The sequence below is a fragment of the Lactuca virosa genome, chromosome 4 (assembly GCF_052849685.1).
Source record: "Lactuca virosa cultivar CGN04683 chromosome 4, Lactuca_virosa_CGN04683_v6, whole genome shotgun sequence".
NCBI classification, from domain to species: Eukaryota; Viridiplantae; Streptophyta; class Magnoliopsida; order Asterales; family Asteraceae; genus Lactuca; species Lactuca virosa.
The window spans coordinates 465,934,858-466,006,946 of NC_136429.1; the positions used below are offsets into that span (position 1 = coordinate 465,934,858).

Consider the following 72,089-nt stretch of genomic DNA (forward strand, 5'->3'; position numbering starts at 1 on the left):
ATAAAAATGGGCTGATGGACTCCATAGAGTGGAGTGGACGAAATCTATGGGGAAGCCCAATAAGATTTCGTCCAAATAGCTCTAAGGAAGGAGTCAATGGGTTGCTTCAGGCTTAAGCAGTCATATTAGGGTTTCCACCTAAAACCCTTGCAGCCACAAGTATAAATAGACCCCATGACTAAGGGATTTTCGGCCAATGCTTCTAAGAGACCCTAAGGGCCGAAAATCTTCCCTCTCCTTAAGTCATCTTGTTGCGTGAGTGTTTGTGACTCCATTAGAGGTGCAACACTTGAGGCACTAAGCTTCCAGAAGTCAAGATCTAGAAGGATTGTGATTGTTATTACTACATAACAATCAAGTTAAACTTCCTAACCCTAATCATATATGTTTTTCCAGATTTGTATGCTAGTCAATTAGGGTTTATTGCTTTGGTATTCAATGTTGTATGCTTACTTAGAAAACCTAGATCAAAGCAATTAGGGTTGCATGAACAGCATATGAATGATGTTATGCTCATAACCCAACAAATACAACTTAAGAGAGGATGCCATAAGACTACAGAACTGAGTACCACGAAGATATCTAAAAATACGAGGAACAACTCCTAATAAACAATCGAAGGAGCAGTAACAAACTAGCAATCTATAACGCATTCTCGTTGTCACAATACAAAGTCGACCTGATATTATGTTTGTTGTATATAATTGTGTCAGGTGCCAATCGAACCCAAGAGAACCCCATCTCAATGCAGTTAAGAATATCTTTTGATACCTCAAAGGAATAGTTTCATTGGGATTATGGTATCCTTCGAAGAAAGGATCCTTATTCAAGCATTCTATGATGCGGACATGGGTGGATATCAACTGGATCGAAAAAGCACAACTGGAGGATGTCAATTATTGGATGGGAAGCTTGTGAGCTGGCAATCGAAAAAGCAAACTTGTGTTTCAATTTCGATTGCTGAAGTAGAGGATGTGGATGTTGTTGTGTGCAGATCACAAGTGATTTGGATTCAAAGCCAATTTTGAGACTATGCTATAAATATGAAGAAAATACCTTTGTATTGTGATTCACAAAGTGTCATTCGCATCTGTCACAATCCGGTCCAACACTCGAAAACCGAACATATTGCTCTTCAATGTCATTTCATAAAATACCACATTGAAGATGGAAACATTGAAGTCCACTTTGTCAAAACAACGGATCAACTTGCAAATATTTTCACAAAACCTTTAGATGAAAAAATATTCTTAAGGATTTTGAGTGGACTGGGAATAATGGAAGCAAGCTCTGTTCCATGTTCTTCGTGAATTTGACATAAATTCTTGTTTTTACCTTACTTTCAATTGTTTTTATTGCTTTCGATTTGTAGGTATTTTCTTTGTGCGTTTTAACTCAATTTCGACTGTTGGTGTTCTATTCATAGGTTACTATTCACGTTCAGCGTTCGACTGTGTTCGCATTCGATTTCTCTTTGAACCATTTTGAACACAATTTTCTTTTGATGGAAGTCGTTCGATGTGCAACCCATGATTGATGATTGCTAGACTATGGGTCGAACGTATCTCAATAGCATTTTATAGTTCATTTATTTTTGTTTGTTATTTTTCAAAAATCAAAAATACAAAAAGATTTTTTTGTACTTGATTTCTAAAAACAAAAATACAAAAAGATTTTCTTAACCTTGTTTTTGTTTTTCTTTGATATTATTGGGTAACGTGTCAAGTCTCATTGTAACAACATGATGTTTTGTTGCATGCCAAATGAACATATTCATCAAGGGAGCAGGTATTCATTTGAACTTATGTACTAGTTAAGTATCCCTAGAAGCATGCTATTGCATCTTGTTCTCAAGCCTCACATACTCTATGTGTTCGAAGCCTTAATGAAACATTCACTACAAAAGTTTCTTCCCAATCAGGATGTATTCACATTGCTCGAAGAGCTACCTTTCTCTTCTCAATATTGAGTAAAGAGATTTCTACATGGTCCATATTTTTCGCAGAGGTACAATGAGTTCTTATAACTAATCTTTTTCACCAAAAAATTTCTTTCATGATCACACACTACACTGCATATCCTCGACATCTCTGGTCGAAACCAACCAGAATGTAGATATGACAAAACTATATGTTTATGATCCTGAATCATTCTTCCATGATGAAGGTGAAACCCAACGAACTTAACCATAAATGAATTGACGGTGAACACTTTTGTTCAAGATTTTAACGAAACACTTGTTTCTGTACCTTTTCGATTTTTAAAATTTCATTCCTTTCGCCTTGCGTGATCTTGATAAAATGTTCTAACGCCGAAACCTTTTTGCCCAAATAGATCCAGTACTTTATTTTTTTTATTTTTTTTGGAATGAGATTTCTGTCTGAATATCTTTTTGAACTTTTGTCACTTAAAATCATATCCAACCATACTTGCTCTTAACTACACTGGTCATCCAAGTAATTTTGCTCAATTGGATCACACTTATGTTAAGTTGTGATGTTGTGCAAAATTACAGCCGCCTTCGAAACCAATGAAAAAAAAGCCCTTCGATGCTCATCATCGAGTATTAGATTGTCATTCACAAGAAACCACACAAGCAATTCTTCATCTCTCTTGATGTCGAATGAAGAGATCTTTACATGTGATCAATCTGCGTTTGTATCAAATACAAATTTGATATCACAATATCCATATATTGTTTTACTTGCTTCTATCTCATTCTTTGGCACACAAATGCACTGAAATCCTTGAGGTTTTGGGTCTTACCAACTCGAAACTTAGATTTCGCAAAGACTAGCATATGATTTCGCTTCCAAATCCCAAAAGCGAATGAGGCTAGCTTCCATGTCGAAGGAATGATCGTATCTTATTGTCGAAATTACATGGTGTACTTGGTTGCGGTTTGAAAATTGTGACTGTTCTTATCCTTTTGGGAACAGCGAAAGATCCGGTGGACATGATGGTTCAGGATTTTCACGGGAATCAAGGAAAACGTGATGATCATTTGTATGACGTGGAGCTTTTTACAGTGTCGGTTAAGTAACCAACACAATACGTGGCAATGTATTGTTAGATACCGGTTCAAATTCAAAAATACCTTCTACTATAAAAGGAGTTGATGATTCTATTCTCAAACTTTATGCCCTCAGATCAAAATTCCAAAAACCATAATTGTTCATCGTTTGCAAATTCTTCTGCATTCTCTGCAATGGTTGCTCCTCATCCCACTGCTGATCCAACAATAACAAATGAAGAGGAAGTTTCGCAATCGATGATGAAGATCCAAACTACTAATCTGTGTCTGGTTCCATCGATTGATCAATATCCGGAGACAATACATATGCTTGTTCAAACCCTACACAATTTTGTGTTATCAACTGCACTTTCATCTTCGTTTGCAGTTCCAATGGAATGGATTTCTCTTGCTGGTTCAACTGCAATCTTCAACAAAACTACTAAGGTGGTCACATTTCAGTTGTTGAATTCAAAGACTAAGAAGTTTGCTCGGAAGCAATTTGCACAAATTCTGAAGTTGCTAGTGTTAGGTACATTCTATGAAGTTTCGACTGATCAGGTGCTTCATATGTTTAATGAAATGGGGCATCATCCAACTCTTACTGGAATAAGTCACTTTAAGAAGTTTGGTCTTCCGTGTATGTGGAGTTTTCTATATGGGATCTGTTACGTTGTTTGGAAGGATGAAACTTTGGGCTCGACAAAGCCAAGCTTGAGGTATATTCAATCATAGCAAGACTGTATTACGGTTTGAATGTGGATTATGCTACTCATCTTTGGGAGGAATTCGGCACTTCTTCTCACACACAAATCTTGCTAATGGTGTTTCCAGTGCTCGATTTTAGAGCTTGATTTTACAGGATGTTTGTCGTCAAGAGGATATTTTGGTTCCCTCTGATGTTGAAACTACTGAATTTTCGGTTATGGATGCACCAAGGATTTTGGTTGATGATCCAGCTATTTTCCTACTGTCGCTTGTATTCCAGATCTGAGGCTCAAGCTTGCGGATCCCAAAAATCAGCTTCTTGTGCAATACTTGGCTTCGATTGACTCTTCTACTCCAACTGGGGTTCTTCCACAAAAGGGGCAGAAGGACCTTTTAAAGCTTCCAAAGCTCTAGAGAATAAGAAGCAGGTCGAAAAACCAACTGTGGAGGAGGAAGTTACGAAAGAAAATATCCCATCAAAATCAGGAGTTCTCAAGAGAACGAAGAAACCAAACAAGAAGCCTACTGATTCACCAATCCAACAACATATTCAAGATCTTGTATTCGAAAGTTATGAGCCACAAAATGTCGATTCTTCAAATCCTATTTCCTCTCAGAAGGGTATAAATAAGATTCGAAAGCCCCAATTTCATAGGAAGGGTGTTTTGTTTCGTGAACTATATGTTCCTGTTTCACCTGCTTCAAAGAAGCATCAAGCTCTTGATATGGCTCAGAAGTTACAAAAGAAGAAACGAAAGAATCCACTTTCACTTGACAATATGACGGTCGAAACTGCTCACGATAGTGATAGTGAAAGGTACGATATTCGCGTAGAATATTCTGTTATTGGTTTACCTCGAAGGGATTCTCCTCTCAAGTCGAATTTCGAGGCGATAGGAAATTCTGATGTCAATGTAAATGTTTCTAATACGGATACAAACATCAATTCAAGTGATCATCAACCAACATCCATCCCTAAGAAGACCATGGCCATACCATCTGGGGTTTTGCATACCGAGTCCAATATGGAGGAGGTTCGAACTCCATATATCCCTGCGAACTTATTTGATAAGGACACACATGTCAACATGGATGAAGGGTAAGGTTGTTAACTTTTTTTGATGCCAACCATTTTGACTTAATGATAGTAAGTTAAAGTAGTTACATTGATATTTGCTCCAATTTTCTCCCCTTTTACATTTTTGGCCCAAAGGTTTAGGAGTGTTTGGCAAAAAAAAACTTATTGCTTATTAGTTTATTGGCTTATAAGTTAATAAGTTAGAGGAAGTTAACTTATGAAAAAACGATTTATTAGCGCTTTATCACTACTAATAAACTGGGTTTATCGAAATATTTTTTTAGCTATAGCGGTGTGACTGTTAATAAGCTAATAACCTGTTTTGTCAAAAACCCACTTAATATTTTATAACTTTTACCAATTTTTATATATTTTTTCTAATTTGGCCCAAAATATATTTTATTGAGCTAAGTTTTACGGTTAGTTATTTTTAAAAAAAATGGTTTTACTAGTTATTTTATAGACAAAACTGTAAAAAATGTCCCTATGGTGTGTTGAAAATTGTCACTTTGGTCCAAAAAAGTTTGGACTAGCACCACCGGTCCAATATTTTGGTTTTGTTGCGAATTTAGTCCAATTTATTTTGATTATTTTTAAAGACAAAATTGTAAGAATGGTCCCTATGCTTTGTTAAAACTGGCATGTTTAAACCTTTTTGTATCAAAGTGGTAATTTTCAATATACCACATGAACATTTTTACAGGTTTGTCTATTTTATATCTAATTTACAACTTTTTTTTGAGTCATTTTTACAAAATTAGTTTTTACAGATTTTTTTAACATCTACATTGTTTTTTGATATGCTATCTCTTTTACATATTAATTTATATGCATGTGATGCTATAATACACAAACACCTTAAATGAACATTAAACAAATTATTATAGGTAACAAGAAAAAAAAAAGTATGATGTTATAGTAAACACATTAACAAAAGTATGTTGCCATAATCGTTTCCAAGGTGCATTCTCTAGTTATATACTATTAATAACCAATTGTCTTAATATTTGGATGATATAGAATTTGATCCATCTAAGGTCTTTTCATTGTACTGATTATCCCATTATCGGGGAGCCTATATGTACAAAACAAAAATCCAAACAATCCCATACGCTAAAATGACGATTATACCCTCAAGGAAATTGGTCATATACAAAGTGCACCCATGTCATGAGAAGCTCCATCAGAACCATGTGAAACTGATCTACCTTTCTTCCCCTGCTTCTTATCTTTTCTCTCAATTGTATTGTTTCTGAATCATGATATACATCAAAAACTTAATTCATTAAGTGAACAAAATTCCCATTTTAACCTTCTGAATAAACAAAATTATCAAAATACGTACACTGCAACAGTAGACAATTTTCTTGCAGCCATTGTACCACAACAAGACTTGTATTTCTTTTTTGATCCACAAGGGCACGCCTTGTTTCTAGGTATTTTCTGCAGTGAATTAATAAATAGAGTAAATTACATTTTTGGTCCCTATGTATAGCTCATTCTTTGCAATTATGGTCCTTGTTGGAGGTTCTTATAACATTTTTGTTCCCTATTCCAAGTTAAATGACTTTTTGGTCACTGAGTATATCGGATTTTTGCAAATTTGGTCCTAAAAGTATAGTATTTTACTTGGAACAGGGACCAAAAAAGTTACAAAAGACAGAAATAAGTACCAAAACTGCAAGAGAAAACTTTTTGGAAGCAAAAGTGAAAAAAAAAAAAAAAAAAAAAAAAAAAACCTTTTCATCATGCAAGGAGTTGGTCTTATTGTTTTCACTTTCTAAATTGCTCCAAGTCTCTTTCTCCTTCATATTTTTGTCTTCAATCTTTTCAAGGTGGTTGCTACTAGAACATTCTAGAAAAAAAAAAAAAAAAAAAAAAGTTAGTGTAAGATATATAAATAATACAATAAACAATTTAACAAAATGGTTTCTCTGACAAATGTACTAACCAGTCATTACCATGAGAAGTGTCCATTGAAAAGTCAACTCTATCATTTTCAACCATGTTTTCTTCAGTCTCTTCATCTGCTATCATAATCTCTATTGCAGCATCCACATCTCCATTTACTTGTAGCAATACCTAAATGATAGAATTAAATAATAATTTTCCAAAGTAAAACTGTAGCCTAAATTACAAATTTTCAAAATTTGTGCTTTACTCAAAATCACATGTTTGCTCCAATTTTCAAAATTTACCCCATGTTCTCCTTAAGTTTGCATTTTATGGGGGGTTTAGTCAATGAGCTAACTCAAAATCACAAGTTTGCTTCACTTTAAGACTTCCATTTCAATAAATCACAAGTTTGCTTCACTTTAAGACTTCCATTTCAATAAATCACAAGTTTGCTTCACTTTAAGACTTCCATTTCAATGTTGGAGGGACTAAATCCGTAATGAAATTCAAAAATTGGGCTAAACTTGCAATTTTGAGTAAAGAACAAGGACTAAATTTGTAGTTTACTCAAAAACATCTTAAGATAAAATTATTTACTATATCTAATTACAAACTAGACATGAATAGATACTTTCAAGCTTCATACTTTGGCCACAATAAGTTTTGTATTTCATATTGTGGCCACAACACTTTTCTATATTGGCAGGTTTGGTCCTTAGACTTTTTGGGTTTCAGACTTTGGCCACAAGACTTCCGTATATTGGCAAGTTTGGTCCCTACATTTTCGTATATTGGCAGGTTTGATCCCTAGACTTTTTGGGTTTCAGACTTTGGCCACAAGACTTCTGTATATTGGCAAGTTTGGTCCCTACATTTTTGTATATTGGCAGGTTTGATCCCTAGACTTTTTGGGTTTCAGACTTTGGCCACAAGACTTTTGTATATTGGCAGGTTTGGTCCCTAGACTTTTGTTTTTATGCAAGTTTGGTCCTCCACAAAGCAGGGGTTAGTATCACCCTAGTTAGAACTAATTTATAATTTATACCTGTTGAATTTTGTCCTCATTATCACATCCACTTCCAACTTTGACAGTTTTAATGGACTCAGCCTGGATGATAGTTTTAGGAGCAGCATTGGGTTGATGGGAGTGAGACTTCACTGAAAGATCAGCATCGGCCTTTTAAAATAAGTAAAAGTTATTACTTTTTTATATAAAAATCAATATAATTGTAAATAGTTATTATGAAAACAACAACAACAAAAAAAAAAAAAAAAAAAAAAAAAAAAAAAAAACCTTAATTATGATTGGCCTTGTTGGCCCATTGCATGTGTCTTCTTTTAATCTCACACTATTGTAATGCTCCAAATCATGATAAGACCTGAAAAATGAAAAATCAATGTAAAACATCTTAAGATAATGCTTCAAGAAAATTAGATACACTAAATTATCTAGAAATACTAAATTGGAACTTACAAATGGATCATTTGGGCATTATGGTCATCAAAATTCTTTATATACCAACGAGGTGAAGATATCTGTTAAATAAGATCATGAGAGGTAAATATCTATAAAACATTATTAATTTTGAGAATATGTAGGTTGCTATAAAAGGACATACTCTGTGTATGCATATATTACTGTGAGTAACAAGAGAAGCAGCTTGTAACTCCATATTTCCAGCCCATGTGCCATCTTTTTCCATGGATTGACAGTATTCATCAAATGGCACTTCATCTTCAATAAAAGGCTCAAAGTTTTCACGGTTTTTCTGTAAAAAAATTGCTCAATAGTTGGTTTTCTTGAATATTTAATGTATTTATCAAGAACATTTAGAAAATGGACATATCAAAATGATAAATTTTAGGGCACATTATGTATTTTTGCCTAAATTTGTCAGACTTGGGTGGCTTTCATTGATGAAACTGACATATACTGGTTAAAACCACAAATATGGCTAAAATAGTGGCTTTTATGTATTTTTGCCTAAAGTTGAAGACATAGAAATAATATTTTAATGATACCATGATATAGTGAACAACCATTTTCCGATAGTTCTCATGCTTGCCTTCATCTCCCTCCAACTGATCTGCCAAAGCTCTGTGATAAGAACTTAATGAGAATTATGATGTTTCAATTGATAGAAGTTGAATATATATGTTTCTAATCAGCAAATCATCTGTATTGATTGAATGAGTTTTTTGTACTTGAGCACAAACCTGAAGAAGCAATTCCCATCTGCAGTTACTTCTATAGTTTTTAAACCTAATGCATCAAGCTGAGCTCGGAATTCTGAAATGTCAGATTGCTTGCTGTTCTTTTTAGTCTGTCAAGTGTCAATCCAACAGTGCAAAAGATGATTTAATCAGTGGTTCATAAGAAAAAGTTTCACTAAGAACAAGAGCATCCAATGTTATCAGTTGTACACATCAGTTCCTAAACTACATTTATGTTTTGATCCTACATGAAAGTTATCAAACACCTGACAATCGAAAACTATCACTATGTTACCAGTTATTACTCATCTAGATGCTTATCAAGTCCACGAAGAGGTTAGCAAGTGGATTTAACAACAAAACAGAAGGTATAACGGTTGATTTCGAGTACAAAAGTCAAAATTCAATTTGGAACTTCAGATAATACAAATTGTCAAACAAAATTGCTGCAATCGTACCAAACAAAGTAGTATTTGAACAAAATCAAAAGCCCTAGAGTAAATCAGATCGTGCAAAAGCAGAGAATTTCACGGAAACTTTATCCAAGTATAAGCATAGGCAACTGAGAAACTTACATTGGGGTGCTTATTTGGTTTAGATTTCTTTATCTTTGTTTTGACCATTATTTCACGAGGTTGTTCCTCCTGATGCAAATGTTTCCGAGTTAGTGAATTAGAACGTTTCCGATTGAAGAATCGATGAGGCTGCTGGGGAGGAAGACGGTGTTTGTGCTCCCACTCTCGTCTCAGGGCTGCTCTCGTGATCAGAGTTCAGAGATCGGTGCGACTTTTGGGCCATAACACAGTTCAAGTAGCCCATAACTGCTCCCGTCTCCATCGAAATATTTCACCCGGCCCAATTGAAATAAACGGGTTTGGGTTGAGTTTTTCAACCCGCCAACCCATTTATTGAACAGGTCATATACGGGTTTCTCAAAAAATATACGGATTGACCCGCCAACCCGTTTAGAATTTTAATTAAAAAAAATTATATATTTTTTAAATGTATTAAGACTTAAGTATTATACAGTTTATACGTTTTCCATTCTCCATCCCGTCTAGGATAGGATGTCATCCTCCACTTGACATATGCAACACGTTTGTCGTTTAGTGTTTGACCTAAATAATCTTATTTGACCTGAACATGTCTCTGTGAATGTTTTTAATTTTCATTTGGATGTTTAAGACTTAAGTGTCTAAAATTTGGATATGTTTGCATCAATAATTTATTTATGTTTAATTATCAATTTTATGTATGGAATCGAACCCACGAACCCAAATATGACCCACGAACCCACCAACGTGTGAACCCGTATAAATAAATGGGTTGGCGGGTCATATATGAGTTTATGTTCCAAACCCGCCAACCCGTTGTAATATCCCAAATTTTCAACAAATTTTAAACTTTTTAAAACAACCCAATTATTAACAAAAGTGTTTACAAAACATGATTTAAAATCAGAGTCTCCCAGGATCCAAACCGCTGTAAAACCAATAGTGTGTGCGGTTATGCCTTCGCCTTGCCACAAATCATCTGAACAACTTGAAACCATAAACAAAATTGTAAGTACAAAGCTTAGTGAGTTCCCCACAAAGTACCAACACCCAAACAAATAGCACATAAACAATAACAACATGTACTGGGTCCACAGCTAAAAAACTGGATTACCCCTGAGCCCACAGTATGATTCTGGCTTGCCTAACGGGCCCACAGCTCATGTTTGGCTTGCTCTTGAGCCCACAACATAAGTATGGCTTGCCCTGGGGGCCCACAGCTTATGTCTGGCTTGCTGCCAACCTAATCAGTCATCGGACTGGAATACCAATGTCCAGCCCTCAGTATGAGTCTGGTATACCAACCAGGTCCTCAGCTCCTATCTGGAATGCTAATGAGCCCTCAGTATGAGTCTGGCATGCCCTACCCGGCCCTCAGCTCATATATGGGTTGCTCCAATACCTTCAAGCCCTCAGTAAGAGTCTGGCATATCATCCAGGTCCTCAACTCGTATCTGGAATACACCTGAGCCTTCAGTATGAGTCTGGAATACCCTACCCGGTCCTCAGCTCATATCTGGAATGCTCCAGGGTTTGTTGGCTACAGCACGAAGCAGTACAACCTCAACCCAACACAATATGTCGACAGCTAACAGCCATATACATGTAATCATTCAAACAGGATCACATGTAGTCCTACTGATCTACCATACTAGCATATCAATACTAGCATGCATATCTACTCCTTACTCAACATATCAACAATATCAGGTTATCCAACCAATGGGCCGGCCTTGGTGCCTTCGACCCAAAAATACAGTGAAGAAAACTCACCTCGCACTGCCAAATCATATAGCCGATCCCTGGCTGCTGGCTGATAGATCTTCGAACCGCCAATATCAAGATAACACCCTATCGCGGCTGATCCCCCGAATAATCTCTGACTGCATATTCGCTAAGATCCACGTGCTATCAATTACCAAAATGACAACCCATCAACATCTAGCCCCTGACTCACACTATGAGTCCAAATTAGGGTAAAAGACCTTTTTACCCTTCCTCAAGTTTGGCCCAAACTAGATGACCAAAGGCCCAAAATCCAAAATAAACATCTATGGCCCAAATATTACCCAATCTAATTCCTTTCATGGGCATTTGCCCAAGAAGGCCCAACAAATCATAACAACACAACAATAAAAATCCAAATGGCCCAACATGGCCCAACACAGCTAAGCCCAAACCGAAGCCCAAAATGCAAAGAGGCCCAAGTCAGCTGAGTACGCGAGGCGTACTCAGCCTGTAAGCTCAGCGTACAACATGGGAGGCTTGTACGCGCAACGTACATACTTGTACGCCTAACGTACTCACCAACCCAAAGCCAACTTTCCAATTAAGCACTTAATCAATTAAAAATTGGATCCAAACTCAGATCTGACTTCCCTAATGTGGTTTTTCACATAAAGTTGCCAACTTTATGTGCATGCATGGCTAAATGGGACTCTAGAGCTCGAAAGTGCTTAATACATGACTTAATACATGCATGGAACCAAAACCACCATAAAGTTTGCACCTTTATGCCCAAAGAACCCATGATACATCCAGTTCTACAATTTCAAGCCTCAAAAACGACTTTAACTCCCAATCATCAACCAAAAAGGGTCAAAATGACCAAAATGCAACAAGAAGGAGATCCATGAAATGAAAAGGCAAGGTTTGAACTTTATACCTCCCAAGCTACCAAAAAGAGATGAAAATATTGGATCTCAAAGCTTTCCTTCAAAGAACAAGTCTTCAAGTTCCTCCTTCTTCTTCTAGATCCATAAAGTCCTCCACAAATCTCACAAGAGCTTCAAGATCACCAAACATGGGCTAGGGGTCGAATTAGGGTTTTTAGAGCATGGAGACTGTCTTAGAAATGATCAAAAAGGGCTATCATAAAGCTTATATATGACACAACACAAAAATTAGGGTTTTTCCAACTTACCCTCGTACGCTCAGCGTACTCCTCGTACGCCTAGCGTATGAGGCTTCACACCCCCGCACCACCCTTCGCACTATGCCCATCGTACACCACCTTACACCAAGTGTACTGACCTCCGCAGCAGTACACCCCGCGTACTCCCTTGGTACACCCCGCGTACTAGGGTTCCCTTTAAAACCCTAAATACTCCGAAGGCCATAACTTCCTCGATCTAAGTCCGTTTTCGACGAACTTTATATCCACAGAAAGGTGATGAGAAGCCCTACACTTCTAGCAACCCATCATTGACTTGAAATTCCCCGAACCAAACCCAAAATTCATAAAGGACTGAGATAACAAATTACGATTATGCCCTTGGGCTCCGAAACACCCTCGAATACTCAGATCACTTAGACTTTAACACCCTCATCCAGAAAGGGCCAAATCCTTTCTTCCCAAGCTCCCAAGCCTTATGATAACTGATGATCGGGTCGCACCCCCGAATAAAGAAGCGATTCAAAACTGGGTGTTACAACTATCCCCCACTTAAATTCGATTTCGTCCTCTAAATCATTCCTTATCATCCTCGACATGCTCGACGGCCTGATGGACATGACCACAACCTTGAACAAACAATTGTCTTCCCAAGGCAACTGAATCCAATAGAATTTCCCACTTGAAGAGGACGAATCCACAATCCTATGCAGAGACCCAACCTACTCTATCTGAAACCTGAAGTCTCGAACTGGTCTGACTCCCTAACAGACCGCCCAGACTGAACCAATGCTAAACCCATGAAACTTCCATCAACTATCCACTCAACTGTTAATGATAACAATTCTAGGAACATAATGAGATACAAAATACTGACTTCCTTAAATGTCGGACCGACATGCTGCTGCTAAGATGCTGAAACCTCATCACTAGCCCGGACTTCAAAAATATAGAACCATCCTAGGGTACAAACACATAAGCTAAATCCTGAACCATCCCAGGGTACAAACACATAAGCTAAATCTTGAAGCCTCTAGCTGATGCCTTGACACACAAATTTCTTAACCCATATCTCTTTGGATACAGACCTTGCATGGATCCACTCGTGATTCCCCACGCGAATTTCCACCAAAAGCCCACTCGAAACGGCCACTCATAATATCTTCTCGTAGATCCTTCCCTAAAACTGATAAGCATCCATTTGAATCTACCCCCCAGTCCCTGACTGGGGATACTACCATAACCATGCAAAAAATATCCTCAAAATATACTGACTGCGAAATTCACCCAAAACCAAACCTTATGAGGTACCAAAACCTTAACAATCCTTGACTTTGCTATGTCATTACCAATCACTGCTCGCTGAGCAAAGATGATCAAACCAAAAAATTTCCATGTTACATCCAACCCCTCATCGGCTCAAGTGCACCCCCACCTGGGCATCCACTCGAGACATTCATAAAGAACTTCATTACCTGCAACTTCATAACCAATTCCCAACTTGAAGGTCAAAACCCTAGCAACCCTTGCTGCTTCCTTTATCCAAACCAACATATTTGCGACTCGCCCGACTCACATTAGCACGTCAACACTGAAAGTACCACAATCAGAAGAAATGAACAATCATGTAGGGATGTCAAAAACCCCCGCGGGACCCCGTTCCCGTAGGACCCCGATACCGTACGGGACTAATTTTTAAAAAAATTCGGGAGCGGGAGCGGGGGCAGGGAAGAGATTAACTCCCGTTTATTTTCGGGACGGGGGTGGGATTAAGTATTTCCGTCCCGTGCTCCCGCGGGGTCCCTGTTTATATTTATATAAAAAATATATATATTTAATGTAAAATACAAATGGGAAATTAGGGCTTTAGCTTTCATCCGTCACTTCTCAATCCGTCTTTAGTCTTCACAAAACGAATGACGACTTTCTAGCTTCGACCTTCGAGATCTTTGACTGGACTTCCGACTTCAGCTTCCGTCCCGTAGGACCTGTACTCCGACTGCGACTTCTCTAAGTCTCCAACTCCTACCAGCGTCCGGCGACCGGCGACCTGCATTTGACGTTTCTCGTCACCGCCGCCGACACCCTTCTTCATTTGACGGTAATGTATCCTTAATTTCCTTCTTTCCTTCTCTGATACAATTACAATCAGTGGCGAGTTTATGTGTATTGAGGGTGGGTCATTTGACCCACCTTTTTTTTATACATATAACAAGTTGTATATAATTTTTTTTGTGACCCACCTCAAAAAATATGTGTGAACTATCTAAATATTTTTAGCAAAAATATATATATCAAATTTTTAGAGCCCTTGTTTTATATTTTAATAGCCCAATATTTTTAGGGTATAATCCAATATGCATATAAAGCCCAATAGATTTTGAATTAAAAAAACAAAAAAAAATTAATGTTAATCAAGAACAATATCAGAGCGGCGCATGTTCGTTGTTCAACCAATTGCCCAATTGCCCACTTGCCCACTGCTGCATTGCAGGTATGTTAATTAGTAATTTTTGTTAATTTTTTGAACCTTGAGTATTTGATTGTTAATTGTTGGCAAATGGCAACAATTTTATTAATATCGAATCTGTCAATTTTTTTTTCTATTGTTTTGATTGTTTTATTCATAATTTTAAATAGGCTTTTTTTTATTGTTTCTAATTTCAATGTGATTGCTTATTTGATTGTTGTTCATTTGTTTGAGTATTTGATTATTGTTTATGAATTGTTGTTTGTTTTAGAAATTAAATCAAGAATGTCTTTATTCAAGTTTTTTAGAAAGAGTGATAAAAAAAGCAATAGAAGAAGATAATGAACAACATAAGCATATGAGAGTTGACTTAAGTTCACTACCCGTTGACCCGACAGAACGTCCCGCTATGGAATATTATCATGTGAATCAAAGAGATGAAATTAGAAGAGCATACTTGCAAAAAGGACCTTTCCAACCTCAAAACTATAAGTTTCCACAAAGTGCTTTTGGAGGTAAACAACAAAGATTTAATATATCTTGGTTTGATGACAATAAATATTGGTTAAAAGAGAATGCCGCATTTTTTTTATGTTGTTATCTATTTAAATCCGAGATACCAAACCAAGGTGGATCGGATCATTTTGTGAAATCTGGTTTCAAAGCTTGGAATAGGAAATCAGGACTAGATGATCATAAAGTCGGAACTCCACACAATATTGCTGTCCAAAAGTGTCAAAATTTGATGAACTAAAGGCAATCCATAACTACTGCTTTTGAGAAACAAACCACTTTACAAGAAAAAGAATATCGTATTCGTTTGAATGATTCAATTGATTGTGTTAGATTCTTATTGCGTCAAGGATTGGCATTTCGTGGTCATGACGAGACGGATGATTCAGATAATAAAGGTAACTTCCTTGAACTTTTACAATGGTTAGCTGATCGATGTGATGTGGTAGATCATGTTGTGTTAAAGAATGCTCCAAAAAATGCACAATTGAAATGCAATGATATTCAGAAAAATATCGTGAAAGCATGTTCAGATGCAGTTATAAATGTTATTATGGAAGATCTTGGAAAAGATTTTTTTGCAATTTTAGTAGACGAGTCACGTGATGTTTCTTGTAAAGAACAATTGGCTTAGTCTTGAGGTTTGTAAATAAAAAGGGGGAAGTTGTAGAAAGGTTTGTTGGCCTTAGACATGTCAGTGACACTTCAGCTTTGACAATAAAGGAAACCATTTATGATATGCTCTCAAAGTGGAATTTGAGTAATACTAGCATTAGAGGGCAAGGCTATGATGGTGCTAGTAACATGAGTGGTGCATTTAATGGATTGAAGACTTTGATTACGAATGAAACAAAATCTGCATACTTTATTCATTGTTTTGCTCACCAGTTACAGTTAGCCCTAGTGTTTGTTGCAAAAAATCACACGAAGGTTAATGATTTCTTTGATACGGTTTCTCAGCTATTAAACATTATTGGATCTTCCTACAAGCGACGAGATAATTCAAGAATAAAACAAGCAAATAAAGTTATGGAAGCCTTGGTTGAAGGTTTGCTTTATAATTAAACTAGATTTATTATTAAAATATTCTGTAGTTATGTTATGCTAATTAAACTTTTATATGTTAAATTTTAGGTGAGCTTTAGAGTGGTACCGGTTTGAACCAAGAAGTGGGTATCAAACGACCATCTGATACTCGATGGGGTTTTCATTTTTCATCTCTATTGAATATCAAAAACATATATTCTTCCATTTGTGAAGTACTTGAAGACCTTGGTAAAGATAATAGTGATCGTGATCGTAAAGCTGAAGCAATTCGCATCTTAAGGTTATTAAAGTCCTTTGATTTTGTGTTTTGTCTACACTTGATGGTTGATATCTTGGGAGTCACAAATCATTTGAATACAACATTACAAAGAAAAGACCAAGATATTGTAAATGTCATGAATCAAGTAAGCTAAAAAAGTAATTCAAGAAATTAGAGATGTAGGATGGGAACCACTTTTAGGGAATGTTACTTTGTTTTGCAATAAACATGATGTTAGAATCGTGGATATGGAAGATGAATATTATGATGGATTCAGTCGTCGAAGAGGTTCACAGGTATGTAACATTTGATATTACCAACTTGATTTATTTATTGTGTTTTGTAATTAGCTTATTAAATATTCATTTTTTTAGGTTAACAACTTGCATCATTATCATGTTTATGTATTTAAGGCGGTTATTGATATGCAACTTCAAGAGCTTAACCATCGCTTTAATGAAGCCAATACGAAATTACTTCTTTGCATAGCTTGTTTGTGCCCGCGTGAGTCTTTTAAAGCCTTTGATTTGGATAAGCTAATGGAAATGACTACACTTTATAAGGAAGAATTTCGAACAGAATATGATCTTCAAGTTCTTGAAGTTGAACTTAAAAATTACATTAAGGATGTGCGAGAAGATGAACGATTTAATCAATTGAAGAGCATTGGAGAACTTGACAAAAAGATGGTTGAAGAAAAAAAGCATATAATATATCCTAAGGTTTACCTTCTCTTGAAACTTGCATTGATCTTACCTGTTGCAATAGCGAGTGTGGAACGTGCATTTTCATCAATGAAGTTGGTAAAGACTGATGTACGCAACAAAATAGGTGATCAATTTTTAAGTGATAGTTTGGTGTCATATATTGAAAAAAATGTTTTAGATAGTATTAGTAATGATACAATTGTGAAATTATATCAAGCTATAAGACCTCGTCGGGTACAATTGTAAGAACTTAATTTTTCTTTTGTTTTGCTTTCACGACTCGATCCGATTTGAACCCGCAATAATATATTTTTTTAATATTTTTCTTCTTTTATCGGTTTCTTTTAAATAGTGAACCATGTGGTTTTATGTTCTAGACTTGCCACTGATTGCAATTAAGGTGTATTCAGTGAACAGATTTCGATTTCTCACATTTTTCTTTTGGAAATTCGCGTGTTAATTATGTGATTTTCCTATTTTTGTAATGACTTTTATGATGATCAATAGTTGGAGAGAAAGGTTGTTCTTTCAAATTCGCAGAAGAAAACTGTTGATTAGTCATTTTCACAACTGATTAATAAATACTACCACAAACTTTCTTCTTCCTTCGTATAAGAACTCCATTTATATTAGGCAATTTGAGAAAGGTGTATTCAGTGAACAGAAGTTTGTCTACTGTATGAGGTGTTTGTGCTGGAAAGAACTGAGATTCATAATTTCATATAGTATGTCTATTGATTGTTGCTATCAATTTCACAAACTAGAACTGTAATAGAAGTTTTTGAATTGTGATTATGTGAATATAGTCAACTGTGATTCTGTGAATATAGCAAGAGAAACTCAAATTGGATATTGATGGTGTAATTTTATAACTTTAGTGATGTTCTATGTTTGATCAATTTCACAAACTAGAACTGTAATATAAGGTTTTTAACTTGATTATGTGAATATAGTAATGTTGGATTTTTATTTTTATTTTTTTGTTTCTAAAAGATTAGGTTTTAAGCTTTTAAAGTTATTAAAAATAGTATTTTTAGCCTAAAAAAAGCAATTTTTTTGTAACATCCGTCACTCGAGGTATTAATTGATTATGCAAATTAATATTGGTTGTGGGCTTATGTTGGGCAATGGCCCCTTTTGGAATGGAACTTTGAAGATTGGGCCAAGGAGTGGGTTGCCCATAAGCCGTACGCGGGGCATAACCCGGCGTACGCGGGGCGTAGTAATCATATTGGATGCGTGAGACTCGGGGGCGTACGCGCAGCGTACCATGAGGTGCGCCCAGCGTACGAGGGAAGATGCGAAACCCTAATTTTCAGGGATTAAGACATATAAACCCCATTATAGCCTCCCCTTTGGCCTCCTCACCTGTCCTGCACTCTCAGAAAACCCTAGTTGGTCCCTTACTCCATTGCTTTGTGTGCTTAACCTCTTGAGTTTATTTTGGCGAAGAAGGGCTTAGAAGAAGTGAAGCAAGGTTGAAGGAAGAAGCACTTGAGTATCTTGAGCTCAAGGATCTGGAACAAGCTCACCTTTGGGCACTCAAGGGAGGTATAAAGCTCCTATCTTTCCTTCTCGAATCATAGATCTAGGGTTTTGAAGATTTGGACCTTTTTAGATCCAAAGATTTGATCTTGAGCATGCAACTCCGTTTTTGAACTTAGGGTTGCCACCCTTGAAGCTCAATGTGTTCCTTTAGCTGTAAAGTTGAAAGCTTTGAGGCTTTTATGAAACCATTCAAGAGATCTAGCCATTTACATGATGGTTCTTTGTCACTTTTTAGTGTTGGGCTCATTTGGTGGCTTGCAAGCCACCAAGTGATCGACTTTATGGGCTAGGACGAAGTATTGGACTCAGATCTGTAGTTTGGACGTAGTGTCTTAAGGGATTAAGCGGTTTTGGAGAAAAGAGCTTAACTGGAGAGTACGTTGGGTGTACACGTCAGTACGCGCAGCGTACAAGCCCTTTCAGCTGTATGCGCATCGTACAGAGAGGTACGCTCAGCGTACGCTCAGTAAATGGACTTGTTATTATTGGGCTCGGTTTGGGCCAAGTATTGGACATAGTAGCTGTGGGCCGTGTTGGGCCTGCAGAAGTCAGTTAAGGGCTTAAGGTTTAGTAGGGTTGGAAAGGAAAACCCAATTTGAAGAGTTGGTCTCAATTTAGAAAATTGGTCCATTTGGGGATTAATGGGCCTTAGTGAGTTTAGAAGGACTAGAAAGGATTGGGCTTGGGTCATGGCCCAAATTGGATCAGAAGGGTAAAATAGTCATTTTACCCACAGAAGAATCCTCATTTCTGCCTAAGTGTTCATTTGGTCATGATAGCCAGAGAGCAGCCGGAACAACAGTCAGGGATTTCTCATTCGGGTTTTCAGCAGTCAATCATACGAGGTGAGTTTCCTTCCAGTAGTAACGGGTTTACGGCCACAATGTCGACCCGTTTAAGTAGTAGAGTATGACGGTGTGAGCCCGATGTCGGGGTTAGCCCGATGCAATTTATATGTTTCCGGACTTTGGTCCGATGCCGGGGCGGTCCCGAGAAGTAGTTATGTATGCTTGATGTCTTTGTGATTCATGCATGTTTATGTGTTATGTGTTATGTGTTCTGGACTCCGGTCTGATGCCAAGCAATACCGATGCAGTATATATGATTATGTTATATGTTATGTGTTCCGGGGAAATCCTGATGTATGTTAGTCATTATGCCATGTATTATGTATTTCGGGGCAAGCCCGATGTATGCTAGTTTATGTGTTATATGTTGTTGTTCCGGGCTTCAGTCCGATGTCGGGGCAAGCCCGATGCAGATTATGTGATTATGTTATGTATGTGTCGGGGTAAGCCCGATGTCGGGCAAGCCCGGTGCCGGGGGGAGCCCGATACCCGATGCGGTCGGATGTCGGGGTGAGCCCGATGCCGGATAGGAGTCCAATGCCGGGTAAGCCGATGTTGGGATTCGTCTCGATGCAGTTGGGAGTAGTCCCAGAGTTATGTTAATTGTTATATGTGCTTTGTATGGTATGTGGTAGCTTGGGGGAGCTCACTAAGCTTCGTGCTTACAGTTTCAGTTTTGGTTTCAGGTACTTCAGCTAGCAAGGGGAAGCTCGGGTTGATGGCATGGCACACACCACGATTTTTCTTAGCCTGGGAGTTTACTCTGATATTTTATATGAGACTGTGATATTTTGACAAATTTTATGAGATTTTGAGATACATGTTCTATGATTTTATACTATGGTGATGATATTTATGTTTGTTAAATGATTTTGAAAACGAAATTTTTGGCTTGTATTTTTGGGATGTTTCAAGTTGGTATCAGAGCCTTGGTTTGAGGGATTCGGGCACACTTTCGGGTGTGTCTGAACTCAAACTAAGGAATTGGTATAGAAATTTTCAAAAGGAAAATCATTTTTTGCAAAAGAAAAGAGTTTTAGAAAAAGCAAAAAGAAAATTTTAAGAAAATAAATTTGAAAAGAGAAAAGGGTGTGGTGCATGAAATCAGCCGAGCTCAAGTAAGTACTCCCAAATTACCCATACAAGTTTATGTTATGATTATCAGCTTTATTAGAACAGCATGCTAGATTAGGAGTAAGGATCTAGGGAGGATGCCTTATGTGCCTGCTATATGTGTTTCAGCTTTATGATAACTGCATGCTAGTACAGATTAGTCAGGATGATAGCCTGCGTAGTATATGCTTGATTATGTGTACTCGATGTCTGAATGTTGCTTACTTGGTGCTTTTAGGAGTTCTAGTTGTCTTTCACTAACTAGCAAACGAATATGTAATAGTATTCGCGAGCTAGTTAGGGGAAGAAAGCAAGAACTTCTTATGCAACTGATGGCGGAGAGTGGGATGGTGATTACCCTAGGGCAAGCCTAGGATGAGAGTAACAGAGAGCAGTAGCAGTAAAAGGGACTTGGTGGAGTCGAGGCAGTTCTTGAGGAAAGTACGGATAGATGTGGAAGGAAGTATGGGCCCGTACTACTGAAAGCAGAGGATTCGTACTCGAATCAAGGAAGGATGAGATAAGACCAGGGAACTTGTAGTGTATGTGATCCCTCCAGTTATATTAGTATTCTGACGCTTGTTATGATGTGTTTTCAGAATGGTGGTTTTACGCCCTAGACCAGCAGTTGGTAGTTCAGGCGCAGGAGAGGGATCAGGCTCAGGCTCTGGAGTCGGGCAATTAGATGAGCAGACCAGGGAGTTCCTCACCTCGGAGGTCACGCGCAACATACTTGAGCAGACTCCTGTGATCTTCGGTTTGATTAAGGAGGGTATTCCGGAGCTTATGGATGAGAGATTGAGTGCGTTTCGCACTGAGGTGGCGGCCATGATGGGATTGCACACGTTCACGTGTAGAGAGTTCAGGGCATGTGGAGCTCCTGATTACCAGGGGGCTCGAGACACCATTGCTAGTACCAGATGGTTGGCAGATGTCGCCAACGCTTTTCGCACCAGCAGGTGTCCCGAGGGGGACAAGGTTAGGCTTGCGTCTTGTCTTCTGAAGGTCAGGGCACGTGACTTGTGGGAGGAGGTTGGGAGAGCCATTGGAGATGACACTGTGTTGGATGCTATGAACTGGAGTGAGTTCACGACCAGGTTCAGAGCCGAGTTTGCACCTTTTATTGAGGTGCAGCAGCTTGCTAGGGAGTTTCAGGACCTCCAGCAGACGACAGAGACTGTGACGGAGATTACCGCCAAGTTTAAGGAGAGGGCTCTTCTCGTTCCGCAGTATGCGGCGGACGAGGAGATGAAAAAGGCCCGATATCATGAGATGTTGCGGAGTGATATCCGCTAATTTGTAAGCCGCTCCAGCTGCAAGACGCTGGAGGACATGATAGCAAGGGCTCGAGAGAGAGAGAGAGAGAGAGAGAGAGAGAGAGAGAGAGAGAGAGAGAGAGAGAGAGAGTTGGATTTAGAGATGGAGAGGAAGAGGAAGCCAGAAGGAGTACATTCAGGAGGTTCGAGCAAGAAGCCCAAGGTATCAGATCACAGATCTCGGAGCCAGCAGAGCCATGGTCGTTGTGGCAAATACGGCAGGATGCACGAGGGGGTGTGCAAGGCAGGGAGTTTGGGCTGCTACAAGTGCGGCCGAACTGGTCACATGAGCCGAGATTGCACAGCTACTACCACCGTCATACCAGCATCAGACCTGATTTGCTTTCAGTACAATCAGAAGGGACACAAGCGGTCCCAGTGCCCGAGCTTAGCAGCAGCAGGGAAGGTGGTAGCACCTTCTCCTGCCACCTTGAGGATTTCATATGGCCGTCAGGGCCGAGCTGATGCGCCTACGAGGCGGAGCAGGGCTTTTCAGCTTACTGCAGAGGAGGCACGAGTAGCTCCTGACGTGGTGACGGGTACGTATTTCCCTCTTATCTCTGTATTTGATATTGTTTGTTCCTCATGTTTATGTGTTTGTGTATAGGGTCGTTCTTAGTGAACGACATTTCAGCTATGGTATTGTTTGATTCGGGGGCTACCCGATCATTTGTGTCGCTCACGCTTAGCAAGCGATTTAGCAGAGTTCCAGGGGAGTTGGATTTCCCACTTGATGTTGAGATAGCTGATGACAGGACCGTCACGGTCACGAGAGTTCATAGAGGATGTACACTGCGGTTATTTGATGAGAAGTTCTCAGTGGATTTGGTTCCTATTCCCCTGCGAAGGAATAAGGTTATAGTAGGTATGGATTGGTTGAGCCCCAATGGGGCAGTGATAGAATGTGAGCAGCAGTTGGTTAGAGTTCGCACTCTCAGTGGGGGAGAGTTAGTGATTCAGGGCGAGAGGTCATAGCGCAGACCAGTTTTCTGATCTGCAGCGAGAGTGAGACGTCACATTCAGCAAGGTTGTGCGGTATATGTCACGTATGTCATGGATACCCGAGATAAGGGTAAGACGAACGTCGATGATGTACCGGTGGTACGAGAGTATCCAGATGTGTTTCCGGAGGATTTGACTGGGATACCTCCGGAGAGACAGGTTGAGTTCCGGATTGACCTGGTCCCTGGTGCGCCTCCGATAGCCAAGGCACCATATCGGTTGGCTCCTCCCGAGATGCAGGAGTTGTCTACGCAGCTGCAAGAGCTGCTAGACAAGGGCTTTATCAGGCCGAACAATTCACCATGGGGAGCCCCGATCCTGTTTGTGAAGAAGAAGGATGGGTCGCACCGTATGTGCATAGATTACCGGGAGCTGAATAAGGTAACAGTGAAGAACCGTTACCCACTCCCGAGGATAGATGACTTGTTTGACCAGCTTTAGGGAGCATCTTGGTTTTCCAAGATTGATTTACGGTCCGGATATCACCAGATGCGGGTCAGAGATGATGATGTGCATAAGACCGTGTGTAGGACCCACTATGGTCATTATGAGTTTGTGGTGATTCCGTTTGGGCTCACCAACGCTCCAGCCGCGTTCATGGACCTCATGAACCGCGTATGCAGACCGATGCTAGATCGGTCTGTGATAGTATTCAATGACGACATCATGGTTTATTCCAAGACTCGGGAGCAGCATGAGGAGCACCTGAGAGAAGTGCTAGAGACCTTGAGGAGGGAGAGGCTTTTCGCAAAGTTCTCCAAGTGCGAGTTCTGGTTGCGCGAGGTGCAGTTTCTGGGACACGTCGTCAACCAGAAGGGTATATTAGTCGATCCGGCCAAGATAGAGGTCGTGATGCAGTGGGAGGTCCCGAAGTCTCCATCCGAGATTCGGAGCTTCCTGGGTTTGGCAGGGTATTACAGGAGATTCATCCAGGACTTCTCCAAGATAGCAGTTCCGCTGACCCGACTGACCAAGAAGTCGGTGATGTTTCGCTGGGGTCCTGAGTAGCAGACCGCCTTCGAGACGCTCATGAAGTGACTGTGCGAGGCGCCGATTCTTACCCTGCCAGAGGGAGTAGATGACTTTGTAGTCTACTGTGACGCTTCGATCACAGGTGTGGGAGCAGTGTTGATGCAGCGGGGGCATGTGATAGCTTATGCCTCGAGACAGCTGAAGCCTCACGAGGCTAACTACCCGACGCATGATTTGGAGTTGGGGGCGGTGGTGGTCGCCCTCAATATTTGGCGGCATTACCTCTATGGGGTCCGGTGTACTATCTACACGGACCAAAAGAGTTTGAGGTACCTCATGGACCAGCCGAATCTGAACATGAGGCAGCATCGGTGGCTAGATGTCGTAAAGGATTACGACTGTGAGATCCTTTACCACCCGGGCAAGGCCAACGTAGTGGCCGACGCCCTGAGCCGCAAGGCGGTAGAGGCTCCAATCCGATATATCTGTCTGAGGATAACAATGATTACTCCACTGCTGGTGCATATTAGGGAGGCTCAGGTTGAGGGCCTGAAGGAGGAGCGCCAGAAGTGTGAGAGGATAGTGGGCCGAGTAGCTTCGTTTGACTACGATAGCCGAGGGTTGTTGACCCTTCATAAGAGGGTCTGGGTACCGTACTGGGGTGGAGTACGACAGGTATTGATGGATGAGGCCCACAAGTCGCGATTCTCCATCCATCCAAGGGCGACGAAGATGTACAGAGATCTTCGACCCGATTACTGGTGGCCCTGCATAAAGCGGGACGTAGCTTGGTATGTGGAGAGATGTCTGACCTGCAGAAAAGTCAAGGCAGAGCACCAGAGGCCCCACGGCAAGATGTAGCCGTTAGACATTCCCGTGTGGAAATGGGAGGATATCACTATGGACTTCATTACTAAGCTTCTCAGGACCGCACGTGGAGTCGATTCGATATGGGTCATCGTGGATCGGTTGACCAAAGTGCTCATTTCATACCAATCCAGGAGAGCATATCGGCCGAGAAGCTAGCAGAGATTTATGTACAAGAGATAGTGGTACGTCATGGAGTGCCTGTCTCGGTGGTGTCAGACCGAGATGTCCGGTTTACTTCCAGGTTTTGGAAGCGGTTTCACGAGGAGATGGGTACTCGTCTCTACTTCCGCACCACTTTCCACCCTCAGACAGGCGAGCAGAGCGAGAGGACGATTCAGACTCTTGAGGACATGCTCCGAGCATGTGTGTTAGATTTCGGTGACAGTTGGGATACGTACCTTCCGTTAACGGAATTTTCGTATAACAATAGTTACCACTCCAGTATAGACCGGCCTCCCTTCGAGATGCTCTACGGGAGGAAGTGTAGGACCCCAATCTGTAGGGGTGAGGTCGGTCAGAGGGTCATGGGGAGTACGGAAGTAGTACTTAAGACCACGGAGTGGATTCAGCAGGTCCGGAGCAGGCTCCAGACTGCTCAGAGCCAACAGAAGAGTTATGCCGATAGACGGCGTTCAGAGTTGGAGTTTCAGGTGGGCGACATGGTCCTTCTGAAAGTGTCGCCCTGGAAAGGTGTTATTCGGTTCTAGAGGCGGGAAAAGCTGTGCCCCAGGTTCATCGGCCCCTTTCGGGTCATAGCCCGGGTGGGCAAAGTGGCATACAAATTAGATCTTCCAACCGAGCTCAGCCAGATCCACAACACTTTCCATGTCTCTCAGCTTCGGAAGTGCCTAGTAGATGAGTCAGCGGTTGTACCTTTGGAGGACATTCAGGTGGATGACAACCTGAATTACATCGAGAAGCCAGTGGCAATCCTGGATCGAAAGACTAAGGAGCTGAGAAATAAGAAAGTAGAGTTAGTGAAGGTTCAGTGGCAGCATAGGAAGGGTTCGGAGTGGACGTGGGAGTCCGAGGAGGAGATGAGGGAGCACTACCCGGAGTTGTTTCCAGATTCAGCAACAGCAGACTTCGAGGACGAAGTCTGATACAAGTGGGGGTGAATTGTAACATCTGTCTCTCGAGGTATTAATTGATTATGCAAATTAATATTGGTTTTGGGCTTATGTTGGGCAATGGCCCCTTTTGGAATGGGCCTTTAAAGATTTGGCCAAGGAGTGGGCTGCCCATAAGCCGTACGCGGGGCGTAACCCGGCGTACTCGGGGCGTAGTAATCACATTGGATGCGCGGGACTCGGGGGTGTACGCGCAGGTACGCCCAGCGTACGTGGGCAGATGTCAAACCCTAATTTTCAGGGTTTAAGACATATATAAACCCCATTATAGCCTCCCCATTGGCCTCCTCACCTGTCCCCCACTCTCAGAAAACCCTAGTTCATCCCTTACTCCATTTCTTTGTGTGCTTAATCTCTTGAGTTTATTTTGGTGAAGAAGGGCTTGGAAGAAGTGAAGCAAGGTTGAAGGAAGAAGCACTTGAGTATCTTGAGCTCAAGGATCTGGAACAAGCTCACCTTTGGGCACTCAAGGGAGGTATAAAGCTCCTATCTTTCCTTCTTGAATCATAGATCTAGGGTTTTGAAAATTTGGACCTTTTTAGATCCAAAGATTTGATCTTGAGCATGCAACTTCGTTTTTGAACTTAGAGTTGCCACCCTTGAAGCTCAATGTGTTCCTTTAGCTGTAAAGTTGCAAGCTTTGAGGTTTTTACGAAGCCATGCAAGAGACCTAGCAATTTCCATGATGGTTCTTTGTCACTTTTTAGTGTTGGGCTCGTTTGGTGGCTTGCAAACCACCAAGTGATCGACTTTATGGGCTAGGACGAAGTATTAGACTCAGATCTGTAGTTTGGGCGTAGTGTCTTAAGGGATTAAGTAGTTTTGGAGAAAAAAGCTTAACTGGAGAGTACACTGGGCGTACACGTCAGTACGCGCAGCGTACAAGCCCTTTCAGCTGTACGCGCAACGTACAGAGAGGTACGCTCAGCGTACGCTCAGTCAATGGACTTGTTGTTATTGGGCTCAGTTTGGGACAAGTATTGGACATAGTAGTTGTGGGCCGTGTTGGGCCTGCAGAAGTCAGCTAAGGGCTTAAGGTTTAGTAGGGTTGAAAAGGAAAGCCCAATTTAAAGAGTTGGACCCAATTTAGAAAATTGGGCCATTTGGGGATTAATGGGCCTTAGTGAGTTTAGAAGGACTAGAAAGGATTAGGCCTGGGTCATGGCCCAAATTGGATCAGAAGGGTAAAATAGTCATTTTACCTATAGAAGAATCCTTATTTCTGACTAAGTGTTCATTTGGTCATGATAGCCGGAGAGCAGCCGGAACAGCAGTCAGGGATTTCTCATTCGGGTTTTTAGCAGTCAGTCATACGAGGTGAGTTTCCTTCCAATAGTAACGGGTCTACGGCCACAATGCCAGCCCGTTTAAGTAGTAGAGTATGTCGGGGTTAGCCCGATGCAGTTTATATGTTTCCGGACTTCGGTCCGATCCCGGGGCGGTCCCGAGAAGTAGTTATGTATGCTTGATGTCTTTATGATTCATGCATGTTTATGTGTTATGTGTTATGTGTTTCGGACTCCGGTCCAATGCCGATCAAGCCCGATGCAGTATATGTGATTATGTTATATGTTATGTGTTCCGAGGAAAGCCCGATGCCGGGGCAAGCCTGATGTATGTTAGTCATTATGCCATGTATTATGTATTTCGGGGCAAGCCCGATGTATGCTAGTTTATGTGTTATATGTTGTTGTTTCGGGCTTCGGTCCGATGTCGGGGCAAGCCCAATGCAGATTATGTGATTATGTTATGTATGTGCAGGGGTAAGCCTGATGTCGGGGCAAGCTCGATGCCCGATGCCCGATGCGGTCGGATGTCGGGGTGAGCCCGATGCCGGACAGGAGTCTGGTGCCTGGTAAGCCGATGCCAAGATTCGTCCTGATGCAGTTGGGAGTAATCCAAGAGTTATGTTAATTGTTATATGTGCTTTGTATGGTATGTGGTAGTTTGGGGAGCTCACTAAGCTTCATGCTTACAGTTTCAGTTTTGGTTTAAGGTACTTCAGCTAGCAAGGGGAAGGGCTCGGGTTGATGGCATGGCACACACCACAGTTTGAAATGCTCCCGATATCACACCGACCTTGTCGCCATCACATCTTTCACCCAGCACTATGGGCCTGAAGATACCCACCTCATTCCATTACCTTGAAGGGACCTAATCAACGTCCCTCGCAACGCCAACTGATCAGAGTATGTTGATGCCAAAGCAAAACCTTACGGAAACGTGGTCGCACACGACCCGGGAATGGGATATCGGTTGCAATCTTGGTTAAATTCGAAGGCTATAACCCAAAAGAACCATACACATAATTCGAACCAAGGCTCCAATGACATACCACCATGCACATCCTTAGGAAACCCTAAATCTCACCCAAAGAGGGAAGAAACACCAGAGATAATCGAAATAACACCTTAATTAATAACAGAAAACATTCTCACGAGCAGTCAAAACAAGATCCCATACTTGATTGTGACTGAACGGATTCCACCACTACACATCTAGCTCGAGAAGACTTTTATAAAACATATAGAACTTGATGACTGATTAGCCCGACCACTGAATCTCGACTGACACAATTAAACTTTTGAGTGCTCCTCCGTTGAATGACGAACCCTACGACCAACGGTCAAGGACATGTTGACACTTAATCCAGAAAATCAAGACTCACATGGAACTGAACATACCCGTTTCTGGAAGAGATCCACCGGTCAACATTCGCCCAACTAATCCGAAAACAGCAATCCAAACAACGAACTGGCAAATCCCTCAACGACTAAAATACTCAACCCGAAAATCTGGGTTCTCCCCCACTTTTGGCTCGAACTACCACCCATTGGCGCTGAAACCAAATCATAATTCAAACCAGCATAAGCAAGTATTACCCTTCCTAACCCTGGAATTTACAATCCTTCTCACTCCTTCTCTAAATTCGTAAGAACTGAAATGGCATAACCCTTGCCACAGATAACCACATTACAATCCATCAATCAACCATCCCACTTCCAGCTGCAAAACCCCAGCCGTTCATAATCATTGCCCCCTTCTTGAGTCCCACAACTCAAATACCCAGCCTCAAGCAAAACCTATGAGGCCTCAAACCAATAAGGTCCCTATGTCTGCACCAAACAACCCAACATAATAACGCCACTGGGTCTCGAAACACTTACCAGATCCATCCGCATGCCTGAGCAGCCCACAACCAAAGGATCAATATGAGCTTCTTTGATTCGAGTATGGATCATGTGCCTCCAGTAGTATGGGCCCAATACTACCTTCCACACATATTCATACTTTCCTCAAGGATCATCTCGGGTCCTCTAAGTCCTAGTCATAGAATACTCCTGAATCCTACTCAACAACGAAGAAACCACACTAAAATACTCCCTAGGCTATCCTAGGATTCACCCACATCCCCTTCACCAACAGCTGTTGAAGGACCCATACCAATGTCAGCTAACCACTTCATGAGTACAATTACATGCAACCAAGCTTAAATAACCCTTCGACTGAAGGGCTAAGCCCTACAACGGTTGTACTCAGACAAGAGCTGCACAATAGGTCCAAGCCCTTCATTCTAAGATTATTTAACGTTCATAGCATGTAATACAATGTATTCACTTGATGGTTAAATCTCATCGACATGGGTCCCACAAAGCACAAAGGAAGCAACATTCGAGCAGAGGAGCCGACTAGCACTAAAACACAATAACGTCAGACAGGTTCTCATACGAAACTCTTAATATCAAACTCTCAACATCTCAAGCGCACCTTCGCCCTGCCCTCACTCTCTCAAGAGTGGCTAACCATTCCTCACGCTGACCTGCTACGAACCGCACCCGTTCTAAGGAAACCACTGCTTCCTCATCCAATAACGCAACTGGTTGGCTGACCCCACATGAATCACCATACCTCTCATTACCACACGACCCTTCATTGGTGCCAGATGATTATCGCATGAATACAATCACATGCCCCACAATGTAAACAATCTTAGGCTAAAAGATTCAATCCCATAACGATTGGACTCAGACAACAGCTGTGCAACAGGACCAAACCCCTTATCCCAAGATCATTTAAACCATGTAGCATATGACTTAGCATATTCACTCAATAGCCAGTTCACACATGAAAGAGTCATACAACAATCAAGCAGGGATTCTATAAGAGATAAGGCATCATATAATTAGGCAATTCTATCATGCAATTCCTGAAGATCCCTAGCCTATCACTAGCATGCTGTTCTAACATATCACAAGATCAAATAACAGTGTGGTAATTTGGGGTCTACTTACTAGCTCCAGATGATAGTACACATCGCATCCTCCTTGATTATTTTGAAAACAATTTGAAAATCACTTTTAAAAACTTTTTCCCTTGTTTGAGACTGGATTCATACGAGTGTTCCTCCAATTCACTCAAACCAAGGCTCTGATCCCAACTTGTAACATCCCAAAATTTCAACAAATTTTAAACTTTTCAAAACATCCCATTTATTAACAAAAGTGTTTACAATACATTGTCTCCAAAACATAATTTAAAATCAGAGTCTCCCAAGATCCAAACCGCTATAAGACCAATGATGTGTGCGGTCACGCCTTCGCCTTGCCACGAATCATCTGAAGAACCTGAAACCATAAACAAAATTGTAAGCACAACTCTTAGTGAGTTCCCCCCAAAGTACCAACCGGGTCTGGTATACCAACCGGGTCCTTAGCTCCTATCTGAATACCAATGTTCACCCCTCAGTATGAGTCTGGTATACCAACCGGGTCCTCAGCTCCCATCTGGAATACTAATGAGCCCTCGGTATGAGTCTGGCATGCCCTACCCAGTCCTCAACTCATATCTGGGTTCCTCCAATACCTTCAAGCCCTCAGTAAGAGTCTGGCATACCATCCAGGTCCTCAACTCGTATCCGGAATACACCTGAGCCCTCAGTATGAGTCTGGAATACCCTACCCGGTCCTCAACTCATATCTGAAATGCTCCATGGTTTGTTGGCTATAGCACGAAGCAGTACAACCTCAACCCAACACAATATGGCGACTAACATATCAAGACTAGCATGCATATCTACTCCATACTCAACATATCAACAATATCAAGTTATCCAACTAATGGGCTGACCTTGGTGCCTTCGACCCAAAAATACAGTGAAGAAAACTCACCTCGCACTCCCAAATCATATAGTCGATCCCTGGTTGTTGGCTGACAGATCCTCGAACCTCCAATGTCAAGACAACTGCCAATATCACACGTGGGGGGTACTCATCATGTACGCTCAGTGTACAACATGGGAGGCTTGTACGCACAACGTACATACTTGTATGCCCAACATACTCACCAGCCCAAAGCCAACTGTCCAATTATGCACTTAATCGATTAACACTTGGATCCAAACACAGATCTGACTTCACCAAGGTGGTTTTTGACATAAAGATGCCAACTTTATGGGCATGCATGGCTAAATGGGACTCTAGAGCTCAAAAGAGTTTAATACTTGACTTATTACATGCATGGAACCAAAACCACCATAAAGTTTGCACCTTCATGCCCAAAGAACCCATGATACATGTAACGCTTGGTCTAGGTATTATTTATTTCTCAATATTTTAGGGTTTTGGGGCTGGAACTCAACGAGTTGGGGAGCGCAACTCGTCGTGTAGAGATTCATTTGGACGCGGGTTTAAGGACTCTCAACTCGACGAGTTGGGGAACCCCAATTCGACGAGTAGACGCTGGAAAGGAAAACCCTAATTTTCAGGGTTTGTGCCATATTTAAAGGCCTTAAGCCTCATTGTTAGCCTCCCTTATCGTCCCTTTGTCCAGAGAAACCCTATTTCGTGCTTTTCCTACCATTTTGAATGTGTGAGAGCTTAAAGAGTGCATTTTGGTGTTTGTTTGAAGAAGGCTTGAAGTAGAAGGTGCATAGCTGAAGGGAGAGGCTATAGATCCGGTGTCTTTGTTGTTGTGGCAACCATATTGAGGTAAAAAGTTGATACCTTGGTCACTTATTTACTAGATCTATTCATGTGGGAGTTTATGGTAATTATTAGCTCATATTGGGACCATTCTTGGATTTGAGCATGTCATGAAGCTATGACTTCAGATCTGGACATCTCATGGCCTCTTTTGACTTAAAGTTGCCATCTTTATCAAGTCATGTCCTTACTTCATGCCCTAAATCCCTTAAGAAGCTATGATTGAGTATTTTAGCCACATTAATGTCATGCATGGACGTAAAGTTAGCAACTTTACGTGGTATCTTCACCATAGGGGATCAGATCTATGGTTTGGGGCTTTGGACTCGCTGGAAAAGTGGCTGAATGTGTTAATATAGGAAAACTCGACGAGTTGCCCTGCCAACTCGGCGATTTAACTTCGGTTTCCCCGATCCTCTAGACATTATGCGAACTCGACGAGTTGTCCTGCCAACTCGGCGAGTTGGCTAGGGTTTTTCCCGGTTTGATGAGAACTGAAGGAACTCGATGAGTCAACAAGTACACTCGACGAGTTGGGTCAACATGGACTGTTTACATTGACTGATGACTTTGACCTGGACCAGGGTTGACCAAGTTTGACTTTAAGGGTATCTTTGTTAATTTGAGGTTTTGTTGAAGTTAGTTGCAGGGTGGTTGTAGGCGGTTGAGTTCGAAGTTGTGAGTTGGGATTTGATTTCTATCGGTTCAGCATTTCTTGAGAGGTGAGTCTTCTCACCATACCAATGGGTCGAAGGCACCAAGGTCGACCCATTATGTGATATGCGGATTGTTAGTTGGTTATGTGTTATGTTGGTATGACGTTTGCATGGAAGACCCCCCCCCCCCACGGGGGGGGGGGGGGGAGTCCCGTGGCGATAGACTAATACCATGTGGGGGTTCCCGTGACATTTGGTGTAAGACCTTGGAGGGTTTCCATGGCATCCTAATATGTTTTTATGTTTAGCTTGCATGATATTTCTTTGGTTAGCTAAGACCATGTGGGGGTTCCCATGGCAGTTAGTGAAGACCATGTGGGGGTTCCCATGGCAGGTAGTTAAGACCATGTGGGGGTTCCCATGGCAGTGGGTTAAGACCACGTGGGGGTTCCAGTGACACCCGGTGTAAGACCTTGGAGGGTTTCCATGGCATCCTTATATGTTTGTATGCATGGTTTATGTGGTATATGTAGCTGATATAGCTAATATGGGTTATGTGATTATGTGGTTTGTGTGGGGTATGCTATGGGGAACTCACTAAGCATTAGCTTATAACTTTTGGTTGTTTCAGGTACTTAAGGATCTAAGGGCAAGGGCCTGGCGTGATGGCGCGACATGCACTCTCTGGCGTTTCGTTTGGGACACTCTGATTTTATGAATAATTTATCTGATGTTATGGATTTTGAAAACAAATGTGTTTGGAATTTTCTAATTTATGGAAATGAATTAGTTATTTAAAAATGAAAAAATTTATTGAAAATTTAGGCTGTTACAATTTGGTATCAGAGCCTTGGTTTGAGGGATTCGGGCACACTCTCGGGTGTGTCAGGACTCAAACTAAGGAAATGGTAAAATTGTTTTCAAAAAACCAAAGTTAAAACTTCTTAAAACCGAAAAAGGAGAGTGCAATGCGCGTAATCGGTCGAGCTCAAGTAAGTGGTTCCCCAATATGTTAGCCATGCTATACTGATATTTGGAATATGATAGTCGGATGGATTTTGCTATGTGTATGATTTAAAAATTGTATACGGTTAGGATCATATAGCCTTAGAATGATTGATTTGGCCTTATTTCCTGTTCCTTGTCTGGTTGTGGTCCTAGGGTAGAGTCTGTTATTCGAAAGTCTATTTGATCCTGTTATTTGTATAATTTGCATGCATAAGGCAACCTGTTATGATTGATTTGAGTTCTGGTTTGATGGGAATGAAGCAAATCTTAGGATAGCCTAGGATTTGAGTTATGCGGTAGTTGTGAGATATGTTTTGTTCTGGGACGAATTAGAGTTATCAGATAGAGCTTTAGGGAAGGTACAGGTAGGTGTGGAAGGTAGTATTGGGCCTATACTACTGGAAGCACAAGACCTATACCCAAACTAATGTTAGATCTGGAAGATCTAAGGAGACCGGTGTAGAATGATCCCCTTTTTGAATATCTTGATCATTATGTCTTATGGTATTTCAGATCAGAATGGTGGTGACAAGACATGGAGCAGGGGGATCAGGATTAGGATCCGCATTTGGGCCGGGCTATGCTACGGAGCCCATTGACGAGAGGTTGCGTGAGCTCATCGCAGCTGAGGTTATGATAGGCATTCTTGACACTACCCCAGTGATTTTCGGGAGCGTCAAGGAAGGGATGATGGAGATCATGGAGGATCAGCTCAGGTCTTTTTGAGCCGAGATTGCTGTAGGTCAGGTCGGGGCCCGAACTCCCTCGTTCCGAGAGTTCAAGGCGTGCGGAGCGCCTGAGTTCCTTGGGGTCCGGGACCCCATATTTAGTCGACGATGGGTGGCAGATATGGAGAATCCCAGCGCACGAGCTCTTGCCCCAAGGCGGCAAAAGTGGGGTTTGCTTCATGCATGTTGATGGACCGAGCCAGGGACTGGTGGGAGGAGGTGACCCACCAGGTGGGATCAGCTGCAGTGGCTGAGATGTCATGGGAAGAGTTTGTCAGACGTTTTGATTTGGAGTTTGCACCATCCATTGAGGTGAAACGGTTAGTGAGGGAGTTCCAGGAGCTCCAGCAGACCATCGAGACTGTGGCGGAGATCACCGCCAAGTTTCGGGAACGAGCACTGTTGATTCTGCAATATGCGGCAGATGAGGATATGAGGAGGACGAGGTATCATTCCATGCCGAGGGATGATATTCGTGAGTTTGTGAGCTTTTCGGGGTGCAAAACCCTGAATGAGATGGTGAAGAAGGCCCGGGAGCGGGAGATGGAGTTGGAGCACCGCACCAAGCGGAAGCCAGAGCTGGTTCAGATAGATGTAGGTCAGGGTAAAAAGTCTAAGACCTTTGATTCTTCTGGTAGGGGCCAGCAGGGCCGTGACCGGTGTGCCAAATGTGGGAGATCACACAGTGGGGTTTGCCAGTTGATGGGCCCGGTATGTTATACATGTGGTCAACGAGCCACATGAGCAGGTATTGCCCCAAGAAGGGCTTGATTTGTTTCCACTGCAACCAGACCGGCCATAAAAAGGCCGATTGCCCGAGGTTGCAGGGAGGAAGGGCAGCAGTGGCGGCGCCTGCGCCCGCCACAATGAGGATCACGGATGGCCGCCCTGCCAAGGCGGATGCTCCTGCGGTGAAGAGTCGCGCATTTCAGTTGACCACAGGGAGGCTCGAGCGACGTCATACGTCGTGGTTAGTACATAATCTATTTTTCCCCGTCTGATATTTAATTGTTATGCTTACGTATATATGTGTGCGCTTGTATAGGGACCTTTTTGGTCAACGGTATGTCGGCTCATGTTCTTTTCGATTCGGGAGCAACCCGGTCATTCGTATATCTTGCGCTTAGCAAGAAGTTCCAGGATGCTCCGGGGACTTTGGATTCCCCGCTGGAGGTTGAGATTGCAGATGACCGTACCGTGAGTGCTGCGAGGGTATATCGGGACTGTATCCTGAATATGTTTGAGGAGAGGTTCCGTGTTGATCTAGTTCCGATACCGTTGCGAGGACTGAAGTTGATCGTCAGAATGGACTGGTTGGGGGCCAATGGAGCCATGATAGACTGTGAGCGCCAACTGGTGAGAGTTTGAACCCCAAGTGGGGGAGAACTGGTTATTCATGGGGAGAGAGCCTTGCAGGGGCCAACCCTCTGTTCAACTGCGAGAGCTAGGAGATTTCTCCATCAGGGTTGTTCGGGATTTTTGGCATACATATCGGATACGAGGGTTGAGACCACGAAAAATTTGGACAATATACCCGTTGTACGGGATTTTAGGGATGTCTTTCTGAGGAGTTGCCTGGGGTGCCTCCGGAGAGGCAACTAGAATTTCACATTGACTTGGTGTCGGGTGCTGCTCCGATAACCAAGGCACCGTACCGGCTAGCTCCGCCCGAGATGCAGGAGCTGTCTACACAGCTTCAGGAGCTACTAGACCGAGGGTTTATTCGTCCGAGCAGTTCTCCGTGGGGAGCACCGATCCTATTTGTGAAGAAGAAAGACGGGTCACACAGGATGTGCATCGATTATCGGGAAATGAATAAGCTGACAATGAAAAACCATTATTCGCTTCCGAGGATCGATGATTTGTTCGATCAGCTTCAGGGTGCATCTTGGTTTTCCAAGATTGATCTTCGGTTAGGGTACCATCAGATGAGGATTAGGGATGAGGATATACCAAAGACAGCTTTCAGGACTCGGTACGATCACTGTGAGTTTGTGGTGATGCCATTCGGGCTCACCAATGCCCCGACAACGGTTATGGACCTCATGAACAGGGTGTGTAAGCCGATGTTGGATCGGTCTGTGATCGTCTTTATCGATGATATCTTGGTCTATTCTAAGACCAATGAGCAGCACGAGCAACATTTAAGGGAGGTATTGGAGACACTGAGGGCGGAAAAGCTTTATGCCAAGTTCTAGAAGTGTGATTTCTGGTTGCGTGAGGTGTAGTTTTTGGGGCACATCATCAACCAAGAGGGTATTTTGGTTGAGCCAGCCAAGATTGAGGCAGTGTTACGATGGGAAGAACCAAAGAATGCATCTGGGATCCGTAGCTTCTTCGGCCTAGAGGGGTATCACCCGAGATTTATCCGGTATTTATCCAAGATTGTCGTACCTTTGATTCGCTTGACCAAGAAGAATGTGACATTTCGGTGGGGCCCGAATTAGCAATTGACTTTCGAGACCCTGAGACAAAGACTATGTGAGGCCCCGATTTTAGCACTACCCGAGGGGCTGGATGACTTGGTGGTGTATTGTGATGCGTCTATCATAGGGTTAGGGTCTGTTTTGATGCAGAGGGGGCGTGTGATCGCGTACGCCTCGAGGCAGCTGAAGCCTCACGAGGCGAACTACCCCACTCACGACCTAGAATTGGGGGCGGTTGTGTTTGCCCTCAAAATCTGGAGGCATTACTTGTATGGAGTCTGGTGCACCATCTTTACTGACCACAAAAGTTTGAAGTATTTGATGGATCTGCAGAACCTCAACATGCGGAAGAGGAGGTGGTTGGATGTACAGAAAGATTACGATTTCGAGATTTTGTACCACCCAGGGAAGGCCAATGTGGTGGCCGATGCCTTGAGCCGCAAAGCGGCGAGTGCTCCGATTAGGGATGTTTGTTTGAGGATGGCGGTGATTTCCCCCTTGTTGGATATGATCAATGAGGCTCAGGTGGAGGGTTTGAAGAAAGAGAACTAGAAGATAGAGCGGATTCGGGGTCAGATTCCCTTGTTTGTTTGGGATGGTCGGGGTCTGTTGACACAGTGTGGCCGGGTGTGGGTACCAGTATCTAGAGGTGTGAGACAAAAGATCTTGGAGTAAGCACACAAATTCAAGTTCTCTATTCATCCGGAGGCCACAACGATGTATAGGGATATGAGATTGAGTTACTGGTGGCCTTGCATGTAGCGGGAGATCGCATGGTTTGTGGAGTAGTGCTTGACCTGCAGGAAGGTCAAGGCCGAACATCAGAAGCCTCACGGCAAGGTTCAGCCGCTACCCATCCCCATGTGGAAATAGGAAGAGATCACCATGGACTTCATTACGAAGTTACCGAGGACGGTGAGGGGTGTGGACTCTATTTGGGTCATTATGGACAGGTTGACGAAGAGTGCCCATTTTATTCCGATCTCCGAGAGTGTCTCTGCTGAGAAATTAGCAGATATTTATGTGTGAGAGGTGGTGGTCAGGCAAGCGGACGATCCAGATGCTCGAGGATATACGTTTTACATCCAGGTTTTGAAGGAAGTTTCACAAAGAATTTGGATCTCAGTTACATTTCAACACCATGTACCACCCCCGGACAGATGGCCAGAGCGAGCGGATGATCCAGACGCTCGAGGATATGCTGCGGGCATGTGTATTGGATTTCAGAGGAAGTTGGGATACATACCTCCTACTAGAAGAGTTTTCATATAACAATAGTTATCATGCTAGTATAGACCGACCCCCGTTTGAGATGTTGTATGGGAGGAGGTGCAGGACTCCCGTGTATGGGGGGGAGGTAGGCTGGTATGGCATCGATTCATGGGAAGCACCGAGGTGGTGCTCAAGACCACCGAGTTGATCCAGCAGGTACGCGATAAGCTGTGAGTCGCGCAGAGCCTTCAGAAAAGTTATTCTGATCGTCGTCGCTCGGATCTCGAGTTTCAGGTGGGGGACTTCGTGTTGCTGAAATTGTCACCATGGAAGGGTGTCATCAGGTTTCGGAAGAGGGGCAAGCTAGGGCCCCGATTCATTGGCCCATTCAGGATTACAACTCAGATTGGCAAGTTGGCCTATCGATTGGATCTACCCGTCAAGCTTAGCCAGATCCACAACACCTTCCACGTGTCTCAGCTTAGGAAGCGTGTCTGTAACACGTGTATATTGGCTTCTGTAACACGTGTTTCCGGAAATTGACAAAAAAAAAGTTTAAAAGCGGTTAAAAGTGATCCAAAGGAAAAAAAATTCCCCACCAAACAATACTTTCACAATGGGGCTTTAGATTTACTATTATATATAATACATAGTGGTTAGCTTATAAATATCAAATAAATAAAAGTGGTTTTGTCAAACTATAGTCAATACTTATTTTAGTGAATATCTTATTAGGCCCCGTTTGATAGTTGATGTCCGAGAAAGTGCTGTTTGGGAAAGTGTTGTATGAGAAAGTTTTCTAACTGAGAAAGAAATCATGTTGTTTGATTGTACATCTGACTGACTTTGCTGAATGATGAAAAATGACTATATTACCCTGTTGTTCTTTATTGTAATGGATAAAGTTGCTGAATAATTATAAAAACACACAAATTATCATACAAAATCAAAATTACACGATAATCATTTTAAAATCCAAATATAAACTGTCATACAAAGTAATTAAAGGTAAATTAATTAAAATCCAAATATAATGTCGATTAGGTTGTTTTTTAGTTTATTGTTTTTCAAGTTGATGTTATGTTGTTATTCTTTCTATCCATTTTAATTTTTTTATAACCCAATGTGTGATTCTTGACCCAGTTTATGTCTGATAGTGGTGGGATGAATGAGCTTTTTTTATAATAAATTAGGATGATAGTGGTGTTGTCCCAAAAATTGAATTAATCAAATAAAAATGAATTAAAAAAATTAATTAAATTAAATTAATAATCCAATAAAATAATAGTTATTGATATATAAATATTATATATTATAAATAATATTTATTAGTATATAATAATCCAATAAAAGAGAATTAATCCATAAACAGGAAATTAAAAAATTTTTATTGAAAAGAAATTAACAATCCAATAAAATACTATTTATTAATACATAAATATTATAATATTAAAAGTAATATTTATTAATATATAAAAATCCATTAAAATATATAATCCAATAAAAAAGAAATTAAAAAAATATTTAAAATAAATTAATAATCCAAGAAAAAAAAAGGTAGGGTTTGGGATACAATTGTCTTTCCAACCCATTCATCAAAAAAGATATGATTTTGGGTTTTCTGGGAAAAACATATCTGAGCGGGAAAGATTCATTTTTTTGTGCCAAATCAAACAGTATTTACGGTCCATTAAGCCAGAACGATTTGTTTGGACATGGAAATATGTCTATGGAACGGGGCCTTACTTTACTGGACAAAAAATAAACAAGATGTTAATCGTTGTCTTTTTCCAAACACCCCAAGAGCCAAAATCCCTACTACGACACGTGAAATTGTAAATGATGAAAAAGCCTTTTTTGAAAAGCAAAATCCATTAGCATCTGAGTTGTTTCCTTACCCTTGAAGTTTATCCAACTACGTCTTTGAGCGTGTTTGCGATTGTTTTTAAAACAATTTTTGATTTTTAGCTTTTTCAAAAAGTTAAAAAAAACCGAAAGAGATGTTTGGATAATGAAAAATATATTTTAAAATAATTTTTTTTTATGTAAAAGGAAAAGTTGGTTTTTAAAATTGTAATTTTTAAGGCTTTTTAACTGAAAAGTTAAAAGTTAACTTTTAGTGTAAAAGTTAACTAAAAATTCTTTTGGAAAAAGTGATAGGTGAAAAAGTCGTTTTACAAAATCCTCCTCCGTTCGCCGTCGATACCTATTCCGGCATGGCCGACACATCAGAGAACGGTACCGTTAACATCTCTACTGAAGCTGTGGTGGTCGATGATGACGTCAAGTTCGGATTCCAACGGCCGGAGATGTACACCGAGAATCTCTCCGGATCCGTTCATCCTTACGAACGTCACGTTTTACTCTGCTACAAGACTCGCGAAGACTGGCCTGATCGTGTTGAATCCTCTGACTCGGATCTGCTACCTAAACGTCTTGCTGGAGCCACCAAGGAGCGTAAGAACGATATCCCTGTTAAGGTTATACTCGCTCACTTTTGTTAATTATTCTGATGAGGTATATGAAGGTTTTGAGTGTTTCTATTCACGATCTGACTATTGTAGACTCTGATAACGATATTCGAGGGCAATGCTGCTACTGGTTTTTCAGATGGAGATGTTTTGATTTTTCCTGATATGATCAAGTACAGGTATTGTAAAGTTCGCTAGGGTTTTAAACTCATCAGCTATTTGTTGCATGTGTGCTATGTAGATTCGTTTTTTTTTTTTCTCAGATTTCTTTTATGGTTCTCCATGAATCTACAAACTGTTTAGGGTATCCATTATCCAAATCGATATGTAGCTTACTTACTAGTGCATTTGTGATTGAAGGGGTTTGGAAGAATCAAACATGGATAGTTTTGTGGAGGAAGTGCTTGTGAATGGAAAACCATGGGCTTCAAGAACACCGGAGGTAGTGAGAGGTTCATACGTGTTTGTGTGTGCTCATGGCAATCGAGATAAAAGATGTGGTGTTTGTGGGCCAGCTTTAATTGAACTCGTAATTGTGATGATTATTGAGTTCATTTATGTCGTTATTTTTGTTATTATTATTATATTTTTTCAATGCAAATTTGGGGTTTATTTTGCTATTTTAATTGCAGATGTTGAGGTTAAGAGTTCTGAATTGGTTGATGTAGCTGTCAAAGAAGGTGATGTGGTTTATATTGCGAAAGCTTTTCTTGGAAAAGTCAACCTGCTGAAACTTAATCTTCTATCTCAAATTTTTGGAAGAATAAAAAAAAGAAAGAAAAATCAGTTGTATGCCATATCATAGTCAAAAATAAGAAAATTGTTGTGGCCCATCTTCATTCTAAAAAGTGGCCGAAACAAGAAATAAGTTTGACGGTTGGAGAAAATTTTCAAATAAAACACAATCGGAAAAAGGGAAGCGTGAGGTTCTCCGGATCCATATTTCAGAGGTTAGTTTTAATCTTTTCCTATTTGAAAAAGCTATCAATTATAGCATTGAAAGTTTTACTTTTTTTTTTTCCTTAACAGCGAAGAAGGTTAAGAAGGCAGAGGCGTTTAATTGGTAGCCGACGTTATGATTTACGTATCTTGCTTTATGTATCTGATTATGAAGAATCGATTGATTTATGTATATGAGATTTAAGCTGAAGTCGTTGATGTGAATTTCTAGTGTGTGATGTGTATCTCAATCTGAAACAAACAAATAGGAACAAGACTTGTTTATATTTGTTTGTTTAAGTTTCATCGAATTAACAAAGGAACATGAACACATAAACAAACACAAACAACATAATGTGTTTGTCTGTTTAAAAAATTATCTTGTTCATGTTTTTGCTCATTAATATGTTAAACGAACATAAACAAACGAAAATAAATGAATGAGCATAAACAAAAATGAATGTCCATTAATATGTTTTTGCTCATTAATATGTTAAACGAACATAAACAAACGAAAATAAATGAATGAACATAAACAAAAATCAAATATAAATAGCATAACCATTCAAACAAGTAACCATGAATCAATAAAATATTTGTATACAAATACTAGAATGTAAATCGTCCAAAATCAAAAAATAATTAAATATCTTCATGAAAAATCAAACCTGAAAATTTCACACTTTAGGCTTGTAATATATAAATTTACCATCTATTATTATTATTAGACCATTTACTGACACCATCCATAATGATAAATAACAATTTAGTGCATGGTTTTACATTTAAGATCATTATGATTAGTCAATCCTAAAACATCATGGAAGACAAACATATATAATATCATAAACGAACATAAACAAATGTTAACAAACAAATATAAAAGAATGAATGTAAATGAACAAACATAAACAAACGCTCACGTACCTAAATAAACGAGCGAGGCCATTGGTCACGAACAGTTTGTCAAACGTTTGTTTCGCTTACAACCTTACATTTCATTGAAGACTATAATGAATTTTGGATGGTTATTCTCGTGATGGTTGGCTACCGGTGCAGGTTGTTAGTGATTGATAATATTAACATATCTTGTAATGGGAAGCTATTTGTGAGCTTAATTCATGGATAGTATGAAACTTTGTCGAGAGAATATCAAAATAATGCCGAAAAACATGTCATGTTGGATAGAAAGTCAACTATTGTAGTGTTCTTGCCGCAAATTGGATTGATATATTGTGTTCCTTAAGTAATTATGCATCATCTTCCATTAAATTGATTAATATGAACATTTAACATATATGTTAAGAAAATTAGTTATTTTTTCATTTTCTCTTTATTCATTCTGATTCAATATTACCGATGCCTAAATACTTCATTAATGTGACGAATGAAATAGATGGTGGCCGATCTGGAGGTATGATGAAGGGAGCAGGTCTTGCTAATTTTAGTTATCTATTTTATAAAATTTTGATATTTTTTTAATTAATAATATGTTTTTGTTTCAAAATGGTAGTTAGTTGGTGGGGATTATTTGGCGGCAAAACTCCTCAATAATGGAAGTATGCGGAGAAGATTAGAAGAAAATACATTTTTATTTTTGAGCTATTTAAGGTTATTATGGAATTGTACGAAGATGATTTGTTGTTCTTGTTAAACTTATTGTTCAACTTTTATGTTTGTTACTTATACATTTAGGATTAAAGTTATATTTATTAATTTTTGAATAATTTTCGAAATAATTAATGGTCACTGATTAATCTTTGTCTAGCCGGTTAATCTCTTAACTCCAGTCTACCTACCGACTAGCTAATGTCGTCGGTTATTAATAGGTTTTAATATTTATTTGAAACCGATTGTTTTCCTGATTTTCTACTATAACCTAACCAAACCGATTTTAACTGAAAACTCTTTTAACGCACTTTCATTTAAAAACCTGAAAAATACGAAACTCGCCTAGGCATAATCGATTTTATTTTAAACTGATTAAAAAAAACCCGAAACAAAACCAGTATATGTATACCTATTTATTGCATTGGGGTAGAAGGTAATCGACTTAATTAATGAAATAATAAGAAATACGTTAAAGTTGAGTTTTTTTTTTTTTAAGTTTTACGTTTAAATCGAAAAAATATTACAAAATATAGTCTTTTATGAAAAAAAAAACAAACTCAGTTTACCTATTGGTGACCTGTAAGGGTCTCAGGGTCTCTGAAATAACAAATAACATGTAAAAATTAGGTCTTTTTCGGAAAAAAAAGTTTTAGGTCTAGAAAGAAAAAAAATCAAAATATAGGGTCTTTTTATGGAAATAACCCTTTTATTTGTGTAAGTGTTTACTATTTCCTCTCTAGTGGGTAGTTCATTTTTCGTTTTCAAGTAGTTTGTTGTTGCGTTTTGTAAGCCCTTTAAAGGCATAATATTATTCAGATCATATGAAGTGTGCGTTCTAGAAAATACATAATCTCTGTGTGAGTGTATATAACATCCCAAATTTCGAGTCCAAAAATTTCATTTTAATTAACTGAGTATAAAACATTCGTTAGAAAACTACGTGAAAATATATCGTTTCGTAAATCAACATAACATGTATGGAAACCCAAATCATAAAGTAGCAACATGTCAGAGTACAATCCCAGAATATCTCAAGTGCGGAAAATCAATGCATGTGTGTATGATGTGCTGCTACCGCGCCAACTCCTTCCCCTTTGATGAAGAGGTACCTGAGACCAAAACTGTAAACTGTAAGCACGAAGCTTAGTGAGTTCCCCCATCGTACCGCATACCATACAATCACATAACATACATATACTGTCAGGCATATTTGGGTGCCCGACCTACCCCTTCGGTCCTCTCGACCGGATACTGCCTAACATATCTGGGTGCTGACCTCCCCTTCGGTCCTCTCGACCGGATACTGCCTAGCATATCTGGGTGCTGACCTCCCCTTCGGTCCTCTCGACCGGATACTGCCTAGCATATCTAGGTGCTGTCCTCCCCTTCGGTCCTCTCGACCTGATACTGGGGACTATTTCACCCTTCTACTACTACCACATAACATATAACACATAATCATATTCTATATAGCATGACTGGGTATGACTACCCCCTTCGGCCCTATCGACCGGAAACCTTGGGGACTATCTCCCCTACTGCTACTAGCATATCACATCATATCATACTAGCACATAACACATCAGGTAGTAGCAAACTTAGATGAATATCACAAAGACAATCATCTAACATACAACTCCTACTAGTGGGCCGACATTGTGGCCGTAGACCCACCGCTACTGGAAGGTAACTCACCTTGAACGAAGCTACTGATAATCTGCGTGGGGAAAATCTTTGTCTGCTGCTGCTCCGGAAATCCTCCGGCTATAATCCCCACAAAAACACTTAGTCAGAGTATGATATCTATCCTTAAGGTGAAATGACAATTTTACCCCTGACCAAGTCCAAGACAAAGTCAAAGTCAACTTCCAGTTGACCCGACTCGCCGAGTTGGGCCGCCAACTCGTCGAGTCCCTATCCTTTCATTTGTCCTTCTTCACGCCTCTACTCGTCGAGTTTGGCAACGACTCGACGAGTTCTCCTTCTAGAACAACCCCGGATGAACCTTCATCCGACTCGTAAAGTTGTATAAACAAGTCATGTCCTCGACTCGCCGAGTTGTATGAACAACTCGTCGAGTTCATCCTCAAGAGTTGGGAGATTGCCTTGGACTCGCCAAGTCTGATCATGTACTCGCCGAGTCCTATGAACTCCAGGACTACGGCTTATCCCAATACATTAGGTCACTCCTCCGGACCCTCCAAAACCTTTCCAGCACTCCACTGGGTCTGCTTGACCCATAACAGAAAAGGGAAGTCTAACCTCGGACTCGCCGAGTCCCAAGAACGACTCGCCGAGTCGATACAGTCCAAGTCTTATTTCTTCGATTTCTGGTGTACAACTCTTGTCCAAATGATAGATCTAGGTCCCTAAACTCGATCTAGCACGTAAAGTTACGAACTTTACGTGCATGCATGGGACTTTGAGTCTAAAAGGCTCTAAAAGAGACTCTTGGGTTGCATGGGGGCTTCCATGGGTGCAAAAGCAGCCCCTTTATGCCTTGTAATTCCTCCATGGACCTAGATCCGAAGCCTCAACCCCCAACCATGCTTGCAATCATGGTTGGTTACCAAGAATGGCTTATAAAAGCCCTAAATCTCCCCAAAAAGGGATCTAGCAAAAGAACAAGCAAGGTATCGACTTTATACCTTCTGTGAACTACAAATGGTGCACAAACTTGAACTCCCTTGGTTTCCTCTTGATTCCTCTAGGCTTTTCCTTCTCCTTTGAGTTCAAAATCACCAAAAAGCACCACAAATGCCTTAGCTCTTTATACAAACGGCTAGGGTTTGCTATGGGGGTTTTCTGGAAGCAATAGGGACGAAGGGTAGCTGAATGAGATGTTTAAATAGGGTGCAAACCCTTAGATTAGGGTTTTGTCCAGTCAGAGTCTATTCGTCGAGTCTGGAAGCCGACTCGACGAGTCCGTCATTTAAATCCCGGATCAAATCCGTTTCTACTCGACGAGTTGGTCCTTCAACTCGCCGAGTCCCAGGCCAAAAATGCAAAATACTTAAATAAAATACATACCAGGAACCAGGTGCTACAAATCTCCCCCACTTATTTTAGACTTCATCCTCGAAGTCTGCTGCTCGTTCCTGGAAAAGCTCTGGGTAATGCTCCATCATCTCATCCACCGGCTCCCAAGTCCATTCCGAGCCCTTCTGGTGCTGCCATTGCACCTTTACCAGCTCGACCCTCTTGTTCCTCAGATCCTTCGACTTCCGGTCGAGAATCGCTACAGACCGCTCGCTGTAATTCAGGCTGTCATCGACCTGAATATCCTCTAATGGTACCACTGCCGAATCGTCCACCAAACATTTTCGTAACTGGAAGACGTGAAAGGTGCTATGAATCTGACTGAGTTCGGCTGGCAGGTCCAGCCTATACGCCACCTTGCCCACCCGGGCTATAACCCTGAAGGGTCCAATATACCTGGGACCCAACTTGCCCCACTTCCTGAATCGGATGACGCCCTTCCATGGCGACACCTTCAGGAGAACCATATCCCCGACCTGAAACTCCAGGTCTGATCGGCGCTTGTCGGCATAACTTTTCTACCGACTCTGAGCAGTCTGAAGTCTGCTCTGAACCTACTGAATCCTCTATGTCGTCTTGAGCACCACTTCGGTGCTCCCCATGACCCTCTAGCCAACCTCACCCCAACATGTCGGGGTCCTGCACTTCCTCCCGTATAACATCTCGAAGGGAGGACGGTCAATACTCGCGTGGTAGCTGTTGTTGTATGAGAACTCAGCCAATGGGATGTAAGCATCCCAACTACCACCGAAATCTAACACACACGCCCGCAACATATCCTCTAGAGTCTGGATGGTCCGCTCGCTCTGACCATCTGTCTGCAGATGAAATGCAGTGCTAAAGTACAGACGAGTACCCAGCTCGCCATGAAACTTCTTCCAAAACCTGGAAGTGAACCGCACATACCTATCTGAAATCACCGAAACTGGCACCCCGTGCCTCGCGACCACCTCCCTGATGTAGATATCGGCCAACCTTTCGGCCGAAATACTCTCCTGAATCGGAATAAAATGGGCGCTCTTGGTCAATCGATCGACGATGACCCAAATCGAATCTACGCCTCGCGCGGTCCTAGGAAGTTTGGTGATGAAATCCATGGTAATATCTTCCCACTTCCACAGGGGAATATCCAACGGCTGCATCTTGCCGTGTGGCCTCTGGTGCTCAGCCTTGACCTTCCTACAGTTCAAGCACCGCTCCACATACCATGCTACATCCCGCTTCATGCAGGGCCACCAATAGTCAAGACGAAGATCTCTATACATCTTCGTCGCTCCGGGATGGATAGAAAACCTGGATTTGTGCGCCTCCTCCATCAATGTCTGGCGTACGCCTCCATGATAGGGGACCCACACCCTACAGTGAAGAGTCAATAACCCTCAGCTATCATAGTCGAAGGAGGAAACCTGCCCTACTATACGCTCACTCTTCCGATGTTCCTCCTTCATAGCCTCCTGCTGGGCCTCCCGGATCTGTTCCAACAGTGGAGTTACTACTGTCATCCGCATGCAATTATCTCTGATCGGCGATGCCTTACGGCTAATCGCGTCGGCCACCACATTGGCCTTCCCTGGGTGGTAAAGGATCTCGTAGTCGTAATCCTTCACCACATCTAGCCACCGGCGCTGCCTCATGTTCAGATTCGGCTGATCCATGAGGTACCTCAAACTCTTGTGGTCCGTGTAAATGGTACACCAGACCCCATAAAGGTAATGATGCCAAATCTTGAGGGCGAACACAACAGCCCCCAATTCCAAATCATGCGTCGGATAGTTCGCCTCGTGAGGCTTCAGCTGCCTCGAAGCGTAGGCGATGACATGCCCCCTCTGCATCAATACCGCGCCCAAACTCGAAATAGATGCATCGCAGTACACAACAAAATCCTCTATGCCCTCTAGTAGGGCTAAGATCGGCTCCTCGTACAATCTCTGTCTCAGTGTCTCAAACGTTGCCTGCTGCTCAGGCCCCCAACGAAAGACTACGGTTTTCTTCGTCAGCCGCGTCAAGGGTACGACTATCTTGGAGAAATCCTGGACGAATCTCCGATAGTAGCCGACTAATCCCAGGAAACTCCGAATCTCAGATGGAGACTTCGGAACCTCCCATCTCATCACGGCCTCCACCTTGGTCGGGTCGACCAGAATACCGTTCTGGTTGACAAGGTGCCCAATAAACTGCACCTCGCGCAACCAAAACTCACACTTGGAGAACTTGGCGTACAAGCTCTCTCTCCTCAAAGTATCCAAAACCTCTCGCAGATGCTCCTCATGCTGCTCCTGCGTCTTGGAATAGACCAAGATGTCATCAATGAAAACTATCACGGACCGATCTAGCATCGGTCTACACACGCGGTTCATGAGGTCCATGAACGCGGTAGGAGCGTTGGTGAGCCCAAAAGGCATCACCACGAACTTATAGTAGCCATAACACGTCCGAAACGCAGTCTTCTGCACATCCTCCTCTCTGACCCTCATCTGATGATACCCTGAACGCAAATCAATCTTGGAGAACCAAGATGCTCCCTGTAGCTGGTCAAAGAGGTCATCAATCCTCGGGAGTGGGTAACGGTTCTTCATTGTTACCTTATTCAGCTCCCTATAATCTATACACAGCTGGTGCGACCCGTCCTTCTTTTTCACGAACAGAATCGGGGCTCCCCAGGGTGAACTGATCGGTCTAATGAACCCTTTGTCTAACAGCTCCTGCAGCTGCGTAGACAACTCCTGCATCTCGGGAGGAGCCAACCGATACGGTGCCCTGGCTATCGCAGCCGCACCGGGGACTAGGTCGATCCTGAACTCCACCTGCCGCTCCGGAGGTATCCCAGGAAGCTCCTCTGGGAACACATCTGCGTAGTCTCGCACCACTGGAACATCGCTCACTGTCGCCTTACCCGCCCCCCGGGTATCCATAACATAGGCGACATACCCAACATAGCCCTACTGAAGGTAGCGCCAATCCTCGCTGCTGAACATAATGTGGGTCCACGCTGTGACCTCTCGCCGTGAATCACCAACTCTCCCCCACTTGGGGTCCTGACTCGCACTAACTGCTGTGCGCAGTCTATCACCGCCCCATTAGGGCTCAACCAATCCATTCCTATAATCACCTTGTTCCCACGCAACGGAATGGGAACCAAGTCTACCGGGTAGCGCTCCTCGAATAGCCTCAGAACACAATCTCTGAAAACCGCAGATGCTCGCACCGATCGGTCGTCCGCAATCTCAACCTCTAGTGGGCAATCCAACATACCCGATGACTCAGTAAACTTCTTGCTAAGCGCAAGAGAAATAAACGATCGGGTAGCGCCCGAATCAAACAACACCTGAACTGGGATACCGCTCACATGGAACGATCCTAAACGAAACATATCATATGGCACATCAATATCATAAGCAACATAAAATAAAGCTAGGGAGAAGAAATCATACCCGTCACCACATCGGGTGCGGCGCGTGCCTCCTCGGCAGTCAACTGGAAGGCCCGACTCCTCACCACTGGAGCCTCGGTCTTGCCCTGCCGGCCATCCGTAATCCGCAGGGTCGCTGGGACTGGCGCCTTCATTGGCGCTGCTGCTGTCAACTGGGGGCAATTGGCCTTCTTGTGGCCCCTCTGGTTGCAGTGGAAACACAACAACTCGAATGTATGAATAGTGGGTGTAGGGGCGGTACAATCCTTGCTGAAGTGCCCCAACTTGTCGCACTTATAGCAGCCCGACGATCCCAACCTGCACGCTCCCTCATGTGACTTGCCGCATTTCCTGCAGCGGCCTCGGTCCTGCTGGCCTTTGGGCCTAGCGTCTGATCCCTTGGGCTACTTCCCCGAAGCCCTAGTCGTCTGCCCCTCCTCTACCTTCCTCTTCCGGATATGCTCCAGATCAATCTCCCTCTCCCTTGCCCTGGGAATCATGGAATCCAGGGTAGGGCAAGCTGAAAAACTAACATGCTCCCGAATGTCAGCTCGTAACATGTCATGGTAGCGGGTCCTCCTCATGTCCTCATCTCCCGCATACTGGGGCACCAATAATGCCCTCTCCCAGAACTTGGCGGTGATCTCCGCCACTGTCTCAGTCGTCTGTCTCATATCTAGGAACTCCCTGGCCAACTGCTGAAGCTCCACCACAGGTGCGAACTCAGCCCTGAACCGGGTCACAAAATCCGGCCATGTCATAGCCTCAATAGCCGAGGCTCCCAGAGAGTCACCAACCAACTCCCACCAATCTCTGGTCCTGTCTCTCAAACACCCTATTGCATATCTCACCTTCGACCCCTCGGGGCAGAAGCTAGTCAACTGTGCAGACTCGATGTCTGCAATCCATCGCCTGGCCGCAATGGGGTCCTTCGCCCCATGGAATCCGGCGCACCACTGCCCCTGAAGTCCTTAAAAGACAGTGTGCGTGATCCTGATTGGCTGTTCGCCATGTCGCTCCTGAACGCCCTGAGGCGATCCTCCATCAGCTCGATGATCCCCTCCTTGATCGACCCAAAGATGACCGGGGTCGCATCAAGGATGCCTCTAGTGATCTCGGACGCGATGAACTCGCGTAGCCTCTCATCCACTGGTTCGGAACCTGAGCCCGAACCCGATCCCTCTCCTGAGCTGCCAACTGCTGGCCTCGGACGTAGTACTACCATTCTTCTATACATAATGACAACCGTCAGTGATACTGACACATCTAGAGGGATCACATCCATCACAAGTTCCCTGGTCTTGCCTCAGCCTTCCTTGATTTAAGTACGGCTCCTCTGCTTCCGGTAGTACGGGCCCATACTACCTTCCACATCTATCCGTACTTTCCTCAAGAACTGCCTTGACTCCACCAATTCCCTTCTACTGGCACTAAAAGGTGCTATTCTCTTCCTAGGCTTGCCCTAGGGTAATCACCAATCCAAACTCGGTCCTCAGCTACTGAAGGTATTCTCATGATGCCAATTAGCCGCTACCTGAACACCATCACATGCGACGAGGCTCGGATAATCCTTCGGGTAAGGGACCTGTCCCTACAACGGTTAGACTCAAACGAGAGCTGCGTAATAGGGCCAATTCCAGCACTCTGAGATTATTCAACCCTGATCACATGTGACTTAACGTATTCACCTAATGGCTAACTCCCATCACTCAGAGTCCCACAAAGCATAAAGCAAGTAGCATTTCGACGAAAGGAAACCTAACCATATAATCCAATTATACTGCTCTATCCTCTACTCAGGAATCTATACTAGCTTGCCATTCATAAGGCTCATACACATATAACAGGCACATAAGGCATCCTCCTAGATCCTTAGTCCTAATCTAGCATGCTGTTCTACTGAACTGATAATCATAACATAAACTTGTATGGGTACTTTGGGGAAAACCTTACTTGAGCTCGACCGGTCGCGCACATCACACACCTTGTTCTTTCTTAACACTTTTAACTTAGCTTTTAGAAAACCATTTTCTTTGTAAAAACCTTTTAATTCCTCGGTTTGAGTCCAGACACCCCCGAGGGTGTGTCCGAATCCCTCAAACCAAGGCTTTGATACCAACTTGTAACATCACAAATTTCGAGTCCAAAAATTTCATTTTAATTAACTGAGTATAAAACATTCGTTAGAAAACTACATGAAAATATATCGTTTCGTAAATCAACATAACATGTCTGGAAACCCAAATCATAAAGTAGCAACATGTCAGAGTACAATCCCAGAATATCTCAAGTGCCGAAAATCAATGCATGTGTGTATGATGTGTTGCTACCGCGCCAGATCCTTCCCCTTTGATGAAGAGGTACCTGAAACCAAAACTGTAAACTGTAAGCACGAAGCTTAGTGAGTTCCCCCATCGTACCGCATACCATACAATCACATAACATACATATACTGTCAGGCATATCTGGGTGCCCGACCTACCCCTTCGGTCCTCTCGACCGGATACTGCCTAGCATATCTGGGTGCTGGCCTCCCCTTCAGTCCTCTCGACCGGATACTGCCTAGCATATCTGGGTGCTGGCCTCCCCTTCGGTCCTCTCGACCGGATACTGCCTAGCATATCTGGGTGCTGGCCTCCCCTTCGGTCCTCTCGACCGGATACTGGGGACTATTTCACCCTTCTACTACTACCACATAACATATAACACATAATCATATTCTATATAGCATGACTGGGTATGACTACCCCCTTCGGCCCTATCGATCGGAAACATTGGGGACTATCTCCCCTACTGCTACTAGCATATAACATCATATCATACTAGCACATAACACATCAGGTAGTAACAACTCGTCGAGTTCATCCTCAAGAGTTGGGAGATTGCCTTGGACTCGCCGAGTCTGTTCATGTACTCGCCGAGTCCTATGAACTCCATGACTATGGCTTATCCCAATACATTAGGTCACTCCTCCGGACCCTCTAAAACCTTTCCAGCACTCCACTGGGTCTCCTTGACCAATAACAGAAAAGGGAAGTCTAACCTCGGACTCGCCGAGTCCCAAGAACGACTCGCCGAGTCCCAAGAACGACTCGCCGAGTCGATACAGTCCAAGTCTTATTTCTTCGATTTCTGGTGTACAACTATTGTGCAAATGATAGATCTAGGTCCCTAAACTCGATCTAGCTCGTAAAGTTACGAACTTTACGTGCATGCATGGGACTTTGAGTCTAAAAGGCTCTAAAAGAGACTCTTTGGTTGCATAGGGGCTTCCATGGGTGCAAAAGCAGCCCCTTTATGCCTTGTAATTCCTCCATGGACCTAGATCCGAAGCCTCAACCCCCAACCATGCTTGCAATCATGGTTGGTTACCAAGAATGGCTTATAAAAGCCCTAAATCTCCCCAAAAAGGGATCTAGCAAAAGAACAAGCAAGGTATCGACTTTATACCTTCTGTGAACTACAAATGGTGCACAAACTTGAACTCCCTTGGTCTCCTCTTGATTCCTCTAGGCTTTTCCTTCTCCTTTGAGTTCAAAATCACCAAAAAGCACCACAAATGCCTTAGCTCTTTATACAAACAACTAGGGTTTGCTATGGGGGTTTTCTGGAAGCAATAGGGACGAAGGGTGGCTGAATGAGATGTTTAAATAGGGTGCAAACCCTTAGATTAGGGTTTTGTCCGGTCAGAGTCTACTCGTCGAGTATGGAAGCCGACTCGACGAGTCCGTCATTTAAATCCCGGATCAAATCCGTTTCTACTCGACGAGTTGGTCCTTCAACTCGCTGAGTCCCAGGCCAAAAATGCAAAATACTTAAATAAAATACATACCAGGAACCAGGTGTTACAGTGTATGTGATTTATTCCTTTGATCCAACATAATTGGTAGATTTTCCAACATACGGTGTTGTGTAATAAGAAAAAAAATGACAATGCTATAATATGATGGATCTTTTCAAGTATTACCTTAATCAGAAAAAGAAGTTGGAAGTATAATGCTCTATTAGAGAGAAGTGACAGTAAAATGCTATAATAAATAATAAATGGAAGTACATTACTGTTTCATGCATTTAACATTATAATCAACATTTGACTTGTTCATTATCTTTCTTTTTAAACAATGTGATGAAATCAAATGGTTCAAATAGTGACTCAAACCTGGTTAACTCATATGCAACTAACGTCATGTTAAGGAGACCATTGTTTGAAACTAATCGAACTTGATATAAAACAATCTTAATGTTTAGGTGGGCTATTTGGTGTTTATTGCAAGACAATAAAACAACTAAGGGAGATACGCTAGTCATTGTGTGAAAGATTGTCGATGGTCCATCCAAAATCACTGTTTAATAAGATTTTTTTATCCGTATGTTCAAGTATTTTATGTTAATGCTAGAAGTTGAATAGATGAATGTTAATTCCATAGTTAAGATACTGACATTGTGATATGTGATCTTTGATTTGTGTATGATGATAACGGGAGATTCATACACATTTTCCCTATATTTTGTTGATTTTGGTCCTTATATTGGCAAATTTATTTAATACACTTGTTCCATTCACTTTCTTTAATAACAATGTATGTCATGTCGCATTGCTAGAGTACATTATACGACTACCATAGTTTTGTAAGTTATATCATTTATAAAATATAAAATAAATGGAAACAAATATATAGTTTTGTTAGTTATATTATTTATAAAATATAAAATAAATGGACAAAAATATGATTGTGGGTTAATCCGACATGATATGTTTTGTTTTGTTACCTAACCTACATGATATGTGCAATTCGTTATTTTTTAAATACCGTTGCTGTTCCTTTTTATTATAGTAGTAGAACAATAAATTTACAAATGAATATACCATAATCCAATATCTAATCGGTTCTTTAACAAAAAAAAATCATGGAAAAGATTTTATATAACAAAATTAATATTGTTACAATGATGTGGTGGTGATTCGTGTCACCAATGTTATTCAAGTTTAATGGGATTAACTTGTTTGGTCAATGTGAACTTTGATAAATATTAAACAGCTTAGGATGGTGCGGAGTGCATACTTGTTTAAGTTTGTCTTGGTTGAAAGTACACTACTATTTAGGGGCGAAGCCCTGAATCAACGATGGCTCGTGGGCAGTGCCCCTAGTAGTGGGTCCAAGGGGTGGTAACCTTTGGCGAGGTCCAAGGGACATAACCCCTAGCTAGGAAAATAGACACGCGTTTGACCCTTATCTTAAACCTGATTTTTAATGACCGTTTTGAAACTACCTTGTGACAGTTTTGGCAGTTTCAGGGAGTTATATCCCATTTTTTTTTATCATTTTTTATGGACAAAACTGCACAAATGGTCTCTGTGGTTAGCTCAAAGTTGTCACTTTGGTCCAAAAAAGTTTGGACTAGCATTACACGTCCAAACTTTTCATTTTGTTGCGAGTTTGGTCCAAAAATTTTGAAACATTTTATAATGATGGATTTACCCTTTATTATTTTATTTTATATTTTTCTTTTATTACAGTAATTAGAAAACAATTAAAAATAAAACAAAAATAAAATTCTCTCTCTCTCTCTCTCTCTATCTCTCTCGTCAAACCAAAACTAGATATCTGAGATATGTTTCTTCTCCGCCTCTTTGCCTCATCTCTCCAACTGTAGTCTTCAGTCACAAGCTCAGGTCTCTGATGTCCTCAGACGAGAACGGATCTACGCCGGTGAAGTCTGAAAACTTTCTTCAGATCTATCGATCTAAAAACCCTCCTCATCTTCATATCTGAAAACCCATCCCACAGTGGTAGCTCGATTTTCAGAGATGAAGCTCGATGAAGAAGGAAACATAGGGTATCAACAGATCGAGGAAGGTCAAAAAAAGAAGCGGTGACAGAGATTGTGTTCAAGCATCGATGTAAAGTGTTACCCAAATCTGTTCGTCGTGAGATTTTCGTCTGAAACCCTAAACGACGTCTAAAACCCTAGAAACTAGAAGGGTGGCGGCTGAAACCCTAATTTGTGAAGCTCCTCGAATCATCTCTCTGTAACTGTGACTTACAAAGAATCGGAATAGATCAGATGACGAAGGAATAGTGGTTGGAGGAGGCACTTACGAACGATCCGATGTTTATTGGGGTTTTCAGATCGGAGCTACTGAAGGTTGAAGCCACCTTCGGCGACGATCAGGTTTTGCACGTCTTCTCCGCCCTAGAGTCGTTCTCTATCTCCCTCTTTTCTCTTCTTCTTGTCAGACGACCACCATAGCAAAAGAAGGTGCATCTACGCTGAAACAAGGGTTTCTTGGAGGAAGAAGATGACATCCACATATGGGTTTACAAAGATTGTTCTTGATTTTGAGGTTACAGATAAGGAAAATGTAATGTTTGAGTTTTCAAATCTGGAAAAAATATGTTTGGATTCATCAGATAGTGGTGGTAGTTATTGAGTTTTAATTTGAAATTATAGATCTGAAATTATATGAGTGTTTTGGTATTCAGATATGGAAAAATTATGTTATTATGGTGTTGGTGGTGACCGGAGGTGGCAGTGGCAGTTGTTGGTGACCAACGGTGGTGGTAGCGGTGGTGGTGGTGACTGATAGCGGTGGTGGTGGTGATAGCATAACTGGTAGTGGGATGAGAAAGAGTAGGGGAGGGTGGGGTAGGGATAGGGGTAATATTTTCTTTTTTGTTTTATTTTTAATTACGAAAATTCTAAAATGTTTTTAAATAAATAAAAAAAACTAAAAAATAAAAAGTAAGGGCAAAATCGTCATTAATAAAAAGTTCAAAGCAAACTGGACCAAACTCGCAACAAAATAAAAACTTTGGACCTGTGGTGCTAGTCCAAACCTTTTTGGACCAAAGTGACAATTTTGAGTAAACCACATGGACTATTTGTGCAGTTTAGTCTTTTTTTTATGGTAAACACAAGAACATAAAAACTTGACAAAATTGCAAGAATGGTCCCTGTGGTTAGGTGGAAATTGCCACTTTGGGCAAAAAACGTTTGGACTAGCACTCATGGTCCAAAGGTTTTCATTTTCTTGCCACTTTGGTTCAATTTACTTTAAACTTTTCTCTTATGACGATTTTGCCCTTGGTTTTTTCCTTTTCCAGTTTTATTTATTTATTTAATTTCTTTAATATTTAAAAGAAAAATTAAAAAATACCTCTCTCTCTCTCTTTCTCTCTCTCTCTCTCTCTCTCTCTCTCTCTCTCTCTCTCTCTCCTCCTGATCACCATCTTCCTTCCATTTTAATGGCAGACTGACCCAATAACCACCAAACCGCCGCCATGGCCAGCTGAAGCAAGCCTCCGATCGCAAACAGGACCGTCGGCACTGTTCAGCGGAGAAAAAGAACCGGCGACAACCACCATTTTCCCTTCTGTATTCATCTCTTTTCGACCCTCAAGCAGCTTCTAGTCGTTCTTCCTTATTCCTCCATCGATCTCAGGTAACCATTTTTCTTTTCTGTTCAGAACACACCATTTTCATCATCTTTGAATGTGATCCCGAGTTCCTTTTCAGTGTGTGTATTTAACCCAGATCTCAAAGTTTGATTATGGAGCAGGTTCTATAGCATGTAGGTGCCACCTCTGATACCAATGATGGTTATGAATCAGCAGTAGGGGCAAGATCAGTTTTCAACTTAGCTTCTTCCAAGATCAGTTTGCAACCCAATTTAACTCCTAATCGGACAGATCTAGCCTCGTTTCCCCCCAATTTCCTTTAATTCATGCTCAAGCAAAGTCGATTCATCAACAATACAAGGTATCTTATCAGATTCAAGCCTTAATCCTTTTGTTCAAGTTTCGATTTTGGATCCCAAAATTGATGCTTCATCAACAATATGAGGTATCTCATCGGATTCATCAACCCCTTTCAAATATGTTCATCGACGACGCGGTTCAGATAGTGTTTGGGCTTGCTTTAACAGGAAGCTCCAGCAAGGGTTAGATCGAAAAAACCGAACCTTGAAACACCGACAAGGTTAGATCGACGACAAGGGTTTCACACTAGAAATCGGACCCCCCTTCTTTTCTCAAAATCCAATTGACAAACATAGTCACCCAAAGTCGCACCCTCCTTCTCCTTCTTCTAAACTCGATCGCAGTTCTCCTTTTTCTTCTTTCTGAATCGATCGTAGATCCTTCTTTTATCTCTTTTTTTTTAAATTTGCAACTGTTAGGAATGGTGATAATTGAGGAATAAGGGAGGTCTTGGGTGATTGAAGGTGCCGTTGGGCGGTCGTGTTTGTGTGGGTGGTATAGGGTGATGAACATGAGAGAGAGAGAGAGAGAATAGAGGAGAGAGAGAGAGATTTTCTTTTATTTTTTATATTTTTTTAGTTAGAAAATAATTAAATAACAAAAAGAAAAGAAAAAAACAAATGAAAAACGGCAAATTCGTCATTTTTAGAATTTTTAAACTGTTTTGGACCAAAAACGCAGCAAAATGAAAACTTTTGGACTATTTTTGCTAGTCCAAACCTGTTTGGCCCAAAGTAGCATTTTTGGACATACCACAGGGACCATTCTTGCAATTTTGTCTAAAAACTTCCATTCTCTCTGTTCATGAACCATTGAATTTTATCCGATTGAGTTTTCGATTGTACCATCGAAATACTTCAATTTGAAAGTGTATCACGACTTTCAGTGAATTCCAAGCAATCAATTTACCCCAGATTTCTAACATGATGTAATAACACAACAAAAGATTTTGAAAAGCAATTGTTTGTCGGTTTTAAATAATATAAATAAACTAGGTGTAAAACTCGTGTATTACACGAGTTGCTTAAAAAGAAAGTTAAATATTAAAGTGTAAACAATAATTATTTTTTAAAATAAAATTTTGAAATAAGAAATAAGGAAATGTATTAATTGCAATTTAATATCATATTTATGACACTTAATACTTTACATATATAAATATATAAATATTATGTGACTTTTTAATTTTAAAATTTGAAAAACCTAAGAATTGACATGTGGATATTATGTATTTCAAAAATATCACAAAATGACAAGTGTCAAAACTCATGAGAGATTGACATGTGACAAAATGGATCTTTTATTATAGTTGATTTTAACAAATGTATAGAAAGTTATATACTTTTCAACAGTAGAAATATTATGTTTAAATATTAAATAAATTACAAAATTGGTCCATGTGGTATCCTAAAAAGTACAGTTTGGGTCCATTGTTTTTCATTCGCATGGTCAGTCTAAAATTGAAACTTCCATACACATTTGGTCCCTTGAGTTAACTCTTGTCTAAAAAAGGGACTCAAATTGCACTTTTTGGGATACCCATGACCAAAACTACACCTTTTAGGATACCATAGGAACCAAATCTACATAAAAATTTCAATTTTGGATTGACAATACGAATGAAAAAAAAAGATGCAGACTGTACTTTTTAGATACCACGGTAACACTCCAAATTTTTTTCAACTTTTTAAAATGCTATCGTTATAAAAATCATTTCGGGTGTTAACCCACATTTAACAAAAATCGGTCCCACAAAAACATGTATAATTAAAATCTTGGGTATTACCATTAAGCATCATACAACCATATAAAACAAATACAAATTATATCGATACAATTAATAAGGAGCTTAACAAGTTCCACTCCATTCACTATCTCATAACTTCTACTTCCATCTATCATCTTTCTCCTCGAATATAACCTGGGATACATGACATTAAAAAGAGATATGTAAGACAATAATGCCTCGTGAGTTACGTGGGTTTGTGACCCAAAACATTTGAAAGCATTTACATGAAAAATCATTTCATACATAACATAAAATAATTTTATACCATAAAACTTTTCACGAATTTCCAATGAAATCTCTTTCCATATCCATACACATCATAAACATCATTTCATATCTTATCATTTCATTTTCATACACATCATTTCATATCTTATCATTTCATAGGCAGGCTATGAGATTTTTGAATAAAGATTTTGACTTTTGACCGTTGACCAAGTTTGACTTTGTCAAATAGAGTATTTTGAGTAGTAGATTGAGGTTTGGTCACTGTTTATCGTATAAGTGACCTGTAGATCCGTTATTTGGAGTAGTGTTTAGTTTAACTATTTTTAGTCGTTCATGTGAGTTCTCTCACTATGCCTATGGGTCGAAGACACCAAGGTCGGACCATTAGTTGTGTTATAAACTTGATGTAGGATCATAATGTGATTAATTGTTATTTACATATGTCGTCATATTTGGATGGTTGGGTTGAAGTGGGAAGCCAACAAACCCAGATGGTTGGGTTGAGGTATTGTTCCGTGTGGTGGACCAACAAACCTAGATGGTTGGGTTGAGACTGTATGTCAACAAGCCCAGATGGTTGGGTTGAGACTTTATGTAAATAAACCCAGGATGGTTGGGTTGAGGCCATGGTCCAACAAACCCTATATACATGCACTGTAATTGTATTTCTGATGTGTTGGGTATTTTGGGTAACTCACTAAGCTTGGGCTTACAATTGTGGATTTAGTTGTTTTAGGTACTTTAGATGATCGGAGAAAGGCGAAGGCTTGATCGTACACATTCCATGTTGTTGTGATTTCTGCATGTTTTGGATACTCTGATTTTGGGATGTTTGTATTTGACAGTTATGTTTTGTGACTTGGTTTAATGAAAACAATAGTTTTGTCTAAATGAAAAATGAAAATTTTTATCATGATTTTTTCGATTTTATAGCTTGTAATAGTTTTTTTTCAGGACCTTTCATATTTTTACGTTGTAATGTATGTTTGGGTGTAAACAAATGACATCCTCAAGGTTTTAATAAAATGACTTTTTTTTATTTTAAAAATGTTTTATTTAACTGGGAACTTCCGCACTTCAACACTTAAAGCGTAAAGAAAAATTTTAAATTGGTTCTGAAAATGGGGGATGTCCCATTCTGATATTTAATCATTGCCATTTTTATACTTAGGGCACCCCCAAGTCTAGACCACGGTGGAAAGAACAAATCAAACCACCAAGACATCATGCTAATCAAGATATCCACTTCGCGAAGGGGAGGCGTCACCCTAGTAGATTCCTCTAGATCCCGTTACGGGGACATCATAGCCCGAGCAAAATATTATTGTCATTACTTTCCAATTATTATCATTACTTTCCGTTTCTTATCATTAATTTTCATGCTTTACAAATTTCATATGTTAGTATCAAGATACTCATTTCAAAAGTAAAACATTTATCCTTCAAAAGAGTTATCAAAACCCATAATATGAAAGAGGGAGATCGTCACACTTCTGCAATCTTTCATTAATTTGACTTGTAATCCTTCTTTCATCTCAATGCAAAAAAAAAAAAAAAAAAAACATATCAGAGTCAACAAAAGAAAAAAACATTTTCATTATTTTGAAAATTCTTACGTGTTCATGTCGGTTATACAGGTCTCTAAAAATAAAGCATACACACAAATATAGTTAGAATCTTCACTGGAAAAAAAATCAAACATCATTTTTGAGTTGTAAAAGTTATAGAAAAAAAACAATTACTTGCGATTTGAATATCTAAAAGCTTAAAATAATATTCATCCTAACCTACCATGCGATTTCAAGGAGATGATAATGTCTTCTATAGATCCAAAATATGCTCCTAAAATCACCAATGTTTAGTCCAACACGCTATCCATCAATGTTTCCGCTCAAACCTTCACTAATTTCCTCTATCCTTAAAATAAAATTCAAAATTCAAAATTCAAAATCTTCACGAGTTTTAAATCCGTAATTTATGCATTGACCATCCTATATGTTTGCAAATCAACATGATATATCTTCTTAATTAACATCGATGGTATCAAAATTCATCAAGGGCAAAATAGTCAACTTGCATTTAAATCTTATTAATATAGTAAATACTTCCGGTTTTGAATGTAATATACATGTTAAATTACAATCGCTTGATTTCCAACTATCTAATTCAATAACTGTATGTATTTATTCTTAACCTTACCATTTTTTATAATGTTATTGATTAGATTTACTATAATTAAGTTTAAATTTTTGAGAATTTTACTTGAAAGTGATGAGCATTAGTTGATGTCTGTATTGAAGCTTGAGGATGATGCAAAACTCTAAATCCCTTAGTGGTAATATCCTACATACTTAATAATTGATTATTTTGACAACAAAATATTTTCCATTAACTTTGATAACAAATTTGTTGAATTAAGCATATGTTTATGATTATAAATTTGTTTTCTCTAATCACTTGTACTTATCATCTTGAAAATGAGAAAACATTAACCATAACTATATTGAAAAGTGTTAAAAAGATCTTATTGGTCATACCTTTCTCACATGATCTTCAAATGTTCTTTGCTCCATTCTTTGTTTTTTATTTATATCATTTTTGTGTATTTGATTTGTTTCTTCAAGAAACTCAGTTTTCCATTAATTTTGATAACAAATTTGTTGAGTTGAGCATACTTTTATGATTATAATTTTGTCAATTTTCTATTGTTAAACCAAGTGTAAATGAATTTGAACAAGTGTTAAATTTCATATTCTATAATGTAACGTATGCACTAATTAATCAAATAATAGTACATGTCCAAGTGGTCGGGTACCTCCAGGACAATAAGCAAACATGTAAATTATAAGCAATTTCACAATATTGTATATTTTTACTTGCTTTCAATGAACAATTACTTCTTTCACTTGCTTTAAATTCTTGATTACTTATACAGGGTTGTAATAAAATAATTTTTTGATAAATTGTTCAGCAAAACCTTAAAATTTTGAAATTTGTTGGAAATTTGGTTATATGTAAATTTAGGCTTCTTTTTGTGTTGTCATGTTTGTTGATTTGGATATGTAGGGTTCATTTGAAGTTCCATTTCTCTACAAGAATGTTAATGTTCACATCCAAGTGGAAACAATCATAACTGGTAAGCATTCTAAATGATTTTTCACTTATATCAATCAAAACTGTTACTTTAAATGGTGCGTTCTCATAGATGCCACATCGGTTGTCACTATAGAGACCTTCTAGCGGTCTATAGAGGAATCATAGCAGCTCTATGAAGAATTTTGCTGCGTTTTCAATGAAGGATCACTCTGTCAACATTCCTTCTCTATAGTTCTTTCTTTTATTTTCGATATAGATGCATAACACAACAATAAGGTAGGAAGAGATGTTAGTGACCATTAAAGATGAAAAGGTAAGATATAATTGAAGAATATTATATAAAGTGTAAATTGTACATTTTTTATATTTATTTCTATGAAAAATATGTTGTTTGATTGTTAGGTTACATATCTGGGTTTTTTTTGTAATTGATTTTGACAAGTTTGATCTAAAATTGATAATTGAAGCAGATAGGAAAGATATGTGCTAACGATTTTCAATTTGTATTGCCCTTAAGAAACCAACCGTAGCCTGACAGACCATTCCCTCATATCTCAGTAGGTCTTAGCATTTCTCCAAATTCAGCTACAAGAAGTCATGGATGCACTTCTTGAATCAATCATCTAAACTGAATTTCATTTGTTAGTTGGATGCAGTGACCAAAATGCAGGATTTATGAAAGTTCTTTATTATTTATTAGTGTTTACCTTTGACAAATTATGAAACTGATATTATATTTTTGTTCATAACATTTTTTTTTGTAATAATTTCTTTGATCAGAACATATGTATATGTGATTAGGTGTAGCCTGAAAAATCATATTTTAATTCTTATAAGGAAAAATACTTTAGAAATTGACCAAATAACAATGTCTGGATTTGATGTTTATGGTTATGACAAAACACTTTAATTGTAACGTTTATCGATTTTTTTTCCAGAATTTAATGTTGTTGGTACATATAACAACTTATTGTTGCTTTTAGTTTTACAGGACCAATATGAAAAGAGCCATATGCATAGGCGGATCTAGTATATATCTCGGGGTATCCCGGGATACCCCTCAAAAAAAATTTCGTAGTGTAATTTTTTTTTTATTGTGTATTACGTGATTTTTTTTGTTGGGGATACCCCTTTACTTGTCGGGGATACCCCTTTACTTTGATCCTGGATCCACCACTGGCCATATGAGCCTTCATTGGGGGTTGGTACACCGAACAAAGAAAATTAATAAAACTACTACACAACATCTTTTAGTCAAGGAGTCGCATCATGTTGTGATAAAACAAAGATCACATTGATCATTTATGTTAAAAATTACTGTATTAAAAACCAAATTGTTCTAATATAAATATTAAATATTTTTATTTAGTAGTTTTGGTTCAAAAACTCTAAAAATGAATCTAACTAACATTTTTTTATTAAAATTTCACCTAAGACAATACCACCTATTAATGTGATACGTATTTAATTTATGTTCCCGCGTTTAACGTGAGTCCTAATCTAGTCTTTTTAATTAAAAGACATAAATTCATATGCAACCAAAAAGTCTATATCTAAAAAATTAAGAGGTTGTCTTAATTTTTCAATTAACAGGCTACCAAACATGCCTCAGCCCAAAAGAAATGTGCAAGCCATATGTAGATCTGCACAAAAGGACTAGTCCCAGATCGGTCCCAAAAATAGGATAGGGACTAAACCAAAAATAGCATAGGGACTGAACCGGTCCAGACCGAAGAGTCCCAAACCAGTCCAGACCGACGGTCCAGGTTCAGTTCAAATTTTTCAGTGTTTGTCGATCCTTAAGCAGTCCCGGGTCGGACCGGACGTACCCAAACCAGTCTCAGATTTGAAAAAACATAGTCTAGATTGCAACAACGGTCTGAACCGGTCTCAAACCAGTCCCAGACCTGTCCCTTTTAGTATATTGCCCGTTCAACAGTCGTCAACGTCTCTTCTCCAAAACTGATTCCAAGTTTTCAACGACATTTTTTTGATTGTCCTATTCTTACCAACGGTTAAAAAGTAATATTTTTTTTTTCTCTTTTAACTCATTTCTTCTTCACCAGTAAATACCATTATTATACAACATATTTTTTCACCCCAATCTCTAATTTTTTAGAGACTTCTCTCTAAAATCTCATCAAATGCTCTAAAAATTTTCATTTGAAAAATGTCCGTTGGTGAAGCTAGTTCTCGTGCACATTCAAAACAAGTGGTTAGTTTTGATCCGGCATTACCGTATGAGGAAGTTAGCAAAATAAATCGGACCTCGGAGGCTTGGCAAAATTATACCCAAATTCATCGACTGAACAATTTTTCGGGAAAAGCCATCGATGCGGCTTCGTTATTGCCGGCTCCAATAGCACTCTTAGGCGACATGATGTAAGTTTTCATAACACCTATGCTAGTTTAACGCAAGGTTGTCAAGATCGGGATCCTATGTAGGATCGTTTTTGGGTTTGCAAGATCGGGACCGGGATCCTAATATCCCACAAAATAAATTATAATTATAATTTATAATTTTTAATCATGAAAAATATTTCAAACATTCAATTTTTGTTCAAAAGTTATAAAAACTTCAAAATATTAGTCATAAGTTACAACAAAAAATGATAAATTGTAAATTGGTAAAGAATAAAAGACATAAAGTGGTAAAAAAAAATTCATTTGCAAAAAAAATAAAAATAAAAAATAAAAAAAAATCAAGGGAAGGTAGGATCGGATCGGATATCGATCCTACGATCCTACGTACGATCTTATGATCCTACCTGCAATCCTACCCCAAATACGATCCGTTTACGATCCGGATCGTTTTTCATACCTAGGATCGTAGGATCGTACGATCCTACGATCATGATCGCGATTTTGACAACCATGGTTTAACGTAGTGTTATTTGCAACAACTATGATCGTTTAATTTATATAATATTGTTTATTTTAGTTTATTTGTTGTTTAGTTTATTTAATTAATTTTCTTTAATTTTATATGTTGTTTACTTATAATTTGTCATTTGCAAGACATTAATAACTTAAGTTACGAACTATAGTGTCGTAAATGACTAGTTATAAATAAAAACAAACTATTAAATTGACTGATTATAAGTTACATTGCGTTAATTAATAACTTAAGTTTAGTTATTTAGTTTCATTGATTTAATTTACTTTGAAATTGTCAGATATAATGTGCAAGGAAAAATCAAGATGTATTACCTAGCCAAACACAACTTGGTGAAGATGGTCAAATATGGCGTTATGATAACCAATTAGCTCGCGATTTGTGTATGCAACTAACCATACAAGAATGCCTTCTATTTGATTTCTTTAGCCGACGAAGAGTTATAGCATTTATCAAGAGAGCTTTACAACCGGGTTATTGTGAAGTAAGTGGTACATCTCTAAAACGTGATGCAATGAAAAAATTTACAAAAAATTCATAAGGATTTAAAGGACTTCTTTGCTAGATTTTCGGGTAGAGCCTCATTAACCACTGATGTTTGGACCGCTCCACATGGTTCCAATGTATCATATATTTGTGTTACGTTACACTGGATCGATCCAAATGCATGGTTAATGCAAAAACGCATTCTTGCTTTTGAACAATTTCCTCATCTGCATGGTTGTGAACATATATATGAGATTTTGATTAGAATAATGAATGGTTTTGGTATAAAAGATAAAATTCTTTCTATAACAGTTGACAATGCTAGTAATAATACTAACGCATTGAATCGAGTCAAACGAGCTTTGAATCCAATTTGTGATGGAAAATTTTACCATGTATGTTGTTGTCATATTTTCAACTTGGCGGTTCAAAAGGGTATTTCGGTAATGGAAACTCGTCTTTTGAAATTTAGAAATTTAAATGACTCAATTTTTAGAAGTGGACCTATTGAACACCAAAAATGGAAAACATTTTGCAAAAGGAAAGGAAAAAGAATTTTAAAAATGGCTCACGACACCCCGACTAGGTGGAACTCGTTTTTCCTCATGATTGAACGTTTGTTAAAACAACAAGAATTATTAAGAGAGTATCATATAGAATATATTCCTCATGCTCCCGAAGCCGACATTAACCCACTTGATTGGACTCTTCTTGAGGAGTTACATACGACTTTAGGAGTATTATATCAAGCAATGTTTATGTTATCGCAAACATATTATCCTACATCTAACGTTGCTTTGATTAGTATTTCTCAAATCTTAAAAACATTGACAAGTTTTGAAAGTTTAGAGAAAGTCAATCAAAACGTCCTAGAATTCAAACATCTTTAGACAAACTTTCAATCTATAAAGGAAGCGTTATCAGATTATGCTTCGGCCTAAAAATTTACACAATTGGATATTTTAAAATGGTGGCATGAAATTAAGAGAACTTTCGGGTCAATATAAAGTGCTAGCCATGATGGCTAGGGATGTACTAAGGATCCAAGCTAGTAGTGCGGCTTCGGAATGTTGTTTTTCTCTTAGTAGTTTGTCTGACGAATCAATGCAAATGTCGGTGATGCTAAAGGACTACTATGATTCGATGGCGAGACAACAAAATAGTGCGGATCGTGAAGAAGGGCTAACACATTTGGAAAAATAGATTTTGCAAGACGAAATGGATAGAAGGTCAGTGACAATGAGTTCTTACACTAACACCGATGTTGAAGAAGAGTTTATTGCCGATACTCAAGAAGACGATGCAACTTTCACAAGTACATCGTCCAACTTCAACCCCGATGAAGGATTCTCAAACCCCGCTCAAGAGTACCAATATTACGAAGACACCTACAACTTTTGGAATTTTCCTCCCGATATGGCGTTTTCATGCTATGAATCTATTTCTAAGTTTTTCAAGTTGTTTAATGTTATGAACCTATGTCTAAATCTTTCAAGTTGTTTAATGTTATGAAGTTATCTTCTTACAAGTTGTTTAATAAAATTAGTATATCGTATTTACTTTTTATATAAGCATGTGATATGTATCTATGATTGTGAAACACAACTACCAAAGAAGGCCACGTACTCCACATTTTTTACTGTAGATCTGCAATACATTAAAAAAAAAGATGATAAAAATTGGCTCCATAAATTGACGGTAATTATGTATGTACTATTGGAGAATGGAAACTATGTTCCCATTTTAAATCTATTTGGACAGTATCATCCGTCAAAGATGATAAAATATTATTTGGGAAAAACGAAATGGGATCAACAAAATCGAAAAATCAAAATCGGATCGAAAAAACAAAGAAAACGAAGCGAACCGGAAAACCCGAATCCAAACCGAAAAAGACACACGTAAAGACCGCGAGACCATACCAAAAAAGACCGAACCGTTTCGAGACCGATCCAAGACCGCTAATGTGCAGGTCTAGCCATATGGGCGCAATTTTCTCTTTATAATTTTTGAAAAGTTTCATGCAGTCTGCAATTTAGCGCACCTCATCCCGCACTCCCTAACTCCGTATTCGTTTCCTCCAAACCTAATTTTTCTCTGCTCACACAAAAAAAAAAATGAGGTTTTGGGGTAAGACATTGTTAGACACACTTAACAACTACTTCTGTATTTGTTTATGAATAATCTTTAATTCTTTGAGGTTGTAATGTGTAAATTGTATTCCTATAAATAATAAACCGCTCCACCTAATTGGGTGTGATGTGTACCATTATCATGGTATCTAGAGCCAATTAATCCCACCCTCTTTCTATTCCCCTTCCCCTGTCGTTCACTCTTTCTTTCCCATACTTTTCAGTTTCCTGGATCTCTAATCTTCCCATGGCTTCTTCTTCTTCTCACGATCATACCCTATCCCTGAATACAGTCCTTCATCTGATAACCAACAAATTGTCATCTACCAATTATCTTTTATGGAAAAATCAAATGATTCCTCTCCTCACCTATCAGAATCTGTTGGGCCATGTTGATGGGTCTCTTCCCGCCCCTGCTCCGGTGGTTCTCACTGATGGCAAGTCCTCGTCAAACCCGGAATTTGCTTCATGGATCTCGTCTGATCAGCGAGCAATTATTTTCCTCCATGCATCTTTAACTGAAGAAGCTTTTTCCGAGATTGTTGGCCTGTCAACGGCTCGACAGATTTGGGTTGTGCTTGAGGTGGCTTATAGTCACTCCTCTGTCGAAAGAATCCAGAACCTTCGCGATCACCTGCGCCAATTCTCCAAGGGAACCTCCACTGTTGCTGAGTTTGGAAGGAAATTCAAGAACATTTGTGATCAACTTTCTGCTGTTGGTCATCCTGTCGATGAATCGGACAAAACCCACTGGTTTTTGTGTGGCCTTGGTCCGGCTTTCGAGACCTTTTCCACCGCTGTTCGGGCCTCTCGGTCCCTCACTACTCTCCGAGATCTTCTTGCCCAAGCCGAGGCACATGAGTTATTTTTGCGCTCTCTACATGGGACTGCTTCCCCATCAGTAGCTTTTTCTGCTGCCTCCCATCCACCCACATCTCGTGGTGGTCGTTCTTTTCGGGATGGTCGTGGGCGTGGGCGTCGTCCTCCCCATTGTTAATTATGTCGAACCAATGGCCACTATGCTAGTGCATGCCCACATCTCTCCTCATATGCCACTCATAAACCCGAATCAGATGCTGATTTAGCCAAAGCCTTTCATGCTCAATGTCATGTAACACCCAATGCCCCGGACTGGTTTGTTGACTCGGGTGCCACCGATCATATGGCTTCTTCCACGGCATCCGTCTCTCAACCTATGCCTTATGTTGGGAACTCTAAGGTTGCTTTTGGGGATGGTAATGTTCTCCCCATATCTCATATTGGTCAATCTATGATTCGCAATAATATTAAATTGTGGGATGTTCTAGTTGTCCTAATGATCACCAAAAATTTATTGTCCATTAGTAAATTGACTACTGATAATAGCCTGGATGTTTTGTTTTCCCAACCTCATTTTTATATCCAGGATCGGGCAACGAAGCAGGTTCTAGCAACGGGGCGCTGTGAGTAAGGATTGTATGTTCTATCCAATAAACCGGCAACATTTACGGCCGTTGCTTGTTCGAAGTTAAGAGCATCCTATGAGCTTTGGCATTCCCGCTTGGGCCACGTTTCCTTTGATACTCTTTCTCTTATGAATAAATTAGGTCATGTTTCGGTGACATCTTTATTACCGTCACCCGTTGTTTGTACGCCTTGCCAACTTGCTAAGGCGCATCGTTTCCCTTTTGAACCTAATGAAAAACGTGCTTTACATGTATTGGACTTGATTCATTGTGATTTATGGGGGCCATCCCCAGTTACTTCGGTCGATGGTTATCGTTATTATGCTGTTTTTGTGGATGATTTTTCTCGTTTCATGTGGTTTTATCCGCTCAAAACCAAGTCTGGTTTCCATGTGGTTTTTGGGGCCTTCATTAAGTTTGTTTAAACACAATTTTCATCTAAAATTAAAATCTTTCAAAGTGATGGGGGCACAGAGTTTTTGAATCATCATGTACGGCGTTTGCTTGAAGATAATGGTACTTTTCACCGTATTTCATGTCCGTACACTCCACAACAAAATGGTCGGGTGGAGCGCAAACACCGCCATATTATAGAAACCGGTCTTGCCATGTTATTTAATGGGCATGTTCCGTCTTCTTATTGGGTCCATGCTTTTCGCTCAGCTGTTCATATTATCAACCGGCTTCCCACTCGGGTATTGAATAATAAATCCCCGTTTGAGGTATTGTTTCTTCGGGCTCCATCTTATGATCATTTTCGCCCATTTGGATGCAAGTCTACCCTTACTTAAGGGACTATGCAGAGCACAAATTATCGCCACGTAGCCTTCCTCGCATATTTCTTGGCTACTATACCCAATACAAAGGATATGAATGCCTTGAGCCCGGCTCCTCTCGCGTGTTTATTACCCGGCATGCCAAGTTTGATGAGCTCTTTTTTCCATTTGGCAGCACTTCAACTCGGGCTTCTATTCATGATCTTCATTTAGTTGCTTTTTTAGACGATACATCATTTTCTAGTACACCGTTGGTTCCTGTTTCGAGCCCGCCTCAACAGCCGAATGCTCCTTTCACTAGTTGCGGGCTTTGCATTGATCCAGCTTCTGTCACCGAGGCTCGATCGCACGAACAAGCCTAATCCTCGGAGCAAGCCCAGTCACCAGAACATGCTCCATCACCCGAACGGGCCCCGCCCTCAGAGCAGGTCCAATCTCCTGATCCGACTCGGTCATCCACCGATGCTCCATCATCGTTCTCACCAGATAACTCGCCTCCTGCTGTTTTGTTTGATGAAACGAAACCACATTCACCTCCTGCTGCTCCTTCACGGGCTCCACCTATTAGCCATCCCATGGTTACACGGGTCAAAGCCGGGATTTTCAAACCAAAGCATCGAGTGGATCTTGCTCACACTACTAAACATGGTTTATATCGTGCCTTATTTGCTCAGCATGATCCGACGACTTTTTCTTCTGCCGCTTCGCAATCCCACTGGACGACTGCAATGAACGCTGAAATGAATGCTCTATGGAAAAATCATACTTGGTCGTTGGTTCCTAGACCTATGGATCGCAATGTAGTCAGCTGTAAATGGGTGTTTCGAACTAAGTATCATTCTGATGGCACTATTGATCGCTATAAAGCTCGTCTAGTTGCCCAAGGCTTTAGTCAACTTCCGGGTGTTGATTACTCGCATACCTTTAGTCCAGTGGTGAAAGCATCCACGGTGCGTGTTGTTTTATCTTTGGCCATCATTAATGGTTGGTCTCTTCATCAACTCGATGTCAATAACGCTTTTCTTCATGGTACCCTACCTGATGCTGTTTACATGGAATAACCACCGGGTTTCCATGATTCTCATTTTCCCGGTCATGTGTGTCGTCTACATAAAGCTCTTTACGGTCTTAAACATGCCCCACGCGCTTGGTTTCATCGTCTAAGCACCTTTTTGGTTAGCACTGGGTTTGTATGCAGTCGGGCTGATCCTTATCTGTTTGTGTTTAAACGTGAATCGTGTGTGCTGTACTTATTGGTCTATGTCGACGATTTAATTTTGACCGAAAATGATGACACGGTTATTCGCTCCATCATCAATCGCTTGCACCACAAATTCGCGATCAAAGACCTCGGTCATTTAAATTATTTTCTTGGGATTGAAGCCACTTACACCACAAATGGTCTATTTCTCAGTCAAACAAAATACGCTCATGACATTCTTGAACGAGCAGGTCTTCTCAATGCTAAACCAGTCTCAACTCCTCTTGCCTCTAACACAGCTTTTGTTACCGGTGGTGATGCTTACTTGGATCCTTCACATTATCGATCCCTTGTTGGTGATCTTCAGTATTTGACGATCACTCGTCCGGATATTTCATATGCGGTCAATCAAGTTAGTCAATTCCTTCAAGCCCCTACTATACCGCATTATCAAGCCGTTAAACGGCTTCTGCGATATGCCAAGGGTACGATTTCTTTCGGACTCTCCTTTTCTAAACCGTCATATACCACGCTTGTGGGTTACTCTGATGCTGATTGGGCTCGCTGCCTCGAGACCCGTCGTTCCACTTATGGTTACTCGATATTCCTCGGGGGCAATCTTGTATCCTGGAGTGCCAAGAAACAACCT

The 72,089-nt window shown here is 40.5% G+C and overlaps 3 protein-coding genes across 4 annotated transcripts; 2 read left to right on the forward strand and 1 right to left on the reverse strand.

Moving 5' to 3' along the window:
* Positions 1-5,722: 5,722 nt before the first annotated feature.
* Positions 5,723-9,684, reverse strand: LOC145109177 (SEC-C motif-containing protein / OTU-like cysteine protease family protein). 2 transcript variants are annotated; one of them, XM_079046288.1, is made up of 11 exons: positions 9,485-9,684; positions 8,913-9,019; positions 8,736-8,793; positions 8,315-8,464; positions 8,170-8,231; positions 7,990-8,074; positions 7,741-7,872; positions 6,761-6,881; positions 6,539-6,654; positions 6,145-6,242; positions 5,723-6,051 (listed from the first exon to the last, which is right to left on the reverse strand). In XM_079046288.1, exons 1-11 carry the CDS (start codon positions 9,530-9,532, stop codon positions 5,946-5,948), a joined length of 1,083 nt encoding a protein of 360 aa, XP_078902414.1. In that variant the 5' UTR covers positions 9,533-9,684; the 3' UTR covers positions 5,723-5,945. The 2 variants fall into 2 exon arrangements, with proteins under 2 accessions (XP_078902414.1, XP_078902413.1); XM_079046287.1 differs by having other exon boundaries at positions 8,718-8,793.
* Positions 9,685-14,763: 5,079 nt separating this feature from the next.
* LOC145106819 (uncharacterized) lies at positions 14,764-15,973 on the forward strand. Its single transcript, XM_079043750.1, has 3 exons — positions 14,764-14,850; positions 15,098-15,558; positions 15,673-15,973. Exons 1-3 carry the CDS (start codon positions 14,764-14,766, stop codon positions 15,971-15,973), a joined length of 849 nt encoding a protein of 282 aa, XP_078899876.1.
* A 170-nt stretch (positions 15,974-16,143) lies between these two features.
* Positions 16,144-40,666, forward strand: LOC145106820 (uncharacterized). Its single transcript, XM_079043751.1, has 5 exons — positions 16,144-16,387; positions 16,600-16,666; positions 16,884-16,941; positions 17,020-17,476; positions 40,323-40,666. Exons 1-5 carry the CDS (start codon positions 16,144-16,146, stop codon positions 40,664-40,666), a joined length of 1,170 nt encoding a protein of 389 aa, XP_078899877.1.
* Positions 40,667-72,089: the final 31,423 nt, after the last annotated feature.

Bases quoted from the DNA above. Each gene is read 5' to 3' on its own strand.
- LOC145109177 (XM_079046287.1), bottom strand. From the start codon at position 9,532: ATGGTCAAAACAAAGATAAAGAAATCTAAACCAAATAAGCACCCCAAT. The intron at 8,075-8,169 runs GTAAGTTCCAAT...TTCATTTTTCAG, and splicing joins AATGCCCAAATGATCCATTT to GTCTTATCATGATTTGGAGC. The intron at 6,655-6,760 runs GTAATGACTGGT...TTTTTTTTCTAG, and splicing joins TTCAATGGACACTTCTCATG to AATGTTCTAGTAGCAACCAC.
- LOC145106819 (XM_079043750.1), top strand. From the start codon at position 14,764: ATGTTAATCAAGAACAATATCAGAGCGGCGCATGTTCGTTGTTCAACC. The intron at 14,851-15,097 runs GTATGTTAATTA...TGTTTGTTTTAG, and splicing joins TGCCCACTGCTGCATTGCAG to AAATTAAATCAAGAATGTCT. The intron at 15,559-15,672 runs GTGTCAAAATTT...TGATTGTGTTAG, and splicing joins CACAATATTGCTGTCCAAAA to ATTCTTATTGCGTCAAGGAT.
- LOC145106820 (XM_079043751.1), top strand. From the start codon at position 16,144: ATGAGTGGTGCATTTAATGGATTGAAGACTTTGATTACGAATGAAACA. The intron at 16,667-16,883 runs GTTATTAAAGTC...ACATGATGTTAG, and splicing joins GAAGCAATTCGCATCTTAAG to AATCGTGGATATGGAAGATG. The intron at 16,942-17,019 runs GTATGTAACATT...TCATTTTTTTAG, and splicing joins GTCGTCGAAGAGGTTCACAG to GTTAACAACTTGCATCATTA.